General features: G+C 34.4%; 1 protein-coding gene across 2 annotated transcripts; it reads left to right on the top strand.

The window, feature by feature from the left end:
- The first annotated feature begins 3,560 nt into the window (after positions 1-3,560).
- Positions 3,561-52,958, top strand: LOC150093441 (uncharacterized). 2 transcript variants are annotated; one of them, XM_090414054.1, is made up of 2 exons: positions 3,561-3,666; positions 47,805-52,958. In XM_090414054.1, exon 2 carries the CDS (start codon positions 49,567-49,569, stop codon positions 50,566-50,568), a length of 1,002 nt encoding a protein of 333 aa, XP_090270180.1. In that variant the 5' UTR covers positions 3,561-3,666; positions 47,805-49,566; the 3' UTR covers positions 50,569-52,958. The 2 variants fall into 2 exon arrangements, with proteins under 2 accessions (XP_090270180.1, XP_090270181.1); XM_090414055.1 differs by lacking the exon at positions 3,561-3,666 and adding an exon at positions 3,869-3,889.
- Positions 52,959-58,132: the final 5,174 nt, after the last annotated feature.

The following is a 58,132-nucleotide window of genomic DNA, read 5'->3' on the forward strand; positions in this document are numbered from 1 at the left end:
CTCAACTCCTGTTCTACCTTGAAGGTACGCAGCTATTAAGCGACCACATGTATGTATTCCGTCGAAGCTGATCAATAAGTTACCTGAACTCATATATCACCCATCTCTGGACATATGCCATGGAAAAATTTGTCAAATCCCAAGAAGTGGCACTTGATATCTCTAAAGCCTTTGATTGGGTCTGGCACAAAGGCTTACTAAGCAAATTTCCATCATTTCGACTGTTTCAGGACTTCTGCAGATGGATTGCGAGCTCCTTGTCTGGACACTCTATGTGTAATGGTAGATGGCTCCCTCTCCTACCACTACCCAACTGATGCTGGGGTCCCACAAGGTTCAGTTCTCTCATCGACCCTCTTCCTGCTGTACATCGATGACCTACTTCAGTTTACCTCCAACCCAATAAACAGTTTTGCAAATGCCAGCACATTGCACTCCTCCCTTTCATTTGATAAACCTTACCCTACACAACTCACTTCAACCCACAGGACATCAATCACAACTTCCCTTAACTCAGACTTCCAAAATATCCTCCGATGGGGCTCAGATAATCTTGTCAACTTCAACGCTACTAAAACCCAGTTCTGTCTTATTTCCCACAAAAAAGAACCGTTTCCCCCAGTATTATTTTTGATAACACTCAAAGTTTCCAGACAAGATGAAATTTCGTTTTTTGGAATCACCATGATATCAGGCCTTTCCTTTCACAAACACATCACAACCATTGCATCCTCAGCTTCCAAAAATCTTGGCTTTCTCTTTTGCTCAAGACGTTACTTCACTTCAAAACAGCTGTTAACATTTACAAATCGCATATCCGTCCATATATCGAACACTGTTCTCACATTTCGGGTGTGGCTCCTAAAAGCTCCCTCAAAATTCTTGACTCAATACAGTGGAGAGCAATTAGATTGATAAATGATCCATCTCTTACCGACTCCATCCCCTCACTTTCACATACACGTTTAGTCTCTGCAGTTTGTGTATTCTACAAACCTTTTCATGGAGAATGCTCATCTACAACATCAATAATTCCCCCACTTTGTACAAAACCAATTGGAACACATACAGCCACCTCCCAATATTTCTTCACAGTACATTTTGAAACCTACAGAACAAGTTTCTTTTCCTCCTCCTTCATCCCTGCTACTACTGTACTGTGGAACGGTTTTCCCCTGATGTATTTTCCAAGGAATACAATATAGAGACTTTTAAATCGAATGTTAACAAGTTTTTCATTTCCCATCCCACTACCCATGTACAGTACTAAAGTACTGTAGGTTGACCACCCAACCTATAGTACTTCTATATATAAACTATATAATAAATTTCTATATAATAAACTATAGTATATGGGCCGAACATAAAAAAAAAATAATTTTTAGCAAAATAGGTAGAATAGTGTCAAGACCACATGCTTTGTTTTTGTTCAAGTTATTAAGGATTATTCGGATTTCTTTTTGTCGGTTAACTCTGGATGCCATGAAGAGTGCTTTTGTTGGTGGAGGTAAGTGACCTTTCTCCAGATCGTTAATGCAGGAATTGGAAGAGAAGGATGATTCCAGTAAGTTGGCTTTGTCTTCATGTGAGATAACTTTTGTATCGGGAAATGAGAGTGATAGAAACTTCGGTGGAATTTGCTCCTAATGACCTTAGCAATGGGCTAGATGGACCGACTGCCATTAGGACATTAGGCGATTTTACAGAATTTGGCCTTTTCAAAGTCCAACTTCGATTTGGTGATGCTTCTTTTATGACTGTTGCAAGGTTTAGAACAGTAAGAGTGGGCAACAGAAGATTTTGCCTTCATACAGCCATCATATGCAGAGGTATTTTTTTCTTCTACAGCATTGATGGCATTTTTTGAGAACATGGCTTTGATGGTGGCTGAAAATTTCGAGTGGAATTAGAGATCAAAACTTCATTCCTGTTAAGATGATTTCTGTTAATCAGTTTAGGCAGAGATTTAGATTTGAAGAACTGATGCAATCGATGGACAATTGGACAGTGGGATATAATCCACTGAGATCCTACTAAATAGCAGAACTGTGTTACTTAGTTACCAAGTAGAGAAATGATAACCACAGTACACCTGGATCGGAAGCTTTTTACAATGAGGTCAAGTGCGTTTGCAAACTGGAGGGGGTTGTATGGTATTTTGGTAGGCAGACTAACGATCTGAGATAGGTCATTGCTGATGAAAAATACTTCAACATCCCTTCTCCATCGATTGATGAAACTGAAGAATATGAAAACTGAATATGAACCAATATGTATTTAGGACATTGAAGTCCCCGAAGAAGAGGACTTCAAAATTCTAACAGAGATAGCTGAAGATGTTAGCATGTTTAATGGAGTTTGTAGGACAATAACAGATCACATGAAAAGGGCAGGTTGATTTGGAAGAGAAATTTTGAGCCAATGCAGTTCAATTAGTTGATATTTAAGGATTTGCAGTGTGGTATGGTATCTTGGTTCTGGTAAATGCAAAAGTTCCACCCTTTGGGCAAAGAGATCTGGCAATGAGTATTTTGCCATATGGAGTTCTCATAGGAAGAGTTATTCTGATTTCCATTATGTAGGTGGCACTGCACATCGTTTATACTGCTTTTTAGGCCTTCAATGTTTAGTGAAGTTATGAAAAGTTTTTGTTTTTTTTCCTAAGAATTAGTATTGGATTATTTGTCTTTTTGATGTAGTTTTATGTTTGGATTACTTGTCTTTTTGATGTCCGTTTATGTTTGGATTTTTTGTTTTGTTTTTATGGGTTTTTGAAATACTTTTGTGGAAGAATTTTTGATATCCGCAGTACAATCGGATTTCTTTGGCTTGTGGTCCTTTGCATAGATGTTGTGCATGAGAAGGTACTAAATAAGCAGATGTGATTTCTTACTTGTACGTATGTCGTGAATTTCATCCCATGTCGAACAATATTGTGATCGCAATTATGTAAGGATTATTTATCTGAGGAATTGGCATAAATAACTCACAATTGTGTGCTTTTGGTTCCCTGAGTTTTGACCAATTTATTTGATCGTCCATTTCGCTACGGTTTGAGCAATGTAGGAAATGATTTTTGTTTTACAGCCTACCCACTGAATATTCACTGGCAAATGATGGAGTTTCAAACCATTCCGAAGAGAGTAAAAATTAAAGTTCAGTTATTTTCATCACTGGTTTCTTCGAAACCTCCCACTTCATTTATTCGACATACCATGAATTAATCACTTCACCACTATGTATAAAGCACTGTATATAAGATGTGACAAGTTTTTTTTTTTTTTTTACCTTATAAATTTGGTTTTATTATTTTATTTTATTTTATTTTATTTTACTCCTTCTGGTGTTGCACTGCCTTTAGACTTGAACTACGTTCAGGCGTAAACTTAACTGTTTTGCTTACTTGGGAGAAGGAGTAAAAAAAGGAATTTCATAAAATTACTTGGTATCCTTAATATAACACTATATATAATTTTATATTACTGCTCTTCATCCGATTGAATTTAATTACGACAGGTGTCGCCCATAGCAGTGGAATAAACAACCCGATGTCGTTTGTTGCACTATCCGTACAGTACTGTAGCGAAGTCCATATTTTGAACTGTAGTGGCGAAGCACGAGTGAGTTGATGTAATATAGTCTCACGGTATGGTTAACTGCGAAATAGTAGGTAAATTTTAGTGTCATGAACCTTATCAACTATTTTACAAGGTGATATAACTGATAATTGTGCGCCCTTTATAGTATCTTAACAGTCATTGAAAATGGTTTCCATATCCGAGTACTGCCATAAACTTCTGACCTACATACGTGGCAAGTGCCGATCTTGGGATATGGCGATACACTGCAAAGGCGAGGAAATAGCCATTAATAACAAGACTATTATAAGGTGTGTTAACTCTACTTCTTTCACTACGCGTTATTTCCGCTTCTCATGCGTGTTACTTAGATGCGACAACTCTAATTGAAACTTTTTTTTTACAATTAGAGTTTTTTTTTTTTTATAATTTTACTGCGCAGAACTGAGTGAAATCAGTACAAAAAATCATCAGAAGATAGAAACCTGACCTGTCAGAATATGACATGAAAATTTAGAGATCAACCAAGTTCAAAGCGCTCAAGTCCTTTGTCCGAAAGTGGTAAGCATTCGTCTACTAAACGCAGGGAAATGTGTCACTCGGACCTGACAGCAGTGCAGATACGGAATTGTATTAAATTTCAATATTTCCATATGATTTATCTTCTTAACTTTTAGTTATGACAGTGCAACCAAAGAAAATTAACTCATTAGCATATTGTGATTTATTCCTTTTCGAAAATCGGACTCTTTCTCTCCAAACGATCACTTCGTTAACACGGGAATCTACCGGAGATCGCATCGGACACATAACTGCGTTAGAGGGCAGCCCATCTCCGTTAGCAACCGGATCTGACGTTACCGGTAGTAGGGGACAAAATGGATATTTCCAATTCAAAGGCTAGGTGACGCACAGTTCTCCTAGAGGAGAACGATAACGGCTCGGTACTGGAGTGCCGATTCAAAGAGTTAACAGTTTTTCCTTATGAGGAATTATACTACCTGTTTCTTTATTATGCAGTCATGTTAGATGGCATAGATTTTGCATTCTTCACTCTTTCAAATATTTTTCTTTATCCTTTAAAATGGTGCAAATTGGAGAACCGGCAAGAGAGAATTTCTCTGAAAGAGCTTTTAATGGTGCTACCGTCTTAGTGGCTGGTGATAATTTCCCGTTTTTTCTCTAATCTGCTTTTCTTTGTATCTTTTGCTCATTTTCTGTCATACTATTGCTTGTTTTTGACATTCTTGGAAGAGCAAAAGGATTATAGTTAAAAAGAAAACAAATTAAAAAATCATGTGTAATTGAAAAAAACTACGAATAACAGACTCGAGTCGCCCAGGCTCATGAGTGATTTAGGTTCGTTCATTACGTCATTATTTTCTTTTTCACGCATTATGTATAATATAATATCTGTTTCTACTAAGACTTCATCTTCTTTTATGGTATCTCTTAAAATTTTTGATAGGTCTTCCTGTACCTCTTTTATTCTTTGGATTTCAACTGTAGATTCTTTGTTCACTTCTCTGCACATGTTCAATCCATATTTTCCTCAGGGTTGAAAGCCAATTGTTTATTATTATTATTCAGGCCTCCAATGGAGTCAAAAGACTCATCGTTGGAGGACCGTCATTTTTCACGTTGTTTCCTTATATCTGTATTTTTTTATTTTACCCAGTCTAGTTTTATTTACTATTTTTCTTAATATATTCATTTCCCTGTGTTTAATTAACATTTGTCTTGTTTTCGTAGTGTCTGGTCTTGTATCTCCATTATATATCATAATAGGTGTATGGTTACTGCGTTGTAAATTCTGATTTTTTTCTCTACTCTAAGATGTTTATTTTTCCATACTGTTTCAATCAAGCTTCCTGATAGTCTTGCAGCTTGTCCAACTTGTTCTCTGACTTCCCTCCCAGTTCATTTGTATATTTAAATAGTTGTATTGTGTTATTTGTTCTATAATAGTATCTTCCAATTTAATTCACATCTTTATGGTTCTTTTGATATTGTCACACATTTTGTTTTAATTTTTGATATCTTCATAATATATAATTTTGCTGCTTTATTAACTCTCTGGAACTCGCAGTGGTAATAATTGCAGTGTAAATCATGGTATATCTGAGAGATACATTCACTACTAGTATGTCGTAAAATGCAATAAAACATAAAGATAAAACATTGCAAATATAATACATGATGGTAAAAATTAAGTGGATATTGAAACCAACATTATTTAATAGCAGAATATAGAAACTACAAGAGTTTCCTGCCAAATTCTAAACTAAAAGTTTTGGCAGATGCAAGCATAATCAATCTTATGGGCAACTTGCAGTAAAAGTGGAGTAAGCTTCAGATCACTTTCCTTGTTATTTGCTATAAATGTAAAGCACATCTCCTAGAGGACATATCTGATAAATAAGCCTTTGGCTCTCTTCTTCAGTAATACATGATGGTTTATTTATTTTCATTTACAATCTAGAAATTATTGAACAAAGAATAATAATAATAATAAAAAGCTAAACCCTACTCTACTGACATTGGAAGTCGTGGTATCTCTCAGATACTGTATACTTTCAAATATCACAAATGTTTACATAACATGTGTTAAACCAAACTGACAGCAAAAAACGGTGCAGAATATCACATGTATCATATGAATACACAGCTACTCATGACCTCCAAGCTACACACTGAATTGTGTAAGAATATATATAATAACCATTTTGCAGGTATCTGTCAGATCAGCTGTGAGCTCTGCAGGGTTAAAAGCATGTAGTGATTATTAGTAACTGGGTTTCATTTTCTGCAATTAATATGATGCCGTCTGCATAACATATAGTTGCTATTATTCTATTTTTTTATTTCCACTCTTGCATTTTGTATTTTATTAACGTTTTGTATTATTTTATCCATTATTATATTGAATATTCTTGGACTTAAGGAGTCTCCTTGTCAAATGCCATTATTAATTTGTATCTCTTTACTTGTTTTTCCTTGTGTTTTTATTATACAACTATTGTTATCATATATTTCTTTAATTATTTGTATTATGTTTTCTGATACTTTACTTGTCTAGAATATTTCCATTACATCTTGAATTAATATTTTGTCAAATGCTTTTTCCAGGTATATAAAGCATATAAATAATTTCCAATTGTATTCTATTCTTTTCTCTATCAATTGTCTAATTATAAATATTGCATCTACATGATCTGTGTTCTCTAAAACATCAACTAGATTAATTTCCTTTATTTTATTATTTAGAATTCTTGCTAGTACTTCTAATTAAGTATTTAATAACTTTATCGCTCTCTAATTTTCTGCATATTTGTTGGTCATGCAGACCAACAGGTATGCAGCAGAGGAATAACATGCCAGGTACATTAATTGCATAAAATCTTTAAAGATGAATTCTCCAGGAAATAGATTCAGAAATAATGTTACTGCATATGGGAGAGCTGACATGACTAACTCAAGCCAACTTACAGTAGGCAAGAAGACAGCTATGTGGAACACAAAGGGCATATATAACATTTCAACTGTCAACATCAGAACATTGTACAAACCTGGTAAATTAAAATTGATAGAGAGAACTGGAACTGTTCACATGGAGAATAGTGGGAGTTGCACATACAAAATGAACCGGTGTTGGATCGTACTTTCTTGTTTTTGATCCACCGTCTTGTTTTAACTCTATTCTTAAACAAGTAATAAGTTGCTGGTTGATTACTAATTTAAATGTAGAGAAATTTATATTTTTAGACTGTGCCACTCTATATCTAGATTAGTCAAGTAAATGAAATGTAGTGAAACCAAGCATCAACTAATTTCATATCAACATTATTTCTTACGGAGACCAAGTTTATATCTTATTTTTGAAGCTCCAGCTAGGTCCGATAATTTCATGAACGGTGCAGTAAAAGAGATTCAGGCAAACACAATTTTAAAATCATCAAAACAAAACATTTAATTCGGGGTTATGTATTATACATTTAAACTCAACTCTGAGAACAAGATAATATTGATGTCTTAGCTTAACTGGTCACAACATCTTACAGATTCAGTCTATGGGCATTCTGTTATCAGACTTATAGCTTTCACAATATTAAAATAACTTTTAATAGAGTTCAATATCACAAAATCTCTTAGTAAAAAATTTTACTATTATCACACAGTCAATGAAGTCTCAATACATTAATGGTGGTTACAACTGCTTCATGAGTATACACTTTCATACTTCATACTCCGGCTGATTTCAGCAAAAATGTTATAGTTAACGTGGGGAATAACAAGAGGAATTACACATATATCTTTGCACTGAAGTAACATAAAATTGGGCAACTCTTACTGGATAAATCCTTTGCTTATCAATTTCACTATGGGCACAACTATATTTACTTAGCACACTATGGCAACACTATTTAGAATAAATGTTCTCAGTGATAACCGAACTATTAATGGTCGCACTTCATGTGTATAGAAGTACTTGGATAAAGGAAAATGCTCATTCCTTCTTTAATACTGTGTTTATTTTTTAACGGTATATATTAGAACACAGAAACTAAGTAAATAATTAATTTATTAACTTATTGCTGATATTTCGCTGGTGTTATAACCAGCATCTTCAGAGCACAAAACACAGTTTATCACAATTCCAAGACTATAACAACATGGTGTAATCAACGGACTAGTTAAACAAAATTGTAGCAGCAACACAAAGACTAGAGTCCTGATTTTCGGTGCCCTCTATCTGAAAAAAAAAAAAAAAAATAGTTCTTTCTTAAGATGACTGTCTCCCAGATTTTAGGCAAGTTAATACAGCCATATTTGTTGAGATTTGGAGTGTGTTTCAGGGCTTCTGTTACCTCTAAGAACAATCTTTCCGACTTGTAAGAGCTTCCATGTAGTACTTCTGTTTTTCCAGTTGATCCTGTGTGCAGGGGTATCGAGAGCATGGTCTGCTAGGCCCAACTTGCCATAGTGATAATTCCGGACATATCTTTTTTGTTCGCTGATGTGGATGTTCACTGTTCTTCCTGTTTGACCATAGTAGGGCTTGATTACATGAGCAGGGTACTTGGTAGACTCCTGGATGTGATAAAGGGGGAATGCTGTCCTTGGGTGAGCGGATAAGGGTTGCTAATTTGTTACATGGTCTGAATGTAGTGCGTAGTTTATGTTTATTAAGAATTCTTAACACTATTCAACCAATTCAGCTCTCTGTTCAAGTTCCATGAAACTAATGGAACACGTAGTAATTCTTTAACTTCTAGAATTATTCTCAGTTGCCTATTACTTTCCCGGTCCTCAAATAGTCCAATTACAGCACTAAAGTTCTAGACACAGCAATCCTTTGCAATTCACTGTCTCTTGTATTCTCCTCGTCTGTCTGTGCTATATACTCCATGCTCTCGTGTCCCCGAATGGTCAGTCCTGAAAAAGAGAAGAGCCCCTGGTTTTCTCAGCTTATATACCTCCCTTCTTTTTCCCACCCAAAATTGTTTCTCACGCTCTCTTATTGTCAATTCCTTCTCTGCAGTTGAATACCATATCTCGTGATCCATGCATGCACTAGCTATTTCTAGCCTGTCTCCATAGTAATAAACAGAATAAAATAAAAAAAAAACAGAAATATTGCATAACATTATACCTTTACATACTGGTAGTGACAAATAAAAAATGAAAATATTATAATTCACATAAGACACATTAAACTTATATATACAATTTCTCATAATATTTAATTGGGAATAATCAAAATAAACAGAATAATATTTCAATACAAAGTCCTATCATTGCTAACACACATTTAAGAGTAATTAATAAAATTTAATAAATAAACTCAAGTCAATTACATGAATAATAATTTACAATCATGCGATTAATATCAAATAATTTTTTACAAGTATTGCCTTTGGTATGGTTGATTAAGTTGGATTCTGTAAGGAATATTAATAATTTAAATTTGTCCTTATTCAGAATCCAACACCAGCCAATATTGTACTCAGGAAGGAAAGAGAACCATCACAGAGAAGGTGTAGCACTAATCATTAAAAAACGATTCCTGAACTCAATAGTTACGGTAAGACCAATTTTCTCATGAATCATCTCTGTAAGATCCAAGTAAAAGATAGAGGAATATTCATAAAAATAATAGAAATTATGTCCCAAAAAAATCACACAAAGAGGTGGAATATAGTCAATTTCTTGAACAACTGCAAGAAGAAATTGAGAAAGCTAATACAAGATATATCTTGATTATAATGGGAGATTTTAATGCAAAGATCGATCAGTACTCTGAAGATAAAGCAGAAGTAATTGGAAATTTTGGTCATGGAGAGATGAATGAAAGAGGAGAGGACTTGATTAATTTTTGCAAAATAAATCAATAAATCAACACAAATACACTTGGAGATCACCAAACAGTGAAATCAAAAACTGTATAGACTATATAATTGTTAATAAGAAATGGAAACATTCCTTCCAAAATGTCAAAACATTATAGAATATTGACATGGATACAGACCATGAAGTACTATCAGACAAAGTAAAAATCAGTTTCAAAAGAAAAAGAATAAGTTACAAAACACAAAAGAAGATAGACATCTCAAAACTCAGAAATAGCTTAACCAGATCTAACTCAGAGATCATTGAAAGAAAAATTAAATAATCTTGCTTTAGATGCAGTCCTGGAGTCTTGGAATAAAGGTGAAGAAATTATTAAAGAAACTGCAACAAACACTTGAGCTACCAGACAAGAGTAAATAGAGATTGTCTTACACCAGAGAGAAAAAGAATATCCAAAATTAACGTCTCAAAAGAAGATAATGAAGAAAATAGAATATCATACAAAAATTTGAATAAAGAAATCAACATAAAGTTCAGATTAGCCAAAATAACACATTTAGAAGAAAAACCAGGAATGTGTGAAGAAGCATAGAAAAAACATGACTCCAAGACCATTTATGAAATAGTTAGATATAACCAGAGCATACTCCCCCAACCCAGATTCAATATTGCAGCAAGATGGAACCACAACAACTAGCACTAAAGTAATAAAAGAAATATGGACTAATAAGTTTAAAGAAAAACATGCAGTGAACAAAACATAAATCAAAATTCATGAAGACATCTGACACAAAAGACATCCTAAATGAAGAAGTACATAGAGCAATCAAAGAAATGAAATATGATAAAGCACCAGGCATAGACAACATTTAAAAAGGACTTCTAGAAAGAGGAGAGAGCATAATATATTTCCTAAGGAAACTGTTCCGCAAAATACTAAAGAAAGGAAATTTACTAACAAATTGGAGAACAGGCCAGACCTTCTCATCCACAAAAAAGGAGATGCACTAACCATAGACCTATCACCCTTCTAAGCCACAGCTATAAAATAGTCATCAGAATTCTTCAAAACAGAGTTAAACATTCCTATGAAGAGCAAATGGGATTTCGAAATAGCAGCAGCACAATAGATGCAATTTTCACGTTAACTAGATTACCAGATCTTATAAGAGAAAAAATAAACTCTACTGCTGTTTTATCGACTTCAAACAAGCTTGTGATTTGATAAACAAAGGGAAACCCATTAAAATTCTAGAAAACAGAGGGTTTGACAAATACCCATTTAATTGTATCAAGAATTACAATTCAGAAACACAAGCAATAGTAAAATACAAAAACATAGAAACAGATCAAATAGCAATTAAAAAGGGAGTAATGCATGGCTATCCATTGTCAACATGTTTATTCAACCTGTACCTAAAAGAAGTAGTAGATGAAAGACTGCAGATGTGTGAAGGCATAATGGTAAATGGAAGAAATATAACACATTTAAAGTATGCTGACGATATAGTTATCACTACAGACAGCTAAGAAAAATTAGAAAATATCATGACCAAGATACATCAAGCAAATAACAAATATGATATGAAAATCAATTTTATTAAAACAAAACTAATGGTAATAGGAAGAAAAAGTGAAGCAGTCCAAATGGAAATAGGGAACAATAATATAGAACAAGTAAAGCAGTTCAATTACCTAGGATCAATGATCACTGAAGAACTAGACTATTTTGAAACCATAAAACACCGAATCAATAATGGAATGTGAATGGGCAGACTGCAAAAATATGGAACAATAAAAGATTAAACAAATAACTCAAATTAAAGATATATAAAACAATGATAATTCAAAAGTACTGCATGGCTCAGAATGCTGGATCTTAAGAAAAAAGCAAATGGATAAACTTAATGCTTTTGTAATGAAATGCCTAAGAAAAACCAATAGAACGAACTGGACAGAAAGAAAAATAAACGAAAAAGTCAAAGAACTTATCTTTAAAGAAACAATAATTAGTGCACTAAAGAGAGCCAATTAAGCTGATTTGGACATGTTTCAAGAATGAACCCAGGAATACTACCAAACATATGAAACGAAGGACAGCCCAGCAGAGGAAGACCAAGAAAGAAACGGATTAACAACATTAAAGAAAGCACCCACTTCAAGTGCAGAATAGAACTTCATAAGAAGACAGCAGACAGAAAGAAATGGCAAAGATTTGGCTTTGAGAAACCCAACTCACCATGAGCAGAAGGGAAGAAGATAATTTTCTGTTTTCTTTTTAATTTTTTTTTTAAATATTGGCATTATTATATTTTTTTCCATTCTACGAAATCTTTTTTGTTTTTATTATTTGATTGTGTAGTGTATCTAAACTCCGAGTTATAATTTCTTTACTATTTTTTTAATAATTCATTATTGATATCTAGACCTGGTGATTTGCCATTCTTCAGTTTTCAATTGCATTTTCAATTAAATGTGTTTTCAATTTTTATCTCTGTTGTATTTATTTCTTCTTCTTGGTTTGTTTGTTTACCTAGTTCTACTTTCATTTCAACTATTTAATTATAAAGGTTTTTAAAATAATTTTCTAATTCTTCTATTTCTACTTTTTAATATTGCAATATATTCTGCTACTTCTTTCTTTTGTGTGTTAATAAATCTCCACATTTGTTCTGTACACCATAAAAATCATATTCAAGTTCTCTTGTATATGATTCCCAAAATTGATTTTAAATTTCTATTTTCTTTTGATTAACTTTATTTCTTTATTATTATAAAACCTCCATGGAGTCAAAGACTCGTCGCGGGAGGTCCACTGTTATACACGCAGTTTATCATAGTGTGCCTTAAATATATTCACTGTCTCTGCACTCGCCACACTCTCGGGCAAAGCATTCCAATCACTCGCCACTCTCCACGCAAAAAACCTGCTGCTCACTCCCTCCAAATACAGCTTCCAGGAATGACTTTGTTCTCCTGCTATCCTCACCCATTCTGTGCAAACCTCCCTGACATTAATCTGGTAATAACCTCTTAACAGGTTATGTCTCTATAATATCCCCCCTCCTCACTCTATCCACCCATTTCTGCAAATTGCATTTTGTCAATCTGTTTATCATTCTCCACATTCCAGAGACCAGAAACCACGTTAGTCAATCACCTCTGAACTTTTTCCAATGCAATTTCATCATTTTGAAAATCAGGTGACCAGATCTGTGTACAGCAATCCATATGTCGCCTGATCAAAGCCTTATACAAAGGAACCATAACATCCTTACTTCTACAAGTCAATGTCCTCCACCTCATTCCCATTATCTGCTGTGTTGTCTTCACATTAGTAACATGTCCCCAAAATTTTAGGTCCTTGTCTACAATCACTCCCAAATCTCTCATCTCCTCTACCTCTTCCAAGATATTTCCACTGATTGTGTACTTGACATCCCATCTCTGCTTCCCAAATTTTAAAACCTTACACTTTGAAACATTGAATTGACATCCCCACTCATTTATCCATTCACCCAGTGTATTCAAGTCCTCTTGCAAAGCAACAGCATCCATACTACTCCTGATAGCTCTCCCCAACTTTGCATCATCTGAAATCATCATTCAGACCTCTCCAAATATCATTTGCATACAAATTAAACAGCAATGGACCCAAAACAGACCCCTCAGGTACACCACTAGTAAATTTCCTCTTCTGGGATATTGCTCCTCCATAGACAACTCGCTGATAACTATCAGACATCCAACCTCCACATCCAGTGAACCAATCTGTTCAGCTCCATCTGTTCCAATTTAATTACCAGCTTGTCATGTGGCATTTTATTAAACGCCTTTGCAAAATCTAAATATACCACTGTATATGCAACAACCTTATCGAATGCATTTGTCATTTTATTATAAAAAGTAAGCAGATTGCTAAAGCAAGATCTTCTTTTAGTAAATCCATGCTGGCTGCAAAACTTTTTTTTTCTGTTGTCAACCAAATTCTGAATCTTATTCTTAACTAACTTCTCTAATACCTTGAACACAACTCCACACACACATACTGGTCTATAATTGAAAGGATTATTCTAATCATCCCTCCCCCTTAAGAACTGGAACAATTTTACTCTTTCCACTCCTTTGGAACTTGGCCCAGTGAGAGACTCATGTTGAAAAGGTATACAAAAGCTTTTAACTCTCTCGCACATTCCCTCAAGACATGTGGTGAAATAGCATAAAGTCTCTTCAATTCCTCATATACCTCCTGTTCACTTACTAACAGTTCCTCCTCCTTCTTTCCCACTGCTTTCAAGTTCTGCATGATGCCACATTCAGAAGAATGAAATACCTTTAGAAATTGCGCACTAAATATCTCAACTATATCCTTCGCAGTGGTTATCGTTCCTCCTTTTTCACTAATCAATTCCATCCTACCATAATCATTCTTTCTTCTACTGACCACATATTTAAAAAAAACTTGCTTTTTTTTTTTTTGCTGCTTTACCTAACTGCTGCTCATACTACATTTTTGCTAGCCTTATCAAGCTAGTCACCTTCCTTGCCTGCTCTTTGTACTTCTCATGCAACTCATTTTGTGGTTCTTCCATAATACCTTCTTCCAGATTGCATTCCTTATCTCTTGATTCATCAATTTTACACCCACTCTATTTACCCTCTTAATCCTTGAATACACTCTGATATTGTCTCCACCAAATAGTTCTTGAGTATGGCCCAAGCAGCATTGATATTCTTTCCATCCAGTTCCTCTTTCCAATTTATTATTGCAAGCTGTTTCCTGAGCTTTTCATAATTACCAGTCTTATAATTCCACATATATCCATTTCTAACAGACATCCTCGAATGATTGGTCACCCTGCACATGATCACCTTGTGGTCACTCTCACCAATCGGTGGAAGATTTGATACCTCATTTATAATAACATCATCTGATGAGATGATCAAATCTAATACTCTTGATTCTCGTGTACCCTCTGTTACATGCTGCCTAAGATAATTATCTTTCAAAATCTCCAAAAATTAATTTTCTTTATCCCCAGATGCAGTCTCTTGGTTCTAGTCTATATTTCCATAATTAAAGTCGTCCATAATGTAACTCGTTTCTTGCTAGCTAGGCTAATTTTCATATACATTTCGTTCTCATTACCCTCCATACTACCAGCTCTATAGCAACACCCAAGTAAATATTTCATCATGTTTACTTCTACCTCACACCATACTGCCTCAAAACTGTGACCACTATTTGCACCTTGTAAATCCACCTTAGATGGGCAGAACTCATCTGCTACCATTAACAGTACACCTCCTCCCTTTCTTCCCTTCTATCTTCACAAAAAATATCATATCTGTTCATCTCTATTCCTGTTAGGATGTCATCGTCATATAATCACATCACCAACAATTTTGGGGGGAACAGACTCAAGCAAAGCAACAATTGAATTCCCCTTATTTCGAATACTTCTAGCATTAGAGAGTAAACATAAGAAATCATTGCTGCTTCTGCAAGTCCTACGATGTGACTCTTCAATACTTCCTCAGTCACTTCCTCTATATTACCACCAATTCTACAACTTTCCTCACACCTAAACTCTTCCCACCCGTCCCAGGCCATCTCAATCTGTGTTTGCCTACTTACACATTCACCTCTGAATTTGGCATCCACATGCTTCATAAAGTTTCTCCCCGTCCACCCTGACTCCTCCCGTTTCCCTGTTTGTGTTGTACCTCCACTCTCTCATTTACTTCATTCATAATATTCACCTCCCCATTTGCAAGTGAACAAATACCTCTCCCTACCCTGCTTTTTTGCTCTTTCATATCACTTCGCACCACCTCAGATATATACATTACAGTCATTACCTCTCCTGCCAGTAACAATCTCTTCAGCAGTATCACAGCAAAACCATTTAAATGCAGCCCATCTTCTTTAGACAATTCCATCCATCCCTCAAATTCCTCCCACACATTCACAAAATGCACTCCATGCTCCTCGCATAACTACGCTAACATATTCATAATCTTTGCTCACCTCCTCAATTCATCACTATCATACCTTGGCAACACACTGACTACCTTGCCTACCACACTTATCTTTTACTATCCATAATAATGTCCTTATATTCAATTTGGCATTTTCCTTGTTCCCATCAAAATCATTTGTTCCAACTACAACCACCAACTCTTGTGCTATCTTATACCTCATGTCTAATGCTTCAATCACTCTCTCCATTCTACCATTAGGAAAACAAACCTTATGCATCTTCTCATTCACCACACCTCTAATAATGGAATCTCCATATAAAGCTACTTTCGATTCATTCAATATATCTTTTGCATGGCCATCTTTCCTTCTGCTCTTTTTCACTCTTCCATGTATGTCTAATTCTTTTCATCTGATTTCGCATGCTGTTCATCTCTTGCCTCATCATTATCAACTCTGCTTTCATGTCCGCATCCAATATATCTTCCTGTCTGACATTTTTATGTAGTTTCATATTATGTCTTTGAATGTATTTGGTCGTGCAGCATCTACAACAGTCCTCACGCTGATGTTCTGACGAGGATATCGAAGGATAATTAACTGACCCATTTTCCTTCTCTCGAGCAACATTCTAATCCTGTAATGGAAGCTGCTGATCATGTATTTTAGGAATGTTTGGCATAACAGCAGTATCACGAATGTATCCCAAGACATCATCATGGATCTACTGTCTTGATGTGAAGAACTGGCACAAGGTGAAAGCTCCAGATAATAAGAGTAAGACATCAGGTTCGATATCTTTTATCATACTTTGTGCAACTTGAAAAGTAGATAATTCAGGTGATACAGAACAAGGAACTAATATTTCGCTATCTGTACTTATCCCTGATTCTATGTTATTTGAGTAAGTTTCAATGAACTCAACAGTATTAAGAATAGGCATCGTATTCATTACTGGGATTGACAACGAATCTTTGAGCAAACTCTCGAAAGATTTTGCCACTGCCTGTGATTCCTCCAATTCTATTATTGTATCTTCACTTTGTTGTGATCCTTTTACCAACACTGAACTATGTATACATGGAAATGAGTTCTGAGTTGGACTAGGATATATATTTGAATTAGAAACAGAAATGTCATTTAAAGGATAATCAGTTCCTGACGGTTCTAACCTTCCTTCACTTGTGAACGACTTTATTGACCTGTTGTTATCTTCTGGTGTGTCTAATTCATTTACTTTTGTGACACATTGGTCTTCATGCCTTTACTGTTAGAACCCCGAAGATATCTACTCCTTGGTCTTCCTCTTGTTCTTAAATACTGGTGACAATTCTGTACTGCGTTTTTTTGGTTGCAAGTTACAAGGTCTTGGTACTTGAGTCATGTTCAGTCTTCTCCTGAATATCAATACTGGAAGTATCCTGTTGTGCAACTTCTGTACAGATCTTGACATTCAGACTTTTAGTAGCAGTGTAGCAAGTTTGTCCTGCGAAATGATCACTTCACCCTTGTACATAAAATCTATTATCATTTTTAAATCGGTGTATTTTATATATTTGAGAATAACAACTGGATGTTTACAAAAGTTTTCAAGAAATATGCCATAAAAGAAAGAACTGCAAGCAGACAACGCTATTTTGTGTGCTTAAGTCGTTCAACTTCACATACTAAAGTCACACAAAAGTTTCAGTAAAAAGTATTCATTAAAAGTAGTAGGTACATTGACATGGTGATTATTCCTTCTTAAACAGATCTGCTGAGCCTCCATCTTCATAATCTAGTAAAATTTTTTTTAATTTTTTAAGTTTACCAATAACAAGTTGGAACAATGAAACTAGCACCTAAATTGTTATATTTAGCAATACAATGGTTGTAATACACATGTAAATTAGGCCTAACTCAACGCGTACAAGAAACTCCAATCAGTGAAAAATGACACCGCATTACTGACTTTACTCACCACTTTAATAACTTCATTTATCCTAGGAATGCCCTAATATTTCTGTTCGTATTTCAGTTAAATTTGTTTTAAAAATCTTCCAATTATCTTCTACGTGTTGTTCGCTGCTTAGTCATTTATCTTTAAAATTTGTTTTAATCTATTGCGGTATAATGTTTTTATCCATTCTTCTTTTAATAATTCCACTTAAAATTAATTAAGTGAGAATTGCTTTTTTTTTTAAATGAAAAAGTGTGTATTTGAAAAATACGTACGTTAACCTCCCAACAAACCAGAACGCCTGTTTTTGTACGTCCAGCAAAATCTGGTACTCTGCATGCTACGTTGAAAGAACATCGATAAGAAGTGGTGTTTGGGCATCATGTTCATTTGAAAGTGCAGTACACCTTCATGCTGAAGTCGCGATTATCACTGCATCTTATTTGCTAATAGGAAATGCAGTTCCTTGTTCCATGCTGGGTAACTGGACTTTTACTTATATGGGATAGACAAAAAATATAGAAATTATTTTTTCTCCTTTTATTGTACAATTTTTAATGGCAGGCAAAAAATAAGAGATCCTTGCACACTTTATTCACTTGAATATTACATTACCTTAGAAAACTAATGTCATTTTCAATTTCTTGTGGTAATTCTGTCTAGTCGACAATACATTTTATTTGTTCTCGAAGAACATTTTTCAAGAGAATTATGTAAAGTGTTTTGGGAAAAAAAAATAGTCTGTCGACTTTCCAGATTTGGTTATTTTGATTTTTATTCAAAATCAAATTTCGTAGATTGCCCGAAGGAAGCCCTTTGACATCTTTGCTTTACAGACAAAAATATGAAAATGTTTAATCACATCAAATGTGAAGTGAACATTCAGTGAAAAGTATGAAATACAAAACTAGATCAAATTAGACATTTATAATTCAGTTACTATCAGCGTCCTGGCGGGAGGAGGGAGTGTTGGATAATATTTCAAAACAAAATTTTAACCAATTCTGTACAGGACATGTTTCAGATAATTTCTTCATATTCATATTTATGTTGCTTCCACTCACAAACGGTTATTTTATAAAGGCAACATTATTATTGAAATGTGCGCCATAGAAATAATGATAATGACAATTTGTTTCGTTTTACAACTACAAGTTCATATGAAATACCACTGAATATAATTTAACGACATATTAAAATTATCCTTGAAATAAGAATGTAATGTAATTTAACGTCTTGTTCATAAAAACAGAAAGCGTTGTTCTCAAACAGCAGCAGAAGGTCTCAATCTGTAATTGAGATCTACTGCTGCTGTTTAAGAATGTGACATGCATATTTTCGTACATCATAGTAGTGCTCAGAAATAAAATAAAAAAAATAGTACTCAGAACTTATTTATTGCAATAAATTTTGCGCGATAACATTTTTTTCCCCCCAGAATATTTCAAAACAAGGGTGGAATGCAGGCCCGTTCCATTCTATTTGTTCCAGAGGAGGGCCAAAAAAAAAAAAGCTGAAAACTTCTGCAACACAGGCACAATTTTTTTCTTAATTCAAATCTTTCTTTCTTAAATAATTGCATCAAATTATTTATAAGTTTCTGATAATAAATTGAAATTGTTTTTATTACAAATTAAAAAAAATTATTTTGAAATAAATATTGTATCATACTGTAAAAGAAATATCGGTATTTCCATTTAGGGAAGATTTGAAAACAAAATAAGACTGCTGATGTAATACACAACACTGTTTGATGCTCTTTAGTGTCACTTCTAAAGAAGTGGCCTTTCTTTCGCAGTAGCTTTTAGACTTGACCTGCAGCTAAGGAGATTATTGGTAAGACAAAGTTATTTCCAGCAGCAGCAAAAGTCGTAATTTTTGGAAGTTTTTTTAGAAAAAGAAAAAAAAAAAAAAACTAACATTACTGAACTTCCTTCTTTTTTTTTTTTTTTTTTAAATGGTGAAAATATAGAATAGAATTTTTAAAAACTTATTTGGATACAACAATATTACTTGCTTGCTTGTTTTATCAAGCGGGAAAATTAAATAACAGATATTGAATATTGTGCGTGAAAATTTCAGACCAGTAGAAAATTAGATTGAGTAGTTATCAATAATTCAGTTCTAGGCGTAATATTCTGAAATAAAAAAAAAAATATATTGAACCAAAAATTCGGTATGACATAAATAAATGTATATATAAAAAAAATAAAAATAAATACTTAAAACAGTGCAATAATTCTTGGATTTAAATTTCGAATATACTTACCTCCGTGAGAAGTAATATTCGTGGGGTGTTTAACAGTCAACAATTCAATGATTTACAAACATAGAGCCAGATACTTATGTACACCTCATGTACTAACTGGCAAATGAGGGCTGCATGTAAAAACGAAATTCAGAAGTAGTGTGTGTACTATGGGGGGGGGGGGGGGCTCTGCACGACTGATACCTAAGGCTCCCCCCCGAGTTCCGGACTGGTAGGCCGTTTCTCTTTGAATTCGGACGACTTGAATTATGAAGACTCGACCCTGAGGGTCGAGTCTTCATAATTCGAGGGTAGCACCTCACGACACTGTCAGGGTAGCAGCTGAGTGTCGAGTCTTCAAAAGGGGACACCACCCCCTGGCTCCTACGGCGGCTAACCCCCGAGTTCCTGATTGGAAGGCCGGTTCTCCTTGAATTCTGATGACTCGAATTTTGTACTCAAAAGGGTTCCCCCCCCCCTTCCGAACCAACCACCCGAGTTCCAGACTGGTAAGCCAGTTTAATTTGATTTCTAATTACTCGAATTTTGAAGACTCGACCCCTGAGTGTAGAGTCTTCAAAAGGGGGCAACCCCCCTGGTGGCTACGGCGCCCAAACTCCTGAGTTTCTGATTGGTAGCCCGGTTCTCCTTGGATTCTGATTATTCGAATGGAGTTCCCCCGGTGCCAACCCCACCGAGTTGCAGTCAGGTAAGCCAGTTCACCTTGAATTCTGATGACTTGAATTTTGAAGGCTCGAAACTCAGGGTAGTCCCTGAGTTTCAAAACGTTACACAAAAATGTTTCATAAAAAGCTTATCATTTTATATTATAGAGTAGATATATATATATTTTTTGAGAGAGATATCTTTTAAAAAGATTTTAAAATGAGTGAATAACCAAGAGATAAAAAGTAAAAAATAATGTTTAAGTAAGCACGATTATGTCATCCGGAAAGAGTACTTCAGGTGCACAATCCGAGAGAACAAACAGCTGAAAATTACAAAAGAATAAAAATCTACACATTAAAGCATTAGCAGATTGACAATTGAAGGTGTTCTGGGTTTCTCCTCGTTGTTGGGTGTGCTGATGCGTTCACCATCTTGTGAACACCAAAGTTGGATGGCATCTGAGAGATTATAAATGAGGTTGTTGTTAAGATGTATTTGATTGAGGACGATTTCTTTGGATTCCACAATTGTTTCTAGTTCATCATAGCAGCAAAAGATATTTTCAGATTTGTCCCATAACACTGGATGAATGACGTTTTCCTCATTAGTGTCAGAAGAATTCATGACATGGTTCGACAGAGCACTTGCTCTTGTTTTGCCATATGTGACGTCACTTTTATGTTCTTCAAGACGTAATTCGATGGATTTTGCCGTATGGCCAAAATAAGGTTTATTGCAGTTGCACCAAATTCGGTAAACGCCGAGATATTTCAGGTTGCCATGTTTTTGTTTGGGCTTACTTGCAAAGAAGGGAGTGAAACAAGTCAAGATGATGTATTTTTAAGAACCTTTGACCAATCTAGGCGAATCGGAGCTGATAGAATGCAGGAATATGTAGCCTTTTTCACTAGTTCTGTCTTTAGAATGGCGAGGAGGTGAATTGAAAAATAATTTATTAACTGTTTGTTGCGAATAACTATTTTGCTGAAAGATAGTAAGAAGAAGAAACTGAGGCTCCTTGTTTTTGTTTGTTTGTATGAACAAAAAAAATCTGGTTTGACCATGGGTAACCCGTTATCGCCTCTATTAAGAAATCTATATTTGGAATCTGTTGAAGAAAAAGCTGTCTGCTGCTTTCCTTTGAAAACAAAATTGTGGAAGAGAAATATTGATGATATCTTCTTAATCTGGAGCCACAATCTTTAAAGCACTTCCTTGACCACCTCAACAGTCAACACCCCAAAATCAAATTTAGTGTTGACTTGGAAATTGATGGCTTTCTCTTCCACTCCTGGATGTCAAACTCACTCGTATTTCTGAGAAATTAAAAATCTCCATTTTCAAGAAACCAACTCTCACCAACAGATCTCCATGCACTGTCCCATCATTATCCACCTCAAAAACTTGGTATTATCTCTACACCAGGCAAAGGTGCTCGCTCACTCCTCTGTGAAGAAGATATTAACAAGGAGCTTCAATTTCTTCTTACTACCTTTCATCAAAATCGTTATTCGAATCACACAGTTAAATTTCAATTCACCTCCTTGCCATTCTGAAGATAGAATATTGAAAAAGTCTAGATATCCCTACCGTATATCAGCTCAGTTTTGCCGAAATTGGCCAAAGCTTTTAAAAAACACAACATCCGGACTTCTTTCACTTCTCTTCAGAAACGCTGTTCCTTGCTCGGTAGTTCCAAACAAAAACATGGCAACCTGAAATATCCTGGCGTTTACCAAATTTGGTGCAGCTGCATTTAACCTTATTTTGGCCTAAGCGAAAAACATATTGAAGAACATAAGATACGTCACATATTGCAGAAAAAGAGCTGGTGCTCTGTCCAACCATGTCCATTGAATTGTTGATGTGTAAAATAAAAAGTCAGTGGCGTAAGGGACCTGAATCGATTGCCCGGATGATCACCTTGCTCGTCGTGCTTCCGCCAGCTCTGTACTATTCATAGCGAAAAACAACTTGTATGTTTGCTGAATGTTATTAAAAGACACACCATTTATTACAATACATTTAGTGCATATCCCTATTTAAGAAATGCTAATATTAATTTTTTTTTTTTTTTAAGTTAGATAGGGCCAAGACGGCTTCACTTCATCCTTATACGGGAATAAAAAGGTGTTAACCATTTTTTTAGCTGTTTCAGCTGATTTTTTCTACTCACTTTAGCGTCCGTTGAAGTAGGTGCCCCGATGCGATGCATTGGCTGCTCATAGTGTTGAGCTAGTCCTGGCTGCTAGTTTCTTGTTGCCAGCACAAATAAAGACTGCAATTCAACCTCTCGTATATTTTGGACTGTTAAGGTGTGGTCGGCTGCATCTTCCCGACATAGACAACAACGTCTTACGATTATGGATGTCGTGGGTAATATATTAGCCGTCGGTTTCCATACAATGGAATATTCAAATCAAACACGCATCAAAATGTAACGAACACAAGCAGCTCAGATTCTAAGACAGAAAACTTTTTTTTTTTTATTTACTACAAAATGAACGTGCACACATCACGAACAACAATAAGTAACTTTTGAAAGCAGAGTTGCCTGTGGCTCACCAACCACGTGGATGAAGATGAACAGTATGTATGATAATGTTGTTAAAACAGCGTTTCGAGTCAGTGACTAGCTGACTATCACGAGAATCAATTTTCATTCAACTTAGAACTCCAAAACAAACATGAAATTTATAATTCATAAAACAAAAACGCTTTTATTTTGTTTTAATATACAGAGAGAATGACATAATTTATTTCACTTACTATTATAATAATGTGATCACAAGAATTCTTTAGTTATTCATTAGATACAATCATTATACATAATTAGTTATTATGAATAAATTACTTCTTGAATTCAGACTTAGTGCACAGAGTCGTGAAGATTAGATCATTTTGGGATAAAGTTAAGATTGTGTGCATAAGTTCAGCTTCCTTGAGTACCACCAACCATAATTGTGATATGGATGCAGGTGTTATAAATTATAAGTATTAAAACTAGCTGATATGTAAAGTGCAGGCCAGAAAATATAGCACTATTTTACGGTAATCTAAGTAGAGGATAGAAAGAAATTGGTGCACAATGCAGTCTTAAGCAACCCAAATTAATATGATCGTTGTGTTATGCTGCAGCTGATACTCTTTTTCAGATTCTGGGTGGCTGTAGCATGCCTTCAGTTGGTTTTTGTATCTCTTGGCTATTATGCAATTAACCTGGTGTTGTGAAACATCGCTTGGCGATTTCCACGTAGAGAGTCTTCGTTTTCTTTCCTCTAAAGGTGTATTGCCAAATACAAGGTGATATTTTTTTACAGAAATTCAGCAGTCGTTCACCTCTTGCATTCTCCCTTTCCATTCTTACAAATCCCGCCATTATTTTTCATTCATTGTCCTCTCCAATTACTGCATTAAAGCCATTGTACTCAGATATAAATAAGTATGTAGAAAAGACCACTTACAATCTCTAAAATAGTTAAGTATTCTATGATAGATTTGAAGATCTAATTCGAATCCATGAATAGAACATCGCACCATGATGGAAAAGTGTATCTGTAAAAACGAGTCTCATTAGAAACCTTTATACGTTAAGAGGAATGAAATGCGTTTCACTTAGTTAGAGACTCGTACTTTAGGTTTACTGCAATAAGATAAAAAAAATTTCTCGAAAACAGGTCGAAAAGTAAAAAGGCAGAAATTTGCCCTTTGGGGTAATAATACACGAGATCATTCGAGTGCAAAACAAAAGTAAGGAATGTTGATCAATGTTTCATGCCCGTTTATCTTGGACTGCAAAAGTAAACTGCCATCTGGACATACTGAAAGTCTCCTGCATTTTGGCTCTTTGAAATTAAGTTTTATGTGTTGATAATTTGGTTGGAAAGATTTCGAGTTGAGTATAAACAGAAAGGGAAATGGAATTTCAAGAAGAATCAGTTGCGATATGCTTAATTGTTTGCATTAGCAGAAAACGTTTTGGCGGTTTGACACACTCTGGGTGATAAGAGACGAAAATTTAAAGTCAACAGAAATAAATGCTTGATACGAATAACAAGTGTTGAAAAGCTTGAAACCAGAGACATGAAGTAAGAAAGATGTACTAGTCTTCAAGACTACCAATTGCTTTAATCTTTATTGATATCATACCTTAAACATCCCCACAGAACTAGTTTCACTATAAGTATGAAGGTTTCTGAGAAAGTTCTCCGAATACCTTTCTACAACAGCAACGAGAGACATCTCACAGAATAAAGATATCAGGCTTTTAGTGCGGAGAAGAACCGTTTCTATGATTTTCTTTCCAAACTCTGCATGTAAGAATATGTTTAAAATGAATCACTTAAAAATAAAGACTCGACTGATTGACATTTATTAACTTTGTTTTATGGAGTAGCAGGTAAGTTGGTGAAGGAAAATGACACGAGATCCTGCTGGATTTTGGTAATGTTTTTGATAGGACACCCCATGGAACTTGAAATGTATATTAAACTGGTGATGTGGATACGAGAATGTCTCATCTACTGACAGAAAAAAGTAGTGTATGAAGAAGCAGTCCACGATGAAGCAAGTAACAAGCTGTAGGCTTCATATCTCCGTGCATCGACTATTATTGTTCCATTTGTACATAAATGATATAGGAAATGATTTGAAGAAAAATATTCAGTTCTTTGAGTATGATTACAAGTTAGGGAAGGTATTAAATAATCAAGCTGATGTGCAGAGGTTGCAGAAAGATCTAAATAAACTGGCAATGTGTGAAATAGATAAAGGATTCCAGTTCAATATGCAAAAGTGTCAAGTTATGCATTTTGGGATTAAAAGATTACAAGCTGCGTAAAACAATTGATCGAACTGTACACCAAGAGATTGATGAGGACAGGGACTTTGGGCTTGCTAGTAGATCAGAGGGCATATTGCTAAGGTGTCCAAGCTAGCTCATAGCATTTCTTGGTTATTGAAGAACATGCAGAGATAGAGAGGTTATTATTCCTCCTTATAAGGAGTTGATAAGTTCACATCTGGATTATTCTGCTGAAATGTGGTAGCCTGAGTTACTTGCAGATGAGGAAGGGGAAGAAAAGTTTCAGAGCAGAGTGAGTATGTTGTAAGGAATGCTCCCTACATGGATAGATTAAGAGTTTGTGGATTACTGACATTAGTTGATAAGTGGAGAAGAAGTGATCTGGTAGAAAGTATTTCCTGGACATATTTTGCTAAATCGATCTTGCAAAAGGTTTTTATAAGAGTGATGGAGGGAAGTATTTCACAAGTGGGATTGTGGTTGGAGAACCAGAGGTCATCCCTGGAAATTAAGTAAGAGTGTGGATCACAATAATATGAGGTCTGTATCCTCTCTTGGAGACTGCTGAATGAATGGAGTGCTTTCCCTGACTTAGTTTTCAGTGCTTCGCTCTCAATGATTTCAAGAATTGGTATAATAGATATTGCGATATTTTAGAAAGTAATGCAACTAAGCATTTTAGATTATGGTTCATTTTCCACATTACATTTCTATAAAGAAATCAATAATTTTCATTACTAAATTATGAGGACATATTATACGTTTACAAAACATATTGTTCTTGGGTTTTTTTTTCTTTTTTTCTCAATGACATACAAATTTTTCCTTCTTTTATATAATGTATGAATAATAGTTACTGTGCTTCGTAATTTATAGTTGCAGTTGGAAATCATTACATTTTTGCAGCATTTATACAATAATCAATTATATATATTTAAAAATTTTTGCTTAAATGTATTTAAGCAAAAAAAAAAAAAAAGCACTTAAATCTAAAGTGATTTTTTTCTGTCTATTAATCTTGTTTTTGATGTGATGCCTCAATTTGCATCCTCGAAGCTTTTCAGTAAACTTATCTGAGGATGACAACATCGAGTTCATATTTATTGCTTTGACTGTTGTGATGGACGCAGGCTGAAGTTTGAAAGGTCTGATATTTACTATAGCCATAGGATGAGAAATTCATTCACACTCAAGTGAGCACGCCTAATAATTTGGAATGTCCTGTCGCATCAGTGAACTGAGAAGCCTGAGTTGATATACCATATATTCCGGCGTAAAAGTCGACTTTTCAACATTGGAAAAAAAAAAAAAAAAAGTACTAACTTTTTTAGGTCGACAAATGCGCCGTTGATTGCTTTCCAAGAAAAAACTAGTACGTATCATACTCTGTTAAATTTATTAGCAATATACAAAAAGGGTAAATACGTAAAAATATTTATACTTTTATTAAATTTATTTACAGAAAAAATTATTTACATGTTATATAATTATTTATTTACAAAAGAAAATAGGTAGGTTACTACATAATTAAAATTTAATTTTCACTGTCTGCATGTTTGAAAAGTTCATTGTACTCTGGTTCTGTAATTTCTTCCGGTATATCGTAGGAGAAAGTTGAAAACCTTGATGGAAATTTTTATTCCATTTTATTATTATTTCATTTAGGTAAATATTAAAAAGAGTTGCTGAGAGGGACATCCCTGTCTTGGTTTATCTCTCCTGTATATGATAGCTCATGATTTAATCTTATTTGTATTTGATTATTTTCATATATACTTACGATAGCTTTTAGAATATTATTTGGTATTTGTCTTTCATTTAATATGTTAAATAAAATGCCTCTTTAAAAGCAATAAAATGCTTATAAAAAAAAAAAAACGTTGATACTTGAAAAGGAGTGTTATATTGTTTTGGATCTGTAGCACGATCAGTTCTGAATATGCAATTACTTCATTTCCCTGCAAGAGAAAGATGCTGGTAATGAAATGGAAATAATCAGTTGGCATTTGAAGAAAACAAATATCTTAATACGTGTTAAGGAAAGTAAATACGAACTATGAGATGAAATCAGCTGCACGGATGAATGAAAACCCCAAAGCATTCAATCGTCGTAAAGCCAAAATAAGAAATAAGTCGGTAATGAAGAATAGATCTTAAAAATTGTGCTGGTATGATGGTATAAAAAAACCTAAAGAAAGAATTAAATTAGTGAGTGATTATTTTTCCAATGTTCTTCATCAAGCTGCAGGTAAATCAGAACCTCATGTGGCAGGCATGGACGTTACTATGAGGTAGATAAAATTGTGGTGCTTCTAGTGTTGAAAATCTCAATAGGAAATTTCATGGAATTAGATTGGATTTGTGGGCGTATATTGCATGAATATTCAAGAAAAATATTCTTACTTTCGTTCACTCTGCTTAACTTAACTTCAGCCTAACAAAGTGAAAGTAAGGGAGTGCTAATACTGTTGTTAGTGATTATGGTTTTAGAATAATTTGGTTAAAATCAGAATTCGAAATGGGCTGATAAGGATGTTATACTTTATGTATGACGAAAATGGCTTGTTCAAGAGTGACGGGCAAGTCAGTTAAAAGAGAAATCATAAACTATATATTTTTCCAATGAAAAAAAATTGTCATTATTGGTAGAGCTATGGATAGGTTTCAAAAAGACCAGATCGTTTATATATGAGAGGAAGTGAATGTGGGAAAGAACAGAACCTTGGGGTACTCCAACATAGGTAAGTAAATCTGATGAAGGTAAACCATCAATCATGATATGTAGTCAGTGACCAATGAGAAAATTAGTGATCCAGTTGCCAAGTGAGTAAGGTAGAAATTAGGATGGCACTTTATTAAGTAAACTCCTTAGACAAACCCTCTCAAATGCCTTTGAAATGTCGAGAGCAACCAGGTGAGCTTCTCCAAATTTTTTTATGGCTTGGATCTAGAGGTAGATGGTGAAAGAAAGAAATTCAGCTGTAGATTGAGAGTAGTAGAATCCAAAGCGTTGGTTAGCATTAGTTGATAAGTCTCTTGTTTCCATGTTGTAAAGTTGATGGCAGCCGAATATAATAGACTCACTTAGCAACTCAGTATAGGTTTACGTTCCGAGGCATAAATTTTAACACAACAGGTGGGATACTATCAAGAATAGATGCTTTCTTCGTGTTTAGGTTAGTAGGGATTCTTTGGATTCTCTTTTGGCGGACGACTATGTCTGCCACGAAGAGTGCCTTAGCTGGTGAAAGTCTCCTGTTCCATAGGCACTCTTCATGGCAGACTATATCTGCCATGAAGGGTGGCTATGGAACAGGAGACTCTCCAGGTCATCGATGCAGGAATGGGAAGAAAACTTCAAGTGGCAACAACTGTTGCCACTTGTAGTACAGGCACATTGTGTAACAGAAGATTCTTGACCCATTCGTGGTATGCAGAATATTTTACTTTTACAGCATTGATTCAATTTTTTAAGCACCAGACCTTTGATGGTGGCTGAGAATTTGGAGTGGAATACGAGATGAAGTCCTTCATTGTTGTGAGGATGAGTTCTGTCATTTCATTTGCGCAGGTGTCTTGATCTGAAGAACTCAAGCTATAGATAGTCCAGGGTAGAGAGAGAGTCATAGAATTCATGGAGTTCCTGCCAGATAGCAACCTTGTAGTGCTGTGTTACAAAGAGGAGAACTGGTAAGCAGAATATACCTGGAAGGGGGAGCTTGTTAGGAAGAGGTCAAGTGTGTTGGCAAATTGGAGAGGTTATCAAGTATTCTGGTAGGTAGATCGATGATTTGAAAAAGGTCATTGCTGTGTCAAACATATCAACATCCCTGCCTGCTTGATCCATGACACCTGAGAAGCAGTGAGCCAATTCAAGTTGCAGATTTCAAGACCTAGAAGGTTGGTCTCACTATTGCTGTTTTCGACGGTAGAAATTTCAGCTCTAAACAGAGCGATTGACAGAATTTGGAGAGCGATAGATGGAGCATATGAAAGGGCAGGTTGATTTGGTAGAGAAATATTGAGCCATAGCAGATCAAACAATAGCTAATCAAGGATTTGCACTCTGGCATGGTATGTTGGTTCTGTTGAATGCACAGGTGCTGCCCTTGTGATGAAAAGAGCTGTGTAATGGGTAGTCGGGGCAGATGAGTTGCCTGTTGGGGTTTAGACAGGAACAGTAATTCTGGTTAGGACGACCGTAGATTGTGATACACATCGTTTATATTGCTGGTTAGGCCATGGATATTCGCCGAAGTGTGTGTAAAAACTTTTTTTTTTTGGTAATAATTAGTGTTTCTGGGTTGTTTAGTTGGATTTTTTTATATTTGGATATTTATATATATTTTGTAAAGGTTTGAATTATTTTTGTGGGTGAATTTTTTGAGGTCGCATTCTTTGGGTGGCTGTCCACTGTATAGATGCGGCGCATAACTACATTTACGTCCTTTCTTCAAAGAGCGCTGAAGTGAGAAGACAAAATAAAATAAAAATACATTCAACATTTATTAAATGTCGATATGCACTAAATATAATGTAATAAATACTGTGGCTTTTAGTAACATTTAGCAAAAAAATGCAACTTGTTTTTTTCCTATGTATAGTATAGTATAGACTGGCAGCACTATAGTAGCCAGGCGATCATCGGAGGATGATCGTTTCAGAGGGGCGCCCTTACACTACCGACTTTTTTTTTTTTTTACATGCAGGATTTCAACAGGCATGGTTCTACAGAGCACTAGCTCTTGCATTGCCGTATGTCACGTGTCTTTTATGTTCTTCAAGACGATGGATTTTTCCCTCTAAGCAAAATAAGGTTTATTTCAGTTACACGAAATTCGTTCAGCGCTGGGATATTTCAGGTTTTGTTTGTATAGAGCTGGCGGAAACACTAGACAACGGGGCGTCGGTCTACAGGGGGCGCCCTTAGGATGAGGTGCAGACGTGTATCTGGCCTTATGTTTGTAAATCATCGAATTGTTGGCTCCTAAACAATTCCTAAAGAATGTATGCATTTCTTTAAATATTTATTTTTATTTTTTTATTTAGATTTATCTTTTATATAATGCAAAATTTTAGATTCAATAAATTTCTCAATTTCAGAAATTACTCCTGGAACTGAATTATATATAACCAATCTCTTTAATTTTCTACTGGTTTGAAAGTTTTCACAGAGAGTATTCAATATCTCTTACTTCATTTTACTGTTTAATAAAAGAAGTAATATTGTTATACCCGCCGAAGCAGATATTTCTAGTTACCGACTTTTTTAATCACTCTACAATTTGTTCAGGTGTTTGTTGACATTATTCTTAGTTTTAGAAATTCTTTTCTATAATTTCAGCATTTAATAACCATTTACATCTATGAAACAAAAAAGAAAGTTCAGTAGAGTTTTTGTTTTTTCTTAAAAGATTCCAAATGTGATGACTTTTACAGCTTGGAAATAACTTTTGTCTTAACAATAATCTCAGCTGGAGGGTTAAGGCTAAATGCTTCTGCGAATGAAAGACCACTTCTTTAGAAGTGACACGAAAGAGCCTCAAGCCGTAGTGCGTCATACATCAGCTTTCTTGTTTTGTTTTCAGTTATATTCTAAATAGAAATTCCGAGATTTCCAATAATGTCTGATATAACATTTATTTCTAAATAATTTTTTAATTTGTAATAACAATTTCAATTTTCATATCGAAAACTTAAAAAAAAAAAAAAAAAAAAAAGATAGCGCATGTTTTCGCATCAGCGTTGAGCTTTTTTTTTGCGGGGGAGGGGGTGCATTATTACCTGCCCTATCCCGTGCTTGTGTTAAACAGCTGTTTTAAAATATTCTGAAAAAAAAATGCTATTAAGCAAAATTTATTCAAATAAATAAGGTTTAAACAATACTTCTTATTTAACCATGCGCTACTACGATGTATGGAAATATGCATGCCAGATATGATGAAATTATCTGGAACATGCGCAATACAGAATTGTTAAAATTTTATGTTTGTTTTATTTTATGTATTTTATAAATTTTATGAATGTCAAACCACTCATAGCAAATGAATTATAGATGTATACTCTCTTCTAATTTCACATTTGATATGATTAAGGATTTTCATATTATTATCTATAAAATAAAGTCGTCAAAGTGCGTCATTCAGGCAGTCGTGACGTATTCTAAGAAATTTGATTTTGAACGTCGACAGCCCGTTTTTTTTTATTGTTTGTTTGTTTGTTTTCCCTTAAAAGTATTTCGAATAATTATCTTCAATTAAGTTCTTCAAGAACAAATAAAATGTGCTAAGTGATTAGGCAAAATTAGAAGAAATAATTAAAAATGACATTGGTTCTCCAAGGTGATGCAGTACTTAAGTGAAGAAAGTATGCAAGGATGTCTGATTAAAGATTTGATTCAAATCTTTAATCAATAAAAGGAGAAAACAAAAATAAAATAATTTCTATATTTCTAGTCTGTCCAGGTTATAGTCCATTACCCAGCATAAAACAAGGAACTGTGTTTCTTGTTATAGGCAACTGAGACAGCTATGATCGCGAGATAATCTGATCACGTTTTCTCTTCAGTGTCAAGGATTATCGCACATTCAAATAAAATGAGGCCCAAATTTATCCATGTTCTTTCAACAGACAGCATGCATCGTGTCTAATTTTGCTGGACGAATATTGATGCCCTGGCCAGGTGGGAGGATAATATATGTATTTTTCAAAGTACAGTACACAATGTTACATAAATATATACGTGTTTGGAGTTAAACATTAATTACATTAATAAAAGGCACGGGACGCACAATTTAAAATTACATCGGGGAGCCAGAAGCCCTAGAGCCGACAATGACTACACTGGATGACTCTATGAGTTGAGTAGGGTTTTCTAGACATCTTTTGTAAGTGGTTCTCTAGATAGTCGACCGCCAGCAGACAAGTAGGAATTTTTCCTTCCAGGAAAATCTGGAAGAAAAACAACGTAGGACTCGCACAATTTCAGATAACACTACAGGGATTTATGATGACCTCTGAACGTCATCGTCCTGTCCACCAACACCCCCAAGTCCCTAGCCTCATCAATCTCTCGGGGTACAGTTCTGTCACTTAAACTGCTTGTAAATTTTTAATTCCAAAATGCATAACTTGACACTTTTCAACTTGAACTTCCATCCGTTATCTTTTGTCCATTTGCCAGCTTATTTAAATCATCCTTTGAAGTTCTCTACATCAGCTTGGTTAATTATTGCGCTACCAAATTTTGCATCATCAGCAAGAACTGAATATCTTTCTTTAATCATTTCCTATAACATTTATGTACAAAGTAAGCAATAATGGTCTGAGCACAGAGCCTTGAGACACACCACTGGTCGCCTGCCTCATCCTGGATTCTGCTTCTCCATACACTACTTTTTTGGTATCTGTCCATGAGCCATTCTCTTATCCACATCACCAGATTAATGTCCATCTCCATTTGTTCTAGTTTGCTTACCAGTATTCCATGGGGTATCCTCTCGAAATCCTAAAAAAAAAAAAAAAACATCAGAATCATTATTTAGAAATAATGTGACTGTGAAATATTTCTACGTGGCGTTGTTGCTTTGCTTGTTTTCTCTGTTCATTTACTTCTCACATATCCCTGTTTTATAGTGAGCTGTTGCTCTCTACCAGTTACACGCCATTACCATTTCATCTCTCACATTCAGGTTTTTTTTTTTTTTTTTACTCATAATACTCCAAGTCAATTCTCATGTATTTTATAACCATCTGTCTTGAAGGGTGGAGAGAAGTTCTCTTATCTCAGATGTTTCCGGCATCCGATCTGGAAGGTAGTTTATTGTCCACCCTCTCATTATCCAATGTTACCAAATTTATTACCGTTTCCACATCATTACCTCCATCACTAACTGCATGAAACAGAGTTATCTCGAAAATTCGAGTAATTTGTTGATTTATACAGTTCTGCTATTTCCTCCTTCCAATTTATGATTCCACACTTTTAAAGTATTCAAAATCTTTTTATCTTGCTCCTCTATGTGAAAGGATTTTGTAAACTTGTTGTAGTTTCGGACCTTGCGTTGCCTAATTATCTTTTACTGTTGTTAATTAGTATCATAATTCTGTTGTGTTTTGATTGGTTTTTGTAGCCATCAGACGGTGGTCAAGATAGCAGACACGGAAATTTTTCAAGCCCCCCCCCCCCCTTAGCTATACAGAAATCTTGTATCCGCAAATGAAATTGATATCCCAAATGTTCGTTTCAAACCCATCTTCTCTGCAAGATTCGAACTAATTTCTTTTCCCCTTTGTTAGTAAGACTGACACTAATCTAATGAAAGGTTGTCGCAAAATGCGACATCTGAAAATAAGATTGTAAATATCTGAATTACAAACCTTGAAAAAAGATTGAGAATTTGCCAATCACCACCATCTGATATTGTCATACGGAATATTGTGTACGTTTCCATTTAAGATGGCTAATTAATTGGAGACAGGTATTTCTCAGCAATTTAAATTGAAGATTTTTTTCTTTCACCGGTGTGTGAAGATGAGGATTGCTGTGATGTGCAAATCGAATAGTTGTATATGGTGTATAATAAAAGCTGATTGAACTATGCTATTGCTGATTGAAACGGATGCCATATGGACATGCTTAGTTGTATTGCATTCATTTGGATATTCCTACTTCAGATATCTTTTTATCAACAACTGTAATACTAGAAGTTTGAAAAAATGACAGAGAGAAGTGAAATATTTTAAAATTGATTATGAACAAGAACTTTATATAAAGGAAATATTTGCATAAACAATTTCTCAACTATTCTCAACATTGCTTCATTTTTGTTCCATAATTTTTAACGAATTTTCGCTCTCACTATCACAAAAGATGACGAAATGTGATCTAGATTTCTTGTGCTGCCATCTGCTGTTTATTTCATGGAGCGACTAGCACGGGATGAAGAGAGTAAAGTAGAAGTGCAACTATTTTCACTATCAGTGTTTTCCAGACGTCCACTGGAAATATCAAGAATTTCCGAGATCGAGGGCTTGATCAGTGATTCTTCATTCTTTTGTGAAATGAATAGTTTAAGGAAATTTAAAATTTGCAAAAACAAGCAGAACTAAAGAGTACAGTGGCATTGAACTAATCCTCAGCATGTTTGAAAGTAGATAAACTTTTATTTCATTTGCACGACAGGAATGGAGCATCATAACATGACTCAAGGCAAGAATAACAATTAGCAGAATATTTTAAAGGAATTCTATAAAAAGTACGAATGGGTTTAAACGATGCTATTTAAAATGGTTCCTAATACTTTTTGAGGATATATTAACCTGTTCCGCTTAATATTGTATCGCAACTTGTTTTTTTAAAAATATGAAAATAATATCTTTTTCATTTTAAAATTTGAGTAAAGATTATTATACTGAATTTATTATTCAACAGTAACCGTTTTCCCATTCTAGTGATTTAATAATTAACAATAGCCCTTCACCAACACTCTAAAAGTCAGTTTTAATCGAGTACGCATTTAGCATTAAGCAAATCACTTTCGAATAAATATTGAGAAAAACCATCATATCACGTAGTTTAGACGTTGCGCACTGCACGGTTGGCATATGCTAAGAGTAACGCAATTATTTTCTTCTAACAGATAGCAAATTAAAACGAAACTCACTAGAATGTCATCATTTGAAGGAACTCTTTCAGGAAAGCCTGTTGAGAAAGGTGAAAGGCAGACACATCACGGGCCGTAGCCATTCTCCAGTTATGAGCAGAGTGCCTGCATATAATCTGATTGATAATGAAGTCCTTATTTGTATATTACGATAAAAAAAAAAAAAAAAAAAAACTGAAAATCATTTTTTTTTTAAATAATATCTTGTTTTGATAAAAAAAAATCCAGTTCTCAGAGTACAAAAGATCAGACATTTTTATTTGAAATACAAAATTATTCTTAGTACTATATACTAATATCGGAAAATAGCCTTACCATATTCTGAATTCTGAATATAAACCATTATGCCGATTATTTTCGCATTAAACAAGAACTGGATTGGTCTTTATAAATTGGTCTTTATAAATTGCACTACTATATTCATTTCTAGGGAGATTTTCTGGGGTGGGAGAATGAAGTGTTCACTTTAAACCATTGCGTAAAACCTTCATTTCGTATAAAGAAGTCTGCACGGTTAGCCTAGTGGCTTTGCACTTCGCAACCATATGCCTAGGGAAGGTGTGTCGTAGGTTCGAATCCCGTCAACGACGTGAGGAGCTTAGGGATCTTTCTCAGCCATAGTTAAGTTTGCCAGTCTTCGGCGTGGACAGCAGAGTTTATGTGGGATTTTTCCTCCTGCAAACTGACTCCCTGAATGCACATGGAGTTCAGTCATGAATACGTTCCAGCCTGTCTATGCCTGTCCTGAGCCTGGTTAAAATGGGGGGGGGGAGATGGTGAACTACTCTGTAAAAATCTCACCAGGAATACTTTGTGGGTAATGCCTACAAAGTCACCGACGGTCAGAAACCTTTATAAAAGGAGAAATCTGTCCGTCAGTCATCAAAGAATGCGTGTAGTTGATTATACCAATCTGAGAGCAATGATTGGTGGCAGAGGGTAAGTAGAAAATGCAGGTTGGTAATAGAAAAGCTAGGATGACACCATCTGCATCAAGATATTTGTTAAATAATTTATTTTCTTATTATGCTGCTCTTGTATTAATCATTCGATCTGACTTTAGAAAATTTTTGTCATACCTTTTAGGTTCTGGACGATTTCAGCAATTCTTATTTTTCTGGATATAGTTATGTCTGTGTTTTCATACAGTAATCCCTCGATTAGTGCGTCATTTTTTTTTGATACTCAAATTTAAATAGTGCTCCTGTACACATCACAAAAATAAATGTTACAGATTTTAATAATTTTATATCTATACATTTTTATGGCTAACTATTTTAAAAAATCACTCACCAGACAAATAGTTTAGTTACCGATTTAAAACATTTACAAAGTAATTTTTATTGGTAACTACACTAATTCCATGTACACTATGTCGTTTGCTATAGTACGCCCACAGATTGGAAAACCTTCGATGGTAATCAATCTGTCTTCTGGAATGAGTTGTTTATTATTGCCCATTGGAAAATTAACTTCTCCTTAAGGATCATTGTAGTTTTTAAAGTGGTTACTATTTTGCTTGTATAACTGTTGGGAAATTTTATCTGTAAAGCACGTGATTTCGCGTGTTGGCAACCAACTACATCCTTCTAACTGTACTATTAAAGTTGCTTGTCCTGTAGGCATTTCAAACCACAATCAGTTGTGGTTTGAATTCTTTGCTCAATGGGAAAAGAATAGTGATCCTTCTCCCATTGAGCAACCTTCACAAAGCTCCTCATCTACTTGTAATTCTAAATGGAGCATCCTCATGGTGTATAGAAATCATATCTCTGGATAGATCCAAGCATTTGAACACTTGTTATTCGTATACTAACATTTGTTTCTGTTCCACTTCAAACTGTCGTCTCTCCAGCTTTTCGTAGTTGAGAGCAACATGAAAAACAGCACGCAGTTTGGGAATATAATTGCAATACTACACGTTGCCTGCTGATAATGAACGCAGATTAGCTTTAAAGATAAAATTCTTTATTATGAAAGTTAATAAATCTCATAAGAGGTACTCCAGACCAGCATCAGTCTCGAAGACCTGTTTTTGAGAGAAATTTGTATTTTATTGCATTAAACAAACTACGAGTCAACAAAAGCAGGGTCTTCTCCATATAAGATCGCCCCTCGAGGCAATCAATTAAATATCGCCCGTGATGGATTATAAGAGAGAAATATAAGAATATCTTCAATTGCTATTTTGTTTATGTTACAAGAGAAACATTAATGCTGAACATAATATAATAATATTTAACTAAATATTTGGATAGACTAAAAGTTTATGAAATTCACATCACACCATACTTTATGACAGCGTTTCACAAACTATTGAAAAATATTGCTGTGCCATTGCAATATTATGCTTTTTGTTGCTATTATTTATTTTGTCATTTCTCTCTCTGAATCTTCCTTATCCTTTCTCACTTATTCTACTGCGTACTATGATTATTCATCTTCCGTATTTACTAGTCGAATGCCTATGAATACTGGAAATTTATTTGTCAGACTGCACCACCAATATCTTTTTTAATTGGCATAAGACTAAGTAAAACTTCCGGTAGATTTCCCTCTCTCTCACGAGCGAAGTTTCTTTTATCAATGTTTAGTTTAACAGTCGTGGTTCGTAAGTAACTGTACTGTGCTTTTATTGCCTTAAATTATTTCCCGCTCACAAATCCGATTTATTTAAGAAGAGTGCAGTTGTAAAATAAAAGACTGGACAGCACTTTTAACAAATTTACTTAAAATTTATACATGAATTAAACAATAGGGAGATTGCTTTCTCTATCCATTTAAAAAAAAAATCTTTAGCATAAGATTACAACCCTTTTACTTCAATACTAAATAATCTCTTTAACTCAAAAACTTATTTACTCTCTGCTTACAGTTTCCACTTATTAAACTCCTATTTTACTCGCAAAGAGGTTAGCTAACTCTCTGTTAAGTTATTTTTACAATTTTTTTTATCTTCCAACATGCCAATCGATTCTATTAATGACTTGTTACTGCTATTAACCAAATTCTTAAAAGTTTCTAAAACATACTACAAGAGGATTATACAAAAGTACGGAACTTGCAAAGGCTCTGTATCGCACATTCAGTCAGAAGTCTTGCACAAATAGTTCTAAGGCGATTCTTTCATCTCATATCTTGGGCTTCCTCAGGAATATCTGGCTCCATCAATATCTCATTGGGAAAATAGCGGGCTGCTACCTGCGGTATTCATACAGCTCATCTAAAAGGTTGTAATCCCATGGCGAAAAAAATACTTCCGAGCAAAGCTGCCTCGGGTAATTTACATCGCCTTTTCTTCTTTGCTTTGGATTGCCGAAAATGCCTGGATGACTGCCGTCTCCAATAGCTCGAACTACTACTGCCTCCAAGAAACTGAAACTGCTGCCAACTCTCAACGCGGATCCCTCTCTTTGGCATCTATAAGACTTTCCTTCTCCGGCAACATCTGGAAGTCCTCTCTCTGACCTGGAAGCTCCTCTTTTTGGCGACAACTGGAACCAGGAACCCCCTTATGCTCGTCTCAGTCTCCTTTTATTCTGAGATCTCGGAACTTTGCACTAAGCGTATTTAACCCCGAAAAATTTGGCATATTCTTTTAAGTTTAACCCACTCTTTGTTCTTCGTGCAATCTTTTGATCTTATTTTGCCGGGCGCGGACACTTGTCTAAAACTTGCGGTTCTCTTTGATACTTTGCTTGTCCTTTCGGGCTGTGGAAACTTCTCCAAACCTAGCGGTACTCTTAGATACTTTAAAGGTGTTAGCGCAGAGCTCAAACACAAAATTAGTAAACAACATTCCTGTGCTCTTACACATAATTATGTACAATCAAAGTTCCGATGGCAAAGCATGGCCCCTGTTTTTGACGTCAAAACAGTAAATACATTCACTTCCCAGGTTAACTACATTAATATTTTGCAAAATATACATAGAAAAAGACAAGGCTATTTATAGTTCTCATGGGACTTCAGCTATGTAAAAAAATCGATGTAATGTGCTTTGGAATTTTTTAAGCTTGATCGAGTTTTTACACTATGTTACTCGGAAAGTGAATAAGTGTTCTGTTAAAAATTATCAAAATTAACATGAGTTATATATGGTTTTAAATGCTGCGACAAGTTCAAACGTTTGAAAATGAAGCACTCCTCAATTTGGTTGTGGATTGTGCTATTAACCTCTCTACCGGCTAGGACACTATAGACGTCCAACTAAATCTGGATATGTTTCAGCCCACCTGTTTAAAGAACCTGGATAAGAAGTGCAATTTGACTGTCATGTCCATTAGAAGGTGTGATAAACCCTCACGCTGAAGAGAACGGTTAATCGGATTATCTCCCGTTAGTAGCTGCGTCTCAGTTGCCTATAACAAGAAACGGACTTTCTTGTTCCATGCTGGTTAACTGGATTCTAGTTATACATGATAGACTAAAAATAGAGAAATTATTTATATCTTTGTTTTCTCTTTTTATTGTACAATACAATTTTAATTTCTGGGCAAAATAAAGGTCTTGCATAATTTCTTCACTTAAATATTGCCTTACCTTGGAGAACCAATTTCATTTTTTATTTTTTTGCGCTAATTTTTTTCTAATTGCTTACTAGACAAAAGATTTTTCTTTCTTCTCGAAGAATTTAATTCACGATAATTATTTGAAATATTCTTTTAAAAAAAGATAAGAAAACCGGCTGCCGACGTTCCAGATTATATTATTTTTATTTTTTGTACAAAACCATCGAAATCGAATAATACTTCACAGATTTCCTTTAGGACACGCTTGAGCAACTTTGCTTTATAGAGAATAACATGAAATTCTTTAATCATATTACTAAATTTTTTTCTTCATGTTGTATAGTAATCTGTACTTTTACTTTCTTGGTTTCCTTCTATAATTGGTCATTACAAAATGAAATTAACAGTTATGATTTAAATTTATATTTTCTGCATAATTCAAATATTTTATTCTCCAATTTTTAAAGTAAGCGATACATTTGCTTATTTTTATCATTCAAAATATGTGTATCAAATGTCAAATTTCATTTCCATATTTTTACAATAGAATCGAACTTTATTTCGTCTCAGATAGTTTAACCCCCCCCCCTCGTTGCATTACTATCTCACACCCGAAAACTGTTATGAAACATAGGTACAGTTTTTATTTAATTCGTTATTTTTCTCTAGTAGTTGTTCCACATAACTTTAATTTTTCGATACTGAAACTATGTGGTGATTATTATAAATTAGCAAATTATAAATCAGACAATATACATATTTCCTGATTATTATAAATCAGGAAATTATGTGATATTCGGATATAGGTGAAATTAATGTTTAAAATCACTGTCATCCTTCAAATGCAATATTAGAATAAAGAAAGTGGAAAACCCGAAGTTTCGAAATACATTTCGAAAGCCCGCTCTCGAAATGTATTGGTCTACAGACTGGATTCTGAACACGCCAATGTTTCGTGATGTTATGACTGAAAAACAATTCAGTCTCATCATGAAGTATTTGCATTTTCAGAATAATGAGGAATACGATCAGGCAACACATCCTAGCCCAGTCCTCAACAAAATTTATGAATTTCTGATGAAAATCCGTCAAAAATGTAGATCACTCTACATTCCTCAGAGAGACTTGAGTATCGATGCAAGCTTTATGCCATTCAATGGTGGACTGAAATGTAAGCAGTATATTCCCAAAAAGAAAGCGAAGTATGGAGTAAAATTTTTTTATGCTTTGCGAATCGGAAAGTGGATATATTTGGGATTTCAAACCTTATACGGGAAAGCAAACTGTAATCGAGCACGATAAATATTCGGATCTCCCCTTGTCGATGCATGCAGTAATGCAGTTACTAGACCCTTTACTGGGGAAAAGTTACTGCATTACAATGAATAATTACTATATATGTGTCCTGAACTCGCTGATTTGCTTTTACAGCATCGTACAGATAGTTATGGTACTGTAAATGCAAAAAGGCGAGATATGCCTCCAGATCTGGCTTCAGGAAAGCTATCGAAGGGGGAAATCCGAACTTATCAGCGAGGGAAAGTCTTTGCACTACGTTGGAAAGCCAAAAAAAGATGTTTTTCTGCTATCTTCCCTGCACAATCCATCAATGGAATCCGTGAAGAAGCATGGTTTGAAGAAAGAAAAACCCATTGCTGTGTGTGCATACAATGACACTATGGGTTGAGTCGACAGGTGCGATCAGCAGCTATCATTCTACTCTGTATTGAGGAAACAGCATAAAAAAATTACAAAAAAGTGTGTGGACATGTTATTTGAATTTTGAAGTGTCTGGATTTTGTTATTTGGAACAGCTTCCTCCTGTACAAGAAAAAATGTTTGTCTACCATAACATATCTAGAATACAGAATAGAAATTGCGAAAGCATTGCTGCATGCACATGCACCTTCTTCAGCAAGCAGAAAAACAGGAAATCCTGTCAGAAATCTGAGGTTGAACGCTGCTAACTCCAACCATTATCCCGAAAATCTACCACCAACGGCTAATAAAAAAAACCCTGCATGCAAATATTATGTATGTAATAAAAAAAGATATCAGAAAGGAAACAAAAATCTGGTGCCCTGAATGTAAAACTGCTTTGTGTGTTTATTCTTGCTTCAAGGTGTTCCACGTTGTTCAAGAATTTTAAATTCTGAACAGTATGAAATAAAAAATGTTTGTTTTCAAAGCAATCAAAACAGTCCTTTTCAGGACTACAAATATTGATAGAGGGATACCCGAATGCACTGTTTCTTTTTCATCTTGAAGGCTAATTTTTAAGTCTTTTTATGACACAGAGAAACTGGAAAGAGTTCCAGGTAAAAAAACAAAAAAAATAATGAAATAAAATCTATCCTATATATATATATATATATATATATATATAAAATGATAAGCCTTTTTATGTCATGTTTATCGAAACGTTTTGAAACTCAGGGGCTACCCTGAGTGTCGAGTCTTCAAAATTCGAGTCATCAGCATTTAGGGGCGGAACCCCCCTTTCGAGTTATCACAATTGAAGGAGAACCGGTCTACCATACCGGAACATAGGGGGTTGGGCATAGCCCCCTAGTTAATAAATGAAATATATAAATAATAACGGGAACATTTTCACCTTGCCAACACTCAACATTGATGTGATATGGGTTCCAAATTTCTTGTTTCGGAGATATATATATATATATATATATATATTACAAAGTTTTGTAATAAAAATTTCTTCTACAATGAGTTTGGCAGAATCAACAATATTATTACTACCTTATTTCTGTTTCTCGTGTGGGAGAAAAACGGTAAAATGTCACTCTTATAATTATATGAGATGTTATAATTGCAAAAATAGTAAGAAAAAAGTCATTTGCACTTTCTCTTCAAAACACAAAGAAAGAACATTGTAAATTCAGCCAGTGGAAAAGAAAATACTACATATTTTTCATCTGTTATCTGATTTTTTTTCTTGTGGTACAAAGAAGAAATCACTGCATATAACATGAAGTCTGCAGGAGGGAAAAATTTTGGAAATTGGTTACATTATAACGAATAGAGAAATCATGTCAGAAAAATTATTCACGTAAGATTGTAATCTCAGCAGACATAACATTTTTTTCTACATTAGATATCTAAAGTAACTGAACTTTTGCTACTATTTTACACTAAAATGAATGGGTATGTTCCCCAAGTGATTTACGTTTGTAACGGCTGTCTTGCGAACGATTTATGAAATAAATTATCTGAAATATCCGCAGATTGATTAGGTCTATACCCCCCCCCCCCAAAAAGGAAGATTATGAAACGCATATGCACCTTTTCTTTGAAAATAATTCAAATCCTCTTTTTTCAAGATAATTGTATGGTTTAATTTCTAATTTTTGATAATAAAAGTGAAACTGATCATTATAAATTAAGCAATTATTTTGGCATAAATAACGTATAAGCATGTAAACGAAATATCAGTATTTCTGTTAGGATATAGGAAATCAACAATCGAAAAGGAAACAAGACATTCTTGACATATTCTGCACTACAGCCTGAGGCACTTCAGTGCGACTTTAGTGTTCTCTCCTTTTTTCTCAATAGCACTGAGAGTAATAAGCCTTCAACTTTTCCTCCAGCTAAGAGGATATTACCAAGTATTTAGAAGACGTAGATTATTTCAGAAATAGCTTTCAGCAGCAGAAGTAATATTTAGATTTTTTTAAAGAAAACAAACACAAATAATACTACTGAACTTTCTTTTGTGTGGTATGCATATAAACAATTTTGCATGGTGAAAATATAGCATTGTTTCTAAAATTTCACATAATTTCAGCGGACAGTGGAACAGCTGGTTTTAGATTGCAAATAAATAGAACAGAATTAGAAGATTGCTGTATATCTTTTGTCAAAATGGTAAAATGAAGTCATTGATTTTGAATGCTGTCTAGAAAAGCTTTCAAACCTGTATAGAAATTTAGAGGTGTTATGTAATTCTGTTCCAGGAGAGAATAAGGAGGGGGGAGAGCTTTGTGTCCCTTCCCCCTGTCTTTACGTCTATTGTGTTGCTTAGAATTTCATTTACTGTCCTAAGTTATTTGACCTTTCTTGCCTCTAAAATGATTTATTGTGTCTCTTCCCAAAAAATGAAACGAATTTCACATATGCGAAAAAAATGAATCCTGAAATGACCACTGATCAGCCTTTGCAATGAATCTGTTCAGTGATAGTAAATTTCGTGTATTTTATTCCACAAATCAGTGCACCGGAAGAGTTACACTGATTGTTCTTTCACTTTACGTATAATAGTTGAATAATTTTTTTTCGAATTTTTAAATGTTTGCTTTGAAAATATTATGTCGAATATCTATATTTTTAAATAATATTTATTGAAATAAATATGTCCTTTTGCTTTCGTTTCTAGCGAAATAGTATTATATGGATCATCACATTTTTTCAAATTTAGAAACGATTTTTTGTTATTCATAAAGACAAAATAAAAAAAAAATGTTAAAATGCTAAACTGCATTACTCGGTTTCCGATTGTGTCTTTTTGGTATCAAAAATTTATATCCAATGATATTTTAGCAGTGATTCTTCGCTTTCGTCATTTATTTATTTATTTGTATTATGCATATTACGATAATATCCAGTGCATAACCTCGTAGATATGTTGAAAATATAAGTTCCAGGAGAGAATAAGGGGGGGGAGCATTAGAAAATCTTCAAAATGAGCAAAAATGTTGAATCATTCCGTATATGATATTTTTCACATTATATTTTCAACATATCTACGAGGATGTGCACTAGATATTATCGTAATATGCATAATACAAATAAATAAATAAATGACGAAGGCGAAGAATCACTGCTAAAATATCATTAACATAACTATACATAACATTTATATGTTAACATAAATTAACATATTTTTTTACTCACAACATGAATTAAGAATTAAAAATGTATGCACAAATATTTAAGTTCTTAAAATATTTCATGCAACTAAATGAAGACAATTAGTTTTACATTATCATTAAAAACTTTTGTATAATTATATACAAAAATAATACCGAAGTACAATTTGAATTTAATAAGTATTAATCAAATGACAATGACAGAAAGTAACTCGAATATATTTGATCGGACAACAACGGGAAACAGTTTGTCCGTTGTCGTTTGTTTAGCCGCGAGCAGCAGTTACTGTTAAGAAAGTAATGGCGTTAGATTATTGTCTTCAAATGTGAGATTTTATTTATGAAATTGTCATATTTATATGTACTCCGTGTCAGAATATAGAAACCGGAACATGAATAAGTGGTTAACGAGCACGGTCCTAAAAAAGATCGAGGGGAGAAATAAGTGTAAGAGGGGGGAAACAATTCTTCTCTGCCAGAAGCCACCACTTCGAATCCTAACCAACCGGCGGAGGACATCATTGTACAAGAATGCAGCAGAAATCCCCGTACAGCACAACGTAAATAAAATCTCAGTTATTTATCATATGGTTTCACGTTTATTGGGGAAGAAACCGCACCTGTTCCCCAGTGTGTGATTTGTTATGAAACGCTAGCAAAACATTCGATGAAGCCTTCCCTTCTTAAACGTCATTTTGAAACCAAGCATGAATTTAAAACACAAACCTTAGGAATATTTCCAGAGAAAACTGTCCGATTTGTCAGCAAGGAAAAAACAAATATCCTCATTTTCAGGATTTAACACGAAGGCTCTTATGAGGCATCTTAAGAAGTCAGTTTAAGAATAGTTAAGGCAGAAAATCCTCACAAGTGAGTGTCATTAATATTGCCAGCAGCTACAGATATGGTTAGAATAATTTTTTGGGAAAAGGCAGCAAAACAATTTGAAATGATTCCATTATCCATGACACTGTATAATGAAGAATTTCAGATTTGTCTTCAAATGTTAACAAGTAGTTAATAGAAAAAAGTTCAGTCTACTAAATATTTTCCCATACAATTGGATGAAACTACTTACATTACCAGCATGGTCTATCTTCTTACATATATAAGATTTATAGATGGAAAAACAGTGAAGGAAGTGTTCTTGTTTTGTGATCCACTGCCTGCTTGAACAACCTCAAATGAAATATTTTCAAAATTAGACCAATTTATGAAAGTGAAAAAGAATGGAATATATGTGTTGGTGTTTGTTCTGATGGAGCACGTGCAATGGTTGGGAAACACAGTGGCATTGTTTCAAAATTAAAGAACTAGCTCCAAAATCAAAATTTGTGCATTGTAGCATTCATCGCGAGGCTTTAGCCGCAAAAAATATGCCTGTTGCTCTGAAGACGGTGTTTAATGAAAGTATGAGAATTGTTAACTTCATTAAGTCCAGAGCTATGAATTCACGACTATTTTCCATTTTGTGCAATGAAATGGGGTGGTGAACATGATTTTCTTTTACTCCATACCGAAATTAGGTGGCTGTCGAGGGGAAATCTATTGAGCATACCTGTTTGAACTTCGTTCAGAAGTGCAGATTTTTTCCTCTGACAAATCCTCAGACTTAGACGAATTATTTCACTGATGAACTGTGGCTTCCCCGGTTGACATACCAGGCAGATTTATTTTGCCACCTCAACCAGCTGAACACAAGCTTTCAGGATGCTCGTACTTCCTTATTCTTGGTAAAGGAAAAAAACTTGGCTTCATCGTTAAAGAAATCGATACTGGAAACACGTGTTCCTTTCCATTGTTGGATGCTTTCTTGACAGAGAATGAAATTCTTATTAAACTGGCAGTGAATATAAAAAAGCATCTTATTAGTCTAATCACGGATTTCAACGAATACTTCCCTGGAAACCTGGCTTCAGAATTTTGGATTAGAAAGCCGTTTTCCATTGATGACACCTTACCAGAAGCGTTAACTCCTTCTGCGAAAGAAGAAATAATCGAGCTCTCCTGTGACGGAAGTCTCAGGAAAACGATCAAGAAGATGGATTTAACAGACTTCTAGTTGGCAAGAAGAAATGAATATCCATTGATCTTAGAAAGAGCTGTAAAATTTCTGTTGGTGTTTGCAACTACTTACCATTGTGAATGTGGGTTTTCTTCTCTCATTTATATCAAAAACAAGTACTGGAATAAGTTGAATTTTTAACCCAATTTAATACTCAAATTAAGTCAATTGAAACCAGACATTAAGAAGCTGTGTTCAGCTAAACAAGCACAACCTTCAGACTGAAACAAGAATGTGAGTTCTATAAATAAAAATGTTACATTTATAGTTTGTACTGATAGTAAGTTTATTTGAGAACTGGAGCACCATTATAAGGAATATTTGTTTGTGAAAATTTGTTTATGTATTCACTCATTATTATTTTAATTCTTAAAAATTGCTCATTTTACAGAGCAATCTATTGAATAGATTCAAAGAATAATTATTTCTCTAATAAATATCTGAATAAAATACAAAATAACCTAAATGAATCACTAGTATTATTGAGAAATGCTTATTATGCCCCTCGGACCAACAAATCCTGCTTTTCCAAAATAAATTTGCTTACTGGTACATCTAATATCCTGAATTAAATATAGTGGTATGCCAATGGAAAAGATTGAGAACCCCTGCCTTAGATGGTGAAGAGAAGGAGATCCAATGAAACAAGAAAACGTAATAACTGACATTCAACCAACTGAATAAAGTTAGATTTCTTAAGAAATTCACTTGCAGATTGAAAAGCCATCTTTAAATGTTGACCGTTATTTTGCAGTTTCCATGTGTACAAAAAATACGCTCATATCAAAGGTCATCCTTAGTGTTCCTGAGGACATACTCAACTTCTGATTATAAACCGACCCCATGACTCTCTGCTTAAATTGTTATTTTTTCATGATGCCTTTGACAAGTAACACAGGTTTTCTTACTCCATTTTAAAGAGCGATAATCTGTTATTGTCCATTGAAAGTTTTACGTTATTTTTTGTCCACTATTCATTAAAATAGTAAATTTCTAGATTAAAATACATATATTAATTGCTATTAAATATTAGATAATATATCGAGAATATTTTATTTATAGAGTTTTAATTTCGCATTAATTACCTCGTTTTTCTTTACAGATTATTAATAGGTTTACTGGCATGGGATATTTTGTCTGCTAATGCATTAAATCCAAGATGATAACCAGCAATTTATGAAGATTATTACGTTGTTGGAAACATTTCATGCTGAATTTGCGAAATAAAAATCAAATAAGTCCGAGGTGGTTGCACTTCTAGTGGCATAACGGAAAATCATCAAAATGCGAATGGAATCGATGACCCAAAATCAAAAACCAATTAGTAATTCTCCTTTTGCAACAGTCAAGATGGCTCAATCACATTTCATATTAAAATATCTTAACTTCGAAGAAAATAGTGAAAAGAATTTCGCAAGTGATGATGTAAGAAGCACTTTGTATATCAGAGTCGCCTAAACCGACATCAGAAAACTCGCAATAAATAGTCGAATAATAAATAAACTTTATGTATGCCAAAGGTATTCCACAAAGCCTTTAAGCGATCAGTTCAACTTAAAACGCATGACACAATTCATAGCAACCGAACAATAACAGACTCCAGTAGTAAAGATTCATGCCAAAAATATGAAAAAAACTTTCATAGCCATGACAGCCTAAACAAGCAGCAGAAAATGCACCTGAAAAAAGAAGAAAAACATTCCTTCTGTACGGCAAGTCAGAAGAATTGCCTTGATTCAGCAAATCTTCGATACCATTTGAAAATGCACTCAGTTGAGAAGCAATTTCCATGTGAAAATTACAGCAAGACCTTTTACTCATTTACACACTGATGGGCACAAGGCTACACTGAACTGCAATCGACATATGCTGACATGTGAAATATGTCTTCTTCCAACAGGCGGTTTTCCAGTTTATATTATTTGAAGATACACAAACTTGTGGTTCATGCATCAGAACATCAATTGCGAAAAATGCATGAAGACGTATTGCTTACATCCGGGTCGATAAGTGGCTCATACTGGGAAAAGTTTTCCCTTTTCCAAATGCAAAAAGGAGTTTTCCTATTTTAACTCTTTTCAGCTTCATTTGAGAAATTGTGAACACTCCAAACACTTCCCGATTAAATTACCAGGCACAGAAAAATCAAACACAGCCGACTGCAAATCAGTCTGCAAAGTTCCTAGTGGAGAAAGGCGTGTTTCCTGTGAAACGAGAGAAATCATTTTTCTCAATGGCTCTCTTAAAAGTTCAGTAGCATTTTCAATCCAAATATTCTACAAGACATTTGCTTTCTCTCAGAAAAATGCAACATTTGTAGTGTGCACTTAAAGGAGAAACCCTTCACCTGTGATATATCTGAAACAGCATTTTATGAAAACAAAGCTTTTTTTTTTCAGATCAGTGAGGTTCACAGAAAAGAGAAGCCATATGAGTGAAATTTGTAGGAAATCATAAGACTAGCCATATCCTTAAAAAGCATCTCTGATTACACTGAAGGAGAACATTTTAAATGTGAAGCTGCTCTAGGTTTTCAATACTGTGGTCTCTTAAAGAGCACCATGATATTCATGCATTCACTGAAGAAAAGTTTTTCGTGTAAGTTATGTGGTAAACAATATTCTCAATCATAAAAACCACAATGGGATAACTTAAGAGGATAATTCTTTTACATTCAAAATCTGTTGCAAGACGTTCTTCGATCTGTCTCAAGTGAGTGGTCACGAAAGAGTACACACCAAAGAGATATCTTTTTCTTGCGAAATTTGCAACAAGAAGTTTTCAAACAGTTCGGATTCTCTTTGAAAAGACATCTAAGAGTTCATACAGGTGAGAAACCTTTTCTATGCGAAATTTGCAACAAGATGTTTTCAGAGAATCCGAGTCTGGAAAAACATCGAAGAATTCATTCTGGTAAGAAACGTTTTCTCTGCGAAACTTGCAACAAGAGGTTTCCACGGAGTTCCCATCTGAAAATACATATAAGAATTCACACTGGTGAGAAACCTTTTCTGTGCAAAATTTGCAACAAGACGTTTTCGAACAGTTCAGATCTGAAAGGACATCTAGGAGTTCATACATGTGAGAAACCTTTGCTCTGCGAAATTTGCAACAAGAAATTTTCAAAAAGTTCGGATCTGAGAGGACATCTAAGAGTTCATACAGGTGAGAAACATTTTCTCTGCGAAATTTGCAACAAGAAATTTTCAAAAAGTTCGGATCTGAGAGGACATCTAAGAGTTCATACAGGTGAGAAACCTTTTCTCTGCGAAATTTGCAACAAGAAATTTTCAAAAAGTTCGGATCTGAGAGGACATCTAAGAGTTCATACAGGTGAGAAACCTTTTCTCTGCGAAATTTGCAACAAGAAATTTTCAAAAAGTTCGGATCAGAGAGGACATCTAAGAGTTCATACTGGTGAGAAACCTTTTCTCTGCAAAATTTGCAACAGGAGGTTTTCCTACAGTTCGAATCTGAACACACATCTAAGAGTTCATACTGGTGAGAAACCTTTTCTATGCGAAATTTGCAGCAAGAAATTTTCAAACAGTTCGGATCTGAAAGTTCATCTAAGAATTCATACTGGTGAGAAATCTTTTCTATGCGAAATTTGCAACAAGAAGTTTTCCTGCAGTTCGAATCTGAACAGTCATCTAAGAGTTCATACTGGTCAGAAACCATTTCTATGCGAAATTTGCAACAAGAAATTTTCACACAGTTCGAATTTGAAAAGTCATCTAAGAGTTCACACTGGTGAGAAACCTTTTCATTGCATAATATGCAACAAGAAATTTTCAAGCAGTTCGCATCTGAAAAGTCATCTAAGAGTTCATACTGGTGAGAAACATTTTCTATGCGAAATTTGAACAAGAAGTATTGAGGCAGTTCGAGTCTTGAAAAACATCGAAGAATTCATACTTATGGGAAAGCTTTTCGATGCGAAATTTGCAACATGACGATTTCAGACAGTTTAAATCTGAAAATACATGAAGCTGTTAGACCACAGAATCCTCTTCCATGCAATATTTTCAACAAACTGTTTCAATCAATCAAGTCTGAAAAGACATCTAAGAACACATACTGATGAGAAAACTCTCACTTGTCTCATGTTCAGCTTTATGTTTTCCACTCTAAGTTCTTCCCCTGAAAATCACTGGAAATGGCACCCTGTGACTAAAGAAAAGCTTTTTTCGGGTAAAATATGTTGGAAACAATTTTCTGAATAAGTCTCGTCTTAAAAATCACACCAAACGGAATAGCACAGATTACTCCTTTACATGCAAAATCTGTCACAAGAAATTTTTCAACTAGTGTCCTTAAAAGACAAAGTGTTCACACAAGAGAAACTTTTTCCGTGTGAAATTTTCATCATGAGTTACTGAAATACAGAGCTAAAAGGCTTCACTTTGGCGATGTAAAATTGTTTAAATTAAGGGGATGTTAAATCCTACATTATTTCAAAGCCGAATAAGAAACTCAAAGATAGAAATCTAAGAGTTTCTGGTCGAATATAAGAAACTATAAAAATTTTGTCGAATCCTAGCTTAGCTAAACACATGGTTTAATACTAGGACAACACGTAGCAAAGCTGGGTTAAGTTCTGGTCACTATTCTTGGTATTTCTCCTAATGTAAAAACACATATCCTAGGAGATGTATGATGTTTCACATTATGGGGGGAAGGTCACTACCCAGACCGGTTTCGACGTTTGCTGACGTCTCATCAGTGAGTAGGTTACCTAGATATTACCAAGGTTGTAGTGAGCAGAACTTATATACTTTGCTAAATGAGATGCCAAAGAAGGTGCACCAATCCGCTACTGAAATAAAGAGCCAAAAGGCTTCACTACAGCGATGTAAAATTATTTAAATTAAAGGGATATTTGTTAAGAGTTACCGTAGTATTGAACCTTGTGTTCAGCTTATGCAAAAATTCTCTGAAATTTTTATAGTTTGCTATATTCGGTATAAAACTCTTAGATTTCTATCTTTGAGTTTCTTATTCGGCTTTGAAATAATGTGTCATTTAATATCCCCTTAATTTAAAGAATTTCATCAAGAGGTTTTCACGGAGTTCGCATTTGAAAACACATCTAAGAGTGTATACTGATGAGAAACATTGCACTTATCCAACGTGCGGGAAAACATTCTCGCGAAAGGAACATGTGGTGACCCACTTAAGAATTCAACACAGCTAATGAGTGGTGGGTGGAAGTGTGTCCTTGTCATATATGTACAATTATATTTGCATTTCTTCAAGGCGCCCTTTTAAGCACAACATAAAAGTAATCCTTGTGAATGGGATTATTATTTTTTTTTTCGAAAATAAAAATACATTAGTGAGAAGCACTGCTTTTCCAAGTGTCACCTGAGTTTTAAAAATATCATCCTTAATGGATTAAGGAAAAGTTATTGCAAATTTATCAAAACAGTGTGAACGAAATGGATTTGAATATCAAAAAGATTGAACTCGTGTAAACTGTTTAGTGCTATGCAGTATCGGGAATTTGCTACCACCAAGCAGGTCTTTTCCAAAGTCATTTCAAGGGTTCACTATTTTTTTGCTTCTAATTTAGAAATAAAATCCTCTTGAAGGAATGGATGCACTGGTTTCCCTAACTGATTACCTGCGATTTTCTTTTTTTTTTTATTGTATTCGGTCGGGTCTTTGCATATTGTTTAAATTAAATAGATTCACACTTTACAATGATAAAAGAAGAAAAATCTGTTTTAGAGAAGTGTTTGAAGAGCTTCGTGTTTCTCGTATACGAGGCACTAGACCGATGAAAATTATTTCGGATCACTCTGATTATTATCTTCTGTGAGAACATCTAGTAACAATAAAATGTTTTCACCCACCCAACCTTTTTAATGTGTAGCCACATACCCCTTCGTTCTTTGAAGTTCATGTTTCAAGACCGTCAGAGTAAATAAGAACAAGAAAGTAATGAAAGTGGGAAGACAGCAGTAGCTGGTATATGGTAATGTGCAAATTCACTGCATGCGTTTTGGATTTTTTCATCCTAAATTTCAAAGAAGTCTTTTTCAGTGACTTTTTGGAGATAAAAAAATTTTAGTTGATATGTTTTACTGTATTCATTATTGGTTTTTTTATTTTTGTTTACACTACCATTTCATACGTTCCACGTTTTTTCGTTTAGTGTGAAATGAGAATTGCTTTCATTTACTTTACAGAAAAGTCGTGTAACAGAAATTGCTTAGCAATTACAAATTGCAATTTCGGCTAAGCAGCTTCACTTTCTGAAATTTAATAAAATGCAGTTCTTTTTGTAATGTTGTGAGAATATTTTAATAACCTAATTTCTTTTAACAAATACTCATTTTAATGTATAAGCTTTTTAAAAATTATTATAAAGAGGCTTCGGATATGACTGTGTGTCCGGGGATATAACTGAAATTCTATTCTAAAAAAAGCAAGTTAGATCGAGTAATCACACAAACACAGAGTCGTTTTTCTACTTCAAAATAAGACTTCCACTTCTCTCCTCCACTTTTTGCTCATGAAAATATTACTTTAAACTTCCTTGAAGAAACTTCACGTTAATGTGAACTGATGAGAGTATTCTGTTCTATTGATGACAGCGATTTACCTAATTTCTAATCCCATTTATATCCTTCATGATGCTGTTTCTATCCCTGCAAATTTTTCTTCCCAGTATGTTGTAGTTTCATTTGAGACTACACCATACCCACAAGATTTCGTACCTGACCGACCTATTTACAGAAGTGCAGGAGAACCATTCGTAGAAGTGTTGGCCATTATTATACTTTACATCAGCCAAAGGTATCTGATGAGATTCAAGACAACGTTTTAAAAAATTCATATTGTTTTCTATTTTGGAATCATTCAGTCGACTGTAAATGCCAAGTGTATTTCGGGTCAATTGTTAAAATTTCAGCCATTATTTCATTTATTAATATATATTACAATCATTACATTATAAAATAATAAAACTGGTATTATGGGAAGGAAATGAAAATGCCACTGTCATACTGGCCGCAAAGACAAACACAAACTACTAAAGTTAAAACTCCAACTGCACTGCACGGGTATGTTAAAGCTCTACTTCAATCGAAACCGAATGACCATATCAGCATATCACATACTGGACTGCATTCACTCAAACACTACCCAGACCGGTTTTGACCTTTATTGAGGTCTCATCAGTGAGTAGGTAGATCCAGATTGTTATATCATCTACTGTAGTAATTGTTATAAACATAACAGTCACTACTTAAAAGCCACTAGCAGATTAAACACCTCCGAATCAAAAAATTAGAATAATCAAAGTGTGTTGAATGATTTGCAATTCTAATTTATTGCAAAGAATACTTATTACAAAATATGAATTTTGAATTAGCATTGTATAAATCTACTTACCTTGTAGATTATATAACCATTTAAATCATATATAAATGTAATTTAAATTACAAGAAAATGGTTATTTGAAAACATTTAAGAAAATTAGAATAATTTATAATGTGATTCAAAATATTACATTATTTCAAATTTATTCGATCGGTATTGATGAGAGCATAAAAGTAGCATGTATTTCAGTAGTTGCTGGACTGACTCGTATGTGAGGAATAGTTTGTGCCTGGATTTCTATTAATCATTTGCTAAACATGGTTTGAACGAGTGACATATCAGAAGCTAAGAAGTTTTGTGCGGTGTCTAAACAAAGAACGCCAAACTTCCAGATTTTAGCTAAGGAATTGATATGTTTCCATGCAAGCGTGAGTAGAGAATTGAAACCGTATTGTAATCACCGAGTTTTCAAACCTTTCGTTATTACTAAAAGTAATAACAAAATTTCAAACAGTTATTACCTTTCGACTGCTGTTGAAGCAATCAAAAGGTAATAACTACATCAAGAGATGAGAGGAAATTGAAGAATGTCGAGGAAAAACCGTTTCTGAAGTGAGGTATTTTCATAGGAGATGGAAAGAAGTAGATGTGAATGTGTCTAAATGTAGGATGTTGGGACAAATTCAGAAATTAAGTTTTAAATCACGTGTGCCTAAGACTTCTAAGCAAAAGTCGGTTAAGGTGCGATGATGAACAAAGACTTTGTAGGGTCAAGAGGACTGGGAAAAGGTACTTTTATGCGATAAAATTATGTTTTGTGTGCAGGGTTGGCATAACCCAGTAAGCATGCGATGCATCGCGGGGCCTCTGAAATGAGTGGAAAAAATAAAATATGAACATGTTTTAATATTAGCTTTCATTTAATGTGGATATGCACTAAATAGATCGTGTTGAATACTACAAATTTTAATAATATTTAGCAAACACCGTAAGCTTTTTCGTTGTGTATAATATACAGTTGACAAGTAATGAATGAGCCCGGAGCTCTCCAGGACATCGTGTGCAGGGGAATCCTTACACTATCGACTTTCTTTCTTACATGTAGCATGCATTCGCCAGTTAGGCTCTGTGGCGTATACGTGTATCCGGATTAATCTATATTACGCAGTGATATTTAGGTGTTCGTTGAGGAATGGACTTCACGAGGTTTTATTAATCACGGAACGTTTGATTGCTAAACACAGCAAATGTGTAGTTAATTTGCACTCAGATAAGCAGATTCAACATTTAACGTATGGCTTTACAATTCAAAGGAGAATGTATGCATTTCTTTAAGTATTTATTATTTTTATTTACATTTATTTTTATGTCAACAAATTTTTGTTCAATAGGTTTTTTTACTTTAAAATATATTTTTGGGCATAATGTAGACAAAAAAATTACACAGAGCTTCAAATAAAATTTAAGAAAAAAGAACTTGAAAAAGAGAGACAGAAAGAACAGCTAACCAAATTTCTCATAGTTTGAAGGTTTATTCTCGTACTTCGTAGACTGAAATATTTAAATTTAGGTATTAAAAATTCGTGGAAACAAGAATACGATAACATGGGGAACACGCGAGCATTAAGAGACACATGCGGATTATACTCATTAATTAGGTGATCGCGGATGCTGCCAAAGTTTATAATGAAATAGCGAGGTTGTACAGAATTATGTAAGAAATATAATTTCTTTCGTGCTTTGAGTAAAGGATGTGGTGTACTGTATAATACAGCAAAATTACACTTAAAAATCTATAAGATACTAGATGGGATACACATACACAATATGTATACCATGGCCATCAAAGGATATGGGCTTCTATGACCGCAGAGGGTCCAGGTAGGCTGTGTATTGTGTATACAAGAGTCAATTCCAAAGTGTACCATCTTGCTGAAAAAGGAAATCGCCATCAACTGAATCTTCTGATGCCAGAACAGAAAGTGTTCAAAACTGTGTGATGGTGAATTCCTTTTTTTAGCAAGATTCAGCTTCTTGTAACACTTCCAATAGCGCTTGGATGGCAAACTTACCAGATTTAAACCCAATTGAGATATTGTGTGGAATTACGAAGAAACACTTTCATGAAATATTAATAAGAGATAAATGAACCTGTAATGCTAAAACTTTCAATGGACAATGACCGTGAATATTATCGCTCTTTAACCTGACTTCGTTAAGAAACCTGGCTTCGTTTGCCAAATGCATCATGACAATACAATAAGCTAAGAGACTTGGGGTCGTATTATAATCGGACATTGAAGATATCTTCAGGAATAACACTCAGGATGACGATAGATTTGAACGCATTTCTTGCACCATGGAAACTGCAAAATGACGGTGAAAGTTTAAATGTGGCTTTTCATTCTTTGAGTGAATTTCTTAAGAAATACCACTTTATTCAGTTGGTTATGTATCAGTTATTACTAGACGAGCAATTGTCATTTTCAGTTGTAGCTAGCACGAACAGCCATTCTGCGGTTGATATTATTCTCTGTTCTTATTTCTTTGGATTTCCTTCTATTCATCATTATAAGGGATAATCGCTTTGGATTTTCAGAGTTCCCTTCTCCAGATCACCCTATTTCTGGCTTGCCTCTTCAAACGTTTTACAACATCTTCCGATTAATTTTAAACACTTACTCTAAGAATGCATATTTCGGCTGTCATCTTCCTCTTCTTTTCATACTTTTATATACTTTCATAATCCATTTATTGCGAATCCTCAGGTGTGCGAGGAGATGTCTTCAATGTTTTACTCTTCCATTTATTGCAAGATTTATTCGTTAGTTTTCTTTTCTCCATGTCTTTACTAATCTTACTTTTATTAAACGATCTTTTTTTTTTCTTTAGTATTTCTTTTGCCATAGTAATTCTTCGTATTTTCACCGTACGTCTTCCATCATCTTGGATAATTCCTCCAAGTTATGAGTGATTTATTGTTCAATATTTTATCTCCAATCACAATGTTATCTTCTATTTTGTATGTTCACACTGTCACCATTATTTTAGTGTTTGTTTCATTTACGTAAAGTCAATAACGAGATAAAACCTCATCCATTCTATTTAATGCTATTTTAAACCCTGCTGAGTTGATTCTCAGCTAATACAGTTACAACTTTCTTAGAAATCAAATACTTGCTAATCCTAATCTATGAAGACGGAATCTGGGAAGATGAAAACCTGCAGACGCAACACAACAATTCTTACCATTTCAGCAGGTATTTCGTCTGTTGCAGATTGGTTCCTGATAGGAAATTCATTGATCGCTCTGTAAATTTCTTCGAGTAGTATCTCTGGTGCAAGACTTCTGGTTCGGTAATTTCTCCGTTCATTTTTTCTCCATCTCATAAGTCTTCAAGATATTCCTTCCTTCTCTCTTTCTACTGTCATTTTGTTACCAGTAACTTTTTTTTTTTTTTTTTTGTTATCTCGCCCTTCTTTACTTTTTTGTTTCAGGAGGAAGTGGATTTGGGAGCACAATTTTTCGATATTCCTTACAGCACTTTTTCACATTTCAGTTGATATTTAACTTCTTTACGTTACTTTATCTAATTCTTCTTTGATTTTTTTTTTTTTTTGAAGTCTTCTTTAATCTACCTTCATAGTCTTCGGAACTGTTCCTTGTCTTTCACATTTTCTTTTACTCGCCTCTTTTTCGTTCTTCTCTTAACTGAAGTAATTTATTTGCTGTTATATACAAGGCTTTCGCAGTGGTAATTTGTAAATTGTAATACTTTGTGTGATGATCTTTTATTTAATTATATAGGATTTGAATGACAGCTTCACACCTGTAAGTTAAAAGTAAATATAATTTATTCCTCCTATAGATTTCACTCAATATGCCAATAGCTTGGTTAAGGGAGAAGACATAAAAACTAGAAACTACATTTAAATTTGGAATAAAAGAAAGATTCATGCATGTATAATATCACGTGCCACGGGCGGTGCTGCCCAGTAGAAGGAAACACTAAGAGTTCAGGGACTTAGGAATAGATATATAATTAATTAAGAAATTTCAAATAATTAATAAATTGATCTAGAAATAAAGAATACATTAAA

The sequence above is a fragment of the Typopeltis vanoorti genome, chromosome 24 (assembly GCF_054136105.1).
Source record: "Typopeltis vanoorti isolate ZY-2024b chromosome 24, IOZ_Tvanoo_1.0, whole genome shotgun sequence".
In the NCBI taxonomy this organism is placed as follows: Eukaryota; Metazoa; Arthropoda; class Arachnida; order Uropygi; family Thelyphonidae; genus Typopeltis; species Typopeltis vanoorti.

What these genes read in the sequence shown, in the direction of transcription:
- LOC150093441 (XM_090414054.1), top strand. Translation starts at nt 49,567, where the DNA reads ATGTTTTCAGAGAATCCGAGTCTGGAAAAACATCGAAGAATTCATTCT.